This window comes from Entelurus aequoreus, linkage group LG01, assembly GCF_033978785.1.
Source record: "Entelurus aequoreus isolate RoL-2023_Sb linkage group LG01, RoL_Eaeq_v1.1, whole genome shotgun sequence".
Taxonomy (NCBI): Eukaryota; Metazoa; Chordata; class Actinopteri; order Syngnathiformes; family Syngnathidae; genus Entelurus; species Entelurus aequoreus.
Window position 1 is genome coordinate 28,074,262 of NC_084731.1, and position 72,089 is coordinate 28,146,350.

The 72,089-nt window shown below is 39.5% G+C and overlaps 2 protein-coding genes across 7 annotated transcripts; one reads left to right on the top strand and one right to left on the bottom strand.

The window, feature by feature from the left end:
- Nucleotides 1-11,509: 11,509 nt before the first annotated feature.
- On the top strand, nt 11,510-24,338 carry LOC133650088 (opioid growth factor receptor-like protein 1). Of its 3 annotated transcripts, none has more exons than XM_062046915.1 (10): nt 11,510-11,606; nt 11,771-11,833; nt 18,514-18,895; nt 20,835-20,897; nt 20,976-21,005; nt 21,079-21,133; nt 23,421-23,499; nt 23,586-23,652; nt 23,719-23,867; nt 23,934-24,338. In XM_062046915.1, exons 1-10 carry the CDS (start codon nt 11,563-11,565, stop codon nt 24,226-24,228), a joined length of 1,227 nt encoding a protein of 408 aa, XP_061902899.1. In that variant the 5' UTR covers nt 11,510-11,562; the 3' UTR covers nt 24,229-24,338. The 3 variants fall into 3 exon arrangements, with proteins under 3 accessions (XP_061902899.1, XP_061902907.1, XP_061902891.1); XM_062046923.1 differs by having other exon boundaries at nt 11,512-11,687; nt 23,934-24,329; XM_062046907.1 differs by lacking the exons at nt 18,514-18,895; nt 20,835-20,897; nt 20,976-21,005; ... (3 more) ...; nt 23,719-23,867; nt 23,934-24,338 and adding an exon at nt 16,037-18,113 and having other exon boundaries at nt 11,512-11,687.
- A 70-nt stretch (nt 24,339-24,408) lies between these two features.
- On the bottom strand, nt 24,409-58,242 carry LOC133650067 (death-inducer obliterator 1-like). Of its 4 annotated transcripts, none has more exons than XM_062046879.1 (16): nt 58,086-58,242; nt 54,348-54,466; nt 53,161-54,112; nt 47,930-48,311; nt 47,334-47,684; nt 45,416-45,635; nt 43,067-43,598; nt 42,827-42,986; nt 42,641-42,757; nt 40,030-40,185; nt 37,649-37,805; nt 35,086-35,575; nt 34,790-34,937; nt 33,756-33,845; nt 33,487-33,682; nt 24,409-29,346 (listed from the first exon to the last, which is right to left on the bottom strand). In XM_062046879.1, the coding sequence occupies exons 2-16, from the start codon at nt 54,427-54,429 to the stop codon at nt 24,935-24,937; spliced, it is 8,445 nt and encodes a 2,814-aa protein (XP_061902863.1). In that variant the 5' UTR covers nt 54,430-54,466; nt 58,086-58,242; the 3' UTR covers nt 24,409-24,934. The 4 variants fall into 4 exon arrangements, with proteins under 4 accessions (XP_061902863.1, XP_061902872.1, XP_061902853.1 ...); XM_062046888.1 differs by having other exon boundaries at nt 40,078-40,185; nt 47,334-47,687; XM_062046869.1 differs by having other exon boundaries at nt 47,334-47,687.
- Between the last annotated feature and the right edge of the window lie 13,847 nt (nt 58,243-72,089).

Genomic DNA, 72,089 nt, shown 5'->3' on the forward strand with positions numbered 1-72,089 from the left:
TGAGTGGGCTTATATATTTCATGTTCTCAAATTATTTGGGTTGGGAGAAAATTTTATAAAATCGGTTAAAATAATTTATTTTGCACCAAAATCATATGTCATAACTAATAATGTAATATCGGATAGTTTTGAATTACATCGTGGCGTGAGACAGGGCGATTGCCTTTCGCCCTTACTTTTCAATTTGGCCCTAGAACCACTGGCTATTGGTTTAAGAATGAACTCTAATATTAAGGGATTTTCAGTGGGCACATCAGAGAGTCTCATCTCACTTTATGCAGATGATGTACTTGTTACACTTACTGAGCCAGAAATTGCATTACCACTTCTTTTAGAATATGTAGACTCTTTTGGTAAAATATCTGGTTACAAAATAAACTGGTCCGAAAGCGAGCTTATGTTCCTAGGAGATAATGTTAAGATCAGTCAAAACCCAGTTAAAGTTGCAGAAAACTATGTATCCTATCTCGGCTTAAAAATATCTAAAAATTATGAATCATTACTAAAATTGAACTTTACTGAAGCTTTTGAGAAATTGAAAGTGTGTATAGAGTATTGGAAGACCCTACCCCTCTCTATGTTAGGTAGAGTGAATGCTGTCAAAATGATAACCCTGCCAAATTGTACCTGTCTTTTTCAAAATTTACCAATTCTAATTCCTGCAGATTTTTTCAAAAAACTTGAATCTTTAGTTCTAGATTTTGTGTGGGGATATAAAAAACGCAGAATATCTAAAAAGCACTTATTCAGATCTACAGGGGAAGGGGGGCTGGGTCTCCCAATGTTCAAAAATTATTATTGGGCATCAAATCTGAACGCATTGACCTATTGGAAGATGGGGTTCCCAAAGAATGAATCACTTAATTCTGCTCCCTTGTGGCTGAAATTGGAACTGCAGTCATTAGTTAAACCTTACACATCATTGTTATCTTTACTTTTTACTAAACCAGTCTCTTCTATTAAATCAACAAGCCATAGTGTAGTAGTAAGAAATTCTATCAAAATTATTTCTCAAATTAAAAAACAATTGAATATTTCCAATGTAACTATGTATTCACCAATGTCTCACAATCATGCATTTATTCCATCGATAACAGACAGAATTTTTTTTAACTGGTACTTGAATGGAATTAAATGCATAAAAGACATGTTTGTCGAGGACAGTCTTGCATCATTTGAGCAATTGCGAATCAAATTCAAATTGTCCCAATTCAGTTGGTTTTGCTATTTGCAGGCAAAAAAATGTATTAAAGAAAAAATGTCAAAGTCTCAGCTGGTAAATGAAAAACACCCTCTCTTAGAATTACTAAATTTATCACCTACAAGTAAAAAGCTTATCGCCAAATTTGCCAGCTGCTTCATTGTGCCCATGACATCAGCAGACGGTGTTAAAAGAGCCTGGGAACAGGAACTAAGAACAACAATACCCAAACAGCAATGGGAACGGACACTCTCTCAAATTCACAATTGCTCAATTAACAGCAGACTTAGGCTCATACAGTTTAAAGTGATTCATCGTTTTTACTACTCCAAAGTCTTATTACACAAATTTTATCCTGATACGTCTCCACTTTGTGATAAATGTAAATCTGCTGAAGGATCACTGTCTCATTCGTTTTGGGAATGTTCAATTATTCAATCATTTTGGTCCAGCATTTTCTTTTTTTACTCGGGGGTATATCAGAGAAAACTTGTCCCTGACAGGGATATAATCTTGTTTGGGTGGTCTTCAGAAACACAAAAACTTCCAAAATATATTACAGCCGTGTTGCTGCTCGGGACGGTCTTGGCCAAAAGACTCATTCTCAAAGACTGGAAAAGCCCATCTGCACCCAACTTCAGGAACTGGCTAAATGAACTTGTGAATGTAATGACTCTTGAAAGAATACGATTTATAAACTCTGCAAGTATGAATAAATGGGAACAAACCTGGAAACCTTTACTGACATATATTGAATCATAATTTAGACATTTAAGGAAAAAAAACAGGAAAAAAAACTGCCATCTTTTTTGTAGTTGTATTCCTTTTTTGTTATCTTTATTATTTTCTGTATTGATTCTACACTATTATTGTTTTTTTTTTTTGTTGTTACTTCTGATATGGCCTTCCCACGGTTTACTTGCTTATTTATTTATTTTTTGTGACTTTTTATTTTGTATTGTTTTACACCTGAACAACTTCTGTGACTTTCTTTTTTAAGTGTGAACGGTGGAGAGGCCCTCGAGAGGTGATCTTGGGATCACTTCCTGAGGATCCTTGATGCCGAGGAATGTTCATCCATCTTGCTATGGTCTGGATAGCCTGCTGATCCTGAGCCAGAGCGGGATGGATGGATAAATATATACAATATCTGGGTATCTTTTCTAATAATGTTCATACTGTAAACCTTGAATTGTTAAAGTTTAAGTGCACCTCTCTCCTCAAGTGTGCATGTGAGTGGGTATGAGTGGATGTGTGATTGTATGAAGGTTTTGCGTGACCAAAGTATGACTGTTAAATGTGATTTTAACTGTAAAATTCAATAAAAATATTTGAAAAAAAAAATAATAATAATATTTTTCAACATATTGAGCAAAAGGGTGTCATTTTTTTCTACCAAGAGAAGTGCACTTGTTATTAGTGAGAATATACTTATTTTAAGGTATTTTTGGGTTCATTGAAGTTAGCTAATTTTCCTTGTTTTGGAAAGTCTTGACAAGCCAAATTTTCTTGTTCTCTTGGCAGATAATTTTGCTTACCGTATTTTCCGCACCATAAGCCGCCCCGTGTTGTAAGCCGCACCTTCAATGAATGGCATATTTCAAAACTTTGTTTACCTATTAGCCGCCCCGTGTTATTAGCCGCACCTACGCTACGCTAATGGGAATGTCAAAAAAACAGTCAGATAGGTCAGTCAAACTTTAATAATATATTACAAACCAGCATTCTAACAACTCTGTTCACTCCCAAAATGTAATGTGCAAATGTAAAATCACAAAAATAGTAACACTCAAAATAGTGCAGAGCAATAGCAACATCAATAACGCAACGTTGCTCGAACGTTAATGTCACACAACACACAAAATAAACATTTAAAGCTTACTTTCTGAAGTTATTACTCATCCACAAATCCCTCGAATTCTTCTTCTTCGGTGTGCTTCACTTGTTTTTTGACACCATCGATGATGTGGACGCGCATGCAGTCGTAGATCAACAGGGACAGAGCTGCGTGAAAAAAGTCACCCGGTCTCTTCGCTCATCTTTTCTTCATCCATCCATCCCTTCGAGTTAGCTTTTATGATGACGCCGGCTGGAAAGTTCTCTTTTGGCAAGGTCTTCCTTTTGAATATCACCGTGGGTGGAAGTTTCTGGCCGTTAGCATGGCAAGCTAGAACCACAGTAGGACGACTTCTCATTCCCTGTGGTGCGAATATTCACCGTACGTGTTCCCGTTGTATCCACAGTGCGGTTCACAGGAATATCAAAAGTCAGTGGAACCTTGTACGTGTGTCTCTTAGTAGGAGACATTTTGTGGTCTTTACAGAAACACACAAATTAAATGAAACGTAATATCCGCGCGCTTCTTCTTCTACGGGGGCGCGTGCTCACCTTGGCGGTTGCTTACAGTAGAAGAAGAAGCGCTTCCTCTTCTATGGGGGCGGTTGCTTACCGTAGAAGAAGCGCTTCCTCTTTTACGGAGAAAAAAGATGGCGGCTGTTTACCGTAGTTGCGAGACCTAAACTTTATGAAAATAAATATTAATATTAATCCATATATAAGGCGCACCGGGTTATTAGCCGCACTGTCTGCTTTTGAGAAAAATTGTGGTTTTTAGGTGCGGCTTATGGTGCGGTAAATACGGTAGTTCAAATAAAATACCCCTCATTTTTGTATTTTTTTTTTCTTGTTTTTGAACACTGACTTTTTGCAGTCCAGTAATCAAAACAAAGGCACGTTGACTAGGACAATAAAACAACTAACTGACATGTTAGTTTTAGTGAATTTAGTCTTTATTTGAAGGGACAATGCACAGAAACTTTGTTTGTTTTGTACCAGATTATAGCTAAATAGCTCATTTCCATCTGCAGACCCTGGCTACCTAAATAATAGGGATACAAAAATCATGCAATAAAATTATGACAATAAAATCATTTAAAATTACATTTGCATGTAAGCAAATTAAGAAAAGTCATAAAATGCCCTTTCATGGACACATACTTAATATACAATACAACCACACCTCATTTACATCATCACACAAAGACAATACATGCTCTTGTTCACATATGTCATCATTTGTAAAAACAACCATGATTTTAACAGACACACCTCACAATTTACAACAAAAATGAAAATGCTCTCATGGATAAATATAATACACATTAAGTTGATGTGTCAAACATAAAGCCCACCTTAGTGACCATGTGAGCAGCTTTGATTGCTCCAAAGCCACTTTTTAACTTCAATTGTGAATGAAGAGTAATCTGTTCTTTTCAAGTTTGTTGTGAGGTCGTTCCATTCCTTTATCGCTTTATATGAAAAGGCTGATAGTGCAAAATATGTTTTACATCTGGGTACGCTACACTGCCCCCTGGTGGAGGCTCGTGTGTTTCTAGTTGTCACACCAGATGTAAACTGGACAAAGTGCTTAAAGGCCTACTGAAATGAAATGTTTTTATTTAAACGGGGATAGCAGATCTATTCTATGTGTCATACTTGATCATTTCGCGATATTGCCATATTTTTGCTGAAAGGATTTAGTATAGAACAACGACGATAAAGATCGCAACTTTTGGTATCTGATAAAAAAAGGCTTGCCCCTACCGGAAGTAGCGTGACGTAGTCAATTGAACATATACGCAAAGTTCCCTATTGTTTACAATGATGGCCGCATGAAGTGAGAGAGATTCGGACTGAGAAAGCGACGATTTCCCCATTAATTTGAGCGAGGATGAAATATTTTTAAATGAGGAAAGTGCAAGTGAAGGACTAATGGGGAGTGGAAGATGCTGTGAGAGCCGGGTGGGACCTGATATTCAGCTGGAAATGAATACAACAGTAAATAAACACAAGACATATATATACTCTATTAGCCACAACACAACCGGGCTTATATTTAATATGCCACAAATTAATCCCGCATAAAAACACCTAAGTGTTTGTTATGCTAGCTCCTAGCTACTAGCTCGAGCTAGTTATAGCTCGAGCGGGTAATATGGACGGGATCCCGTATATATAACCCGCCAATACAATTCAAACACCTGCATAACACACACTCACTCAGCCCAAACAACCGTTCACCTAACCCAAGGTTCATAAAGCTTATATATTTAATCAAAGTTACGTACATGACACGCACGTACGGGCAAGCAATCAAACGTTTGGAAGCGTGTGGGTGGGACCTGATATTCAGCTGGGAATGACTACAACAATAAATAAACACAAGACATATATATACTCTATTAGCCACAACACAACCAGGCTTATATTTAATATGCCACAAATTGATCCTAATGCTAGCTCCTAGCTACTAGCTACTAGCTCGAGCTAGTTATAGCAAGCGATCAAATGTTTGGAAGCGCAGCTGTGTACTCACGTTATCGCAACTGTGTATCCAAATCAAAGTCCTCCTGGTAAGAGTCTCTGTTGTCCGAGTTCTTCCATCTTGACTGCATCTTTCGGGAATGTAAACAAAGAAGCGCCGGCTGTGTACGTGTTGTTGCTGACTTCCCTCGCAAAATAGACACTTCGCACCGACAACTTTCTTCTTTGCTTGCTCAGCTTCTTTCTCCATAATGCAATGAACAAATTGCAACAGATTCACCAACACAGATGTCCAGAATACTGTGGAATAATGAGATAAAAACAGAGCTATTTCGTATTGACTTCAATGGTGTTCGAATACTTCCGTTTCAATGATTGACGTCACGCGCATACGTCAACCCTCAGAGGCGTTTCGAACCGGAAGTTTAGCGGGAAATTTAAAATTGCACTTTATAAGTTAACCCGGCCGTATTGGCATGTGTTGCAATGTTAAGATTTCATCATTGATATATAAACTATCAGACTGCGTGGTCGGTAGTAGTGGCTTTCAGTAGGCCTTTAAAGGCCTACTGAAACCAGGGACGTGCACATGATTATAGAGGGGCAGGGGCTCAAAGTCAGAAAAGGGCAGGAATTTTTTTTTTTCACACAATATGGAAATTCATGTCAAATTTAATTTGCTAATAGGAAGCTAACTACTTAGCTGTGTGTCCTTTGTAGGTAAAAGTGATTGCCATTTCTTTTGTGTCAACAAATTATGGTCATAATGAGTTAATTCACATTATCATAGGCTTGGAAGACATGAAAAGCAACAAAACACTGGTTTATTATTACGCTATTTATTGTTAAAGATAAGCATTTTAATATTGAACATTGAACAGTGCAACATGAACTTTGAAAAAAATACAAAAATAAATACCCAAATGGAAAAAACTTCAATGTGAAAATCTGTCCTTCTTCCCTTAACTTGATGAAAACACCATCAAGTTGTAACTTATGGTCTATCTCGCTTAATGCTCAGACTAAACAACTGAAACGCAATACAGGCCCAAAAATATGGACCAGGGGCCAGTAGAGGGCTGTATCCTTTCTTTTTTTTTGGCATTGTGCTGCAGGCATAATCAACATGAATCAAGTTTAAATACAGATGGCAATATTCCTAACAGATAACCTACATCTTATATCCCCAGAATGCTGAAATTATTATTATTAATAATAATAATAATTATTATTATTATTATTATTATTATCATTGTCATTATTCTTATTCTTATTATTGTTATTATTATCATTATTATTATTATTATTATTTTGTTAACCCACACAGTAATAGCAAAGTCACAATAAACGTTATATCTAAAACTCTACTGTGAGAAAAATGTGATCCGCCGTAAACACAGTGCATTTTATTTTGAAAATTAACCCGGTGTTTTATTTTGTATTTTGGACACTACTTCCTGTCCCGCACGATCCGCTCTGCTCTGTGCGGACTTGATGTGGCGTGCTCAATTGATGCGCCGTGCTCCGACGTCCGGCAAAAACAAAAGCTAACACATTGAATAATAGAATAATACAGCGTTTTTCTGAAATATTACCCATATTAGATGCTGAATAAGTGGACGGCGACTGGACCATAACTCACAGGTTCAAGTTGCTCCACTGTCACGTCTCAGCGGAAGCGGCAGGCTCAAACAACCCGGTATTACAAGAAAACGTGGGGGTTTTGTACCGCTGTTTTTTTTGTGTGTTTTTTTTTTTACATCCCTGACAGGAATTTATTAATGTTGTTTAAAGAAAAAAAGAAAAAAAACACACACACAGGCAGAGGGCACTTTTTAAGACGAGGCAAAAAAGGGCAGGTGCTCAAGCACCCATAGGGCCCTATGTGTGCACGTGCCTGACTGAAACCCACGCAGTCTGATAGTTTATACATCAATGATGAAATCTTAACATTGCAACACATGCCAATACGGCCGGGTTAGATTAGTAAAGTGCAATTTTAAATTTCCCGCGAAATATCCTGCTGAAAACGTCTCGGTATGATGACGTTTGCGCGTGACGTCACGGATTGTAGCGGACATTTTGGGACACCATTGTGGCCAGCTATTAAGTCGTCTGTTTTCATCGCAAAATTCCACAGTATTCTGGACATCTGTGTTGGTGAATCTTTTGCAATTTGTTTAATGAACAATGGGGACAGCAAAGAAGAAAGCTGTAGGTGGGAAGCGGTGTATTAGCGGCCGGCTGCAGCAACACAAACACGTACCCGGTGTTTCATTGTTTACATTCCCGAAATATGACAGTCAAGCTTTACCATTGGCCTGTGGAGAACTGGGACAACAGAGACTCTTACCAGGAGGACTTTGAGTTGAATACGCAGTACCATGAGTACGCAGCTGCGGCTTCCAAACATTTGATAGCTTGCCCGTACATGCGTGCCGCTATGTGCATGTCACGTACGTAACTTTGGGGACTTTGGGGAAATATATGTGCTGTATGAACTTTGCGGAGGTGAACGGTACTTTGGGCTGTGGGATTGAGTGTGTTGTGCGGGTGTTTGATTTGTATTGGCGGGTTATATGGACGGGAGGCGGAGGTGTTTGTTAAGCAGGATTAATTTGTGGCATATTAAATATAAGCCTGGTTGAGTTGTGGCTAATAGAGTATATATATATGTCTTGTGTTTATTTACTGTTTTAGTCATTCCCAGCTGAATATCAGGTCCCACCCGCCTCTCACAGGATCTTCCCTACCTGAATCGCTTCCACTGCCCTCTAGTCCTTCACTCTCACTTTCCTCATCCACGAATCTTTCATCCTCGCTCAAATTAATGGGGAAATCGTTGCTTTCTCGGTCCGAATCGCTCTCGCTGTTGATGGCCATGATTGTAAACAATGTGCAGATGTGAGGAGCTCCACAACCTGCGACGTCACGCTACTTCCGGTACAGGCAAGGCTTTTTTATCAGCGACCAAAAGTTGCGAACTTTATTGTCAAAGTTCTCTACTAAATCCTTTCAGCAAAAATATGGCAGTATCGCAAAATGATCAAGTATGACACATAGAATGGACCTGCTATCCCCGTTTAAATAAGAAAATCGCATTTCAGTAGGCCTTTAAGTGGCGCTGGTGCAGTGTTATTTATGATTCGATGGGCCATTTGTATTGAAGCTAATCTTTGAATGTTAGCTAAATTCAACAATCTATATTTTTGGAGAACTAAACAGTGATGGTGGTGTTGTGGTTTTCGGTCAAGGATTTTGAGCGATTGTTTGTGCAAAGTTTCCAATGGCCTCAGTGTCATTTTGCTTGCCTGCGACCAACATGGCGTAGTGGGTAGAGCGCCCGTGTCAGAAACCTGAGGGTTGCAGATTCGCTCCCCGCCTCTTACCAAAAAAAAATCGCTGCCGTTGTGTCCTTGGGCAGGACACTTCACCCTTGCCCCCGGTGCCGCTCACACCGGTGAATGAATGATGAATGAATGATAGGCGGTGGTCGGAGGGGCCGTAGGCGCAAATTGGCAGCCACGCTTCCGTCAGTCTACCCCAGGGCAGCTGTGGCTACGAAAGTGGCTTACCACCACCAAGTGTGAATGAATGACGGGTTTTTAAAACATGTAAAGCGACTTTGGGTACTTAGAAAAGCGCTATATAAATCCAAGGTATTATTATCAGAGGTGGGACCAAGTCATTGCTTTGCAAGTCACAAGTAAGTCTAAAGTCTTTGCCCTCAAGTCTCGAGTCAAGTCCCGAGTCAAGACAGGCAAGTCCCGAGTCAAGTCCAAAGTCAAGACTGGAAAGTCTCAAGTCGAGTCCCAAGTCCTGCATTTTGAGTTTCGAGTCCTTTCAAGTCCTTTTAACCACAGACTAATATTTTTACACAGATTGTGTATGCTTTTAAAACGCTGTATTTATTTATTAAAACAAGTGCATTTGAAATTGCAAGAAAAAAATAGTGCTGACATTGCAATTCATAATAGCACTATTAACAGTAATTTTAATAGTTTAAACAATTTTAAACATTTAACTCATTCCTTTACAGAATAAACACATTTGCAAAAACAAACATTAACATACTATTGGTTGTATTTTATGAAAATAATATTACCACAGAGTTGAGAAGGAGCAAAGATCTTCAATATTTGTATGTGAAAATCACAAATAAATCTTCTGGGGGAGGATGACCCCCCTACAGGGGTTTGGTTTACAAACTTTCAGCCCCACCTAAAACAAAATTCACCAGCCGCCACTGATGATGATGCATTCTCATTTTAGGCAAAATATAAGACAATACTTTCTTAACAGTATAATTGTAACCAGGAATAAGTCTTCAAGTAACAATATTCAAATACTAACATTGTTGGGTAAAACAGCATTTGGTTTTATTCTGAATGTAGTGAAACAAATTGGTGGTTTTAGCTGATATAAAGACTTTCAGGTGGTTATATATGTTTAAGTATTTGGCAGACGCTTTTATCCAAAGCGACATACATAAAAAATACATACATAACAATCACTGTAAACATGATCATTTAAGGGAAGAATGTAATACAAAATATCAATACAAAGTGTCAAGACAGAATAAACTCTCTGCTGCTGCAGTCTATAGGTCCCTAAGATATATAGATATCTAATTTATTCATACATTGTTTATGTAGGATATACGCATGTATATATAACCTAATCATATTGTTTCTTCAATTTAAAAATAGCTTACCGTTTTTTCCCCCTTCTCTGGGATTATATTCCCAGTTTTGATCTCGGACGTCTGGTCACTTATAGCGTATAAGAATATTATATTACTGTTAAGCAAACTATGAATAATAAAACTTGCCAAAACATGTGTCCGTTATCATAGCTACACGTATGACAAAAAACCGCGTGAAAATCAGTGGTATTCAGTGAGGTAAAATGAATTAAATGCGCTGACAGTTCATTGCTCCTGACAAATGAATTGCACTGAGTGGAGCGGATCACCACTCCAAGATGGCGGCGCCGCGTCTCGTCTGCGCCAATAGGCAGTAGCGCTCAATGCTGCGTACCCTTAAAACATGTCTATGGTTATAACGTTAGCAGTGAGTTTACAGCCTCACTGATTTAACTACACAGCAAATAAAAGTCATGTTACTTAGCCAATAAACGTTATCTTACATTCAAAACTTACCCTTCTTTGTGGAACTTCAAATGTCGAACGAAGTTGGAAGTTGTTGCGTCTCCGTCTGTAATATTCGAACTGCGTGATTTGCATACGGCAATTCGTTTTTTGTTGACCAAGTCGTAGTTTGTATACCCGAACGAAACCAACTTTGGCATCATTGTTTCTCTCTGCCGCATTGTTTGACAACTCTTGTTCGGTGGTTGTCCTGCAATTTGATTGGATGAGAGCTGTGGGATGAAAACAACGCAGATCTAATTTGATTGGCTGTTGTACTGAGAGCACACCAGCTGACAGGAACAACACGCTGATAGACACAGACGTACAAAATGAAAGATACGGAGCGCTCCCAAATAACTTTTTAAGCTTTGGGTTTTGGGGAAAGTAGCAAGTCATGTCAAGTCAAAAGGCTCAAGTCCAAGTGAAGTCACAAGTCATGGATGTTAAAGTCTAAGTCGAGTTGCAAGTCTCTTTACATTTTGTCAAGTCGAGTCTAAAGTCATCAAATTCATGACTCGAGTCTGACTCGAGTCCAAGTCATGTGACTCGAGTCCACACCTCTGATTATTATTATTATACAATAATAAAAACGAGACATAATCATTGCATTCTTGTAGTAAAAAGAAAAAGAAGTTGACATAAACGAAATCCAATCATATTTTAATTTTGTCTTGTTGATGGGCGGGTCAAATTCGGAATATATCCAATCACAGCTCTTAAATGGCGTACACTGAAAGAGGGGTGGGGTTAGGTATGAACGAAAGCCAATCAGATGCTTTCCCTTGCGGGATAAGGAAGTCCCCATCAAAGCAATGTGTGGCTTTAACGTGTAATATTTGTACACCAAGGACATAGCTAACAGGACACATTTTATTTTTCCTGCTTGATGCCATCTACAGGCAAGTCGTCGATTCTGTTATTGACTCAACTGTAAGTCAAATTTATTTTTTGCTGCTATCTGTGTTGCGCCAAAAACTGATTCCGTGTCAAAATTGGATTCCCGCCGCGAGAGTACGTACCACTTTCGGGCTTCTTCTCTCCACAACTGATTACATAGGGCTATGTGTTTGAAATTATTTAATCCTTTATTGCAGGGGTCCCCAAACTACGGCCCGCGGGCCAGATCCGGCCCGCCAGCGTCCAAAATCCGACCCGCGGTAAGTCCCAAGTTTATAATTATTATTATTATTATTTTTTTATTATTATTATATTTTAAATCTGTCTTTTGTAATCCATTTTTACCGCTTGTTACTCTTGGTGTCTCCTAGCCGCTCAGGCAAATCATATGGTCTAAAAATGCATTTTTCCATCGATAACATGACATCAAGAGCGCACTCTTTCAGTCAATTAGTGCGCGAGGAATATATATATATATATACATATATATATATATATATATATATATATATATATATATATATATATATATATATATATATATATATATATATATATATATATATATATATATATATATATATATATACACATATATATATATATACACATATATATATATATATATACACACATATATATATATATATTAGGGTTGCACATCTCTCTCTGATAAACGATTCGATATGCATCTAGATACACAGGTTACAATTCGATTCAAAAACGATATCCTTTTATTACAGACCAATTCGATTCGATTCGATTCCGAACAATACGATTCGATTTGACGGTTAATATTCAAGACTCCAAATCCCCAAGCATTGTGGCTTTATGGCACTGGCAAAAAAAACAGAGCAACAAAATCACATGTCAATGTATTTATCTTTAGACATGGACCAAAAAAATTCTGGCTGAATTGTAGGATGGGAACTCCAGAGGTAAAAGTAGCAGAGAATAGTAACAACAAAGTGCAATATTTCAGCCTGAGCATAGTTTTGAACACTAGAGGTAGGTAACAAAGATTCAATATTTCAACCTGAGCATATAGTGTTTTGAACACTAGAGGTAGGTAACAATGAACACTAGAGGTAGGTCACAAAGATTCAATATTTCAACCTGAGCATATAGTGTTTTGAACACTAGAGGTAGGTAACAATGAACACTAGAGGCTAGGTAACAAAGGTGCATCATTACAATGTAAACAAGTTACACACCTAGTAGTCATCTCAAAATGTGGCAACAATGAGCACAGTGACAAGTGCTTTGTGTAAAAGAATAGAGAAAATAAATACATATGTAAAAAGAAAAATCAAACTACTGTGTGTGAGGTACCGTTTCCCAGGTCAAAAAGCAGTAGTTCACTTACACTATGCCTGTGCATTTTCATCATCACTCTCCTCTGTTTTTTTGGAGGGCAGATTTTTTTTAAGGAAAATCAACTGATCCACATGCTCATGTTTGAGCAGACTACGTTTTGTGGAAACAATGTCTCCCGCAGTACTGAACACACGTTCAGATTCCGTGTGTTTCACTTGATGTACTTTTTTATGCCGAAGAGGCGATGTCAGCCACTTGAATGACGGCGAAATCATTAAAGTCTCACAATTTTTAATCAATCAACAAGTAAAGAAAACTTGGATTATTATACTTTATGTACTTTTTTATGCCGAAAGAGGCGATTTCAGCCACTTCGGTCATTACAGCCGAGTTTAGATATACTTTTCGAGACGAGTGACGTCAGCGCGCTCCCGCGTCAGGGAGTGCATTTTACGGCAGGGGTGCGTTTCCCGGCACAACCCCGGGATGCAGCATCTTTTAGCGAGATATGACAGCAGTGGCAAGTCCTGCTGCTCTTTCCACCACTGTAGTGGGTTTTTTGAAAATCTTTCTCGGTCCATTATCACCTTCGGTCAGACTGACGCTTTCGTTCTCCTCCACATTCATTTTCCGTGTTGTCTCTTGTTTATCACTCGTGCTAATACTAGCTAGGCGGCTACCGCGTTTGGCGAGTAGCTTCAGCTCTCGCGTTGTTTTAGAGACGCTGACGCATATTGTGATCTAGCCAACCCATACAAAGTCTCGCGATAACCGATCAATGACTCTATAACCGATTCAGCTAGGAATTCATGGATTATTCGCATTGATTGAGGAGTCTGCTATCGATGCAATCTAATCGCTCACTTGTTGAACCGAATACTCGGTCGCATCGGTTTATCGTTCACAACCCTAATATATATATATATATATATATATATATATATATATATATATATATATATATATATATATATATATATATATATATATATATATATATATATATATATACATATATACATATATATATATATACATATATATATACATATATATATATACATATATATATATACATACATATATATACATATATATATACATACATATATATACATATATATATACATATATATATATATACATATATATATATATATATATATATATATATATATATATATATATATACATATATATATATATACATATATATATATACATATATATATATATATATATATACATATATATATATATATATATATACATATATATATATATATATATATATATATATATATATACATATATATATACATACATATATATATATATATACATACATATATATACATACATATATATACATACATACATACATACATACATACATACATACATACATACATATATATATATATATATATATATATATATATATATATATATATATATATATATATATATATATACAGCCCAGAAAATTGTTTTAACCCAATGCGTCCCGACTGTCAAAAAGTTTGGGGACATTTCCGTCATTTCCGAAAAACGACAAGAGTTGGCCATATCTATGCTATTAATGGGATTGTAAAGGACTGTACATACTCCGCAGTCTACGATGTTAATGTGGTAAAAACCCCTTTCTTGTTTAGAAGCTACATACAATAATAACTCATCTTTGTTCATGCACGTAATTAATATTAATAAACAGTGTTGGGACTAACGCGTTACAAAGTAACGCGTTACTGTAACGCCGTTAGTTTCGGCGGTAACTAGTAATCTAACGCGTTATTTTTTATTTTTCAGTAACTCAGTTACCGTTACTACATGATGCGTTACTGCGTTATTTTACATTACTTTTAATGTAGTATAAAGTGTGTTAGTGTCGTAGTTCTGATTCTTCTTGTGTCACAAACCGGAGAAGAGAGACGTGCGCTCTGTGTGTGTGTCTGAGTGTGGGGAGTAAAGAGAGAGAGGAGGGGGGCGTATGAGGGGCCGTTAGGGACATTATTCAGAATTACCTCTTACATAGTACTGAAATGCTCTCACATAAACAACTGAAATCTTTTTTTATACATACTAGTGAAAAATAATTCCAGGTGTGTGTGTGTGTGCGTGAGACAAAAACATTTCAGTAGTGTTTATAAGAGTGTTTCAGTAGTGTATGTAAGAATGTTTCAGTAGTGTTTATAAGAGTGTTTCAGTAGTGTTTATAAGAGTGTTTCAGTAGTGTTTACAAGAGTGTTTCAGTAGTGTTTATAAGAGCATTTCAGTAGTGTATGTAAGAGCATTTCAGTAGTGTTTATAAGAGTGTTTCAGTAGTGTTTACAAGAGTGTTTCAGTAGTGTTTATAAGAGCATTTCAGTAGTGTTTATAAGAGTGTTTCAGTAGTGTATATAAGAGTGTTTCAGTAGTGTTTATAAGAGTGTTTCAGTAGTGTTTATAAGAGTGTTTCAGTAGTGTATATAAGAGTGTTTCAGTAGTGTGTATAAGAGCATTTCAGTAGTGTTTATAAGAGTGTTTCAGTAGTGTATATAAGAGTGTTTCAGTAGTGTTTATAAGAGTGTTTCAGTAGTGTATATGAGTGTTTCAGTAGTGTATATAAGAGTGTTTCAGTAGTGTTTATAAGAGTGTTTCAGTAGTGTTTACAAGAGTGTTTATAAGAGCAGTTTGAAAGTACCGTAGCTCGCCGGCGTCAAAATGTAAACAAACGCCATTGGTGGATTTACACCTAACATCCACTGTAATGATACCAAGTACAGGAGTGTAAATAGTCGATACGATTACGTCAATATTTTTTGGCATTACAACATCTTCTTTCGTTTTTTATCTATTTATATTATGTTTGTAAACTCAGGAAATATGTCCTTAGACACATGAGGACTTTGAATATGACCAATGTATGATCCTGTAACGACTTAGTATCGGATAGATACCCAAATTTGTGGTATCATCCAAAACTAATGTAAAGCATTCAAACAACAGAAGAATAAGTGATTATTACATTTTAACAGAAGTGTAGATAGAACATGTTAAAAGAGAAAGTAAGCAGATAATAACAATTAATGAACAAGTAGATTAATCATTCATTTTCTACCACTTGTCCTTAATAATGCATGCACGCCTGCTGGATAAACTCCAAGGAAACATCAATTGGGCACGAATGGAGGTTAAACCAAGCAAATCCCGCAGTATCTCCATCATCAAGGGCCAGCTCACCAATGAGAGGTTCCACATCAACAACGAGCCAATACCAACAGTTCTAGAAAAGCCTATCAAAAGCCTTGGCCACTGGTATAGCGCAGAACTCAAAGACTCCAAGCAGGTGGACCAACTCAGGCAGGATACAATCAGTGGCCTCAATCAGATCAATAACACCGCTCTCCCTGGGAAGCTGAAACTGTGGTGCTTTCAGTTTGGGCTGCTGCCCCGTCTCATGTGGCCAATTTCCATCTATGAGGTCGCTCTATCCCATGCCAATCGGCTGGAGAGGCTGGTGAATGCACAAGTGAGGAAATGGCTTGGACTGCCGAGATGTCTTAGCAGCGTAGGCCTGTATGGCAACGGAGCCCTCTCCCTACCGATCTCAAGCGTGGTGGAGGAGTACAAATGTGCCAAATCAAGGCTGGAAATGACTCTCACAGAATCCCAGGATCCATTCGTCAGAGGTGCTGCTCCAACCCTAGCGACAGGGAGGAAATGGAATCCATCTGCAGCAGTCGCAGTGGCAAAGACGGCCCTCAGACACCGGGATATAGTGGGGCATGTCCAATATGGCAGAGGGGGCCTTGGTTTAGAAGAAACAACACCCACGTGGCAAAAGGCAACTGCAACCGAACGGCGGCACGTGGTTGTGGAGGAAGTGCGCCACCAGGAGGAAGCAGCCAGGTGTGCCAAGGCAGTCTCCCAAGCTCAGCAGGGCCGCTGGATGAGGTGGGAGGGCGTGGAGAGGAGAAAAATCACGTGGAACGAAATATGGAGCATGGAGTCTAATAGACTAAGCTTCATCATTAGAGCCACATATGATGTCCTGCCCTCTCCAACCAACCTACATCTCTGGTATGGAGAGGACCCAGCCTGTCTCCAGTGTACAGCCCCAGCAACCCTCAAACACATCTTGGTAGGTTGGAAGACCAGTCTGACTCAAGGGAGATACACCTGGCGCCACAACCAGGTACTGAAGTGCTTGGCTGCCGAACTTGAGAATAAGAGAGTGGTCACCAATGCCATGCCTCTAAATGCTCAGGCAACCTTCCCATGCAAAACAACTTTCATCCGGGAAGGAGAGAAACGGCGGACCAAGCCATCACCTCCAGACTTAGGCCCACTGAACGCAGCCCGAGATTGGGAAATGCGGGTAGACCTCAGCCAGAGGCTTATCTTCCCACCCGAAATTGCAGCAACCAGCCTGCGCCCAGACCTGGTCCTCTGGTCCATGTCCTGCCACCGTGTCTTCATCGTTGAGCTAACGGTCCCGTGGGAGGACCCCATCGATGAAGCATTCGAACGGAAGAGGCTGCGATATACCAACTTGGCAGCTGAAGCAGAGGCACGGGGCTGGAACGTGAAGGTGTGACCAGTGGAGGTGGGCAGTAGAGGCTTTGTAGCCAGTTCCACCACAAGGCTCCTGAAAGAAGTAGGAATCAGAGGACAGGCCCAACGCAAGGCTATTAAAGAACTTTCCACCGCAGCAGAACGGAGCAGTCACTGGCTGTGGCTGAAGCGCAGGGATGCAGCATGGGCTGCCAAATAACCACGTGGTGCCACCATGCGACACACACCCAGGTCTGATCAGCCGGTGGTGGGCCAACCTCGGCAGAGGGTGTCTTGTGATAAATGGCCGAAACGCCCAATGACGTCGGGAAACACAACGGAAGATGTGTTGTACTGGTGGCACCACGTGATTAGTGCCAAACTCCACCCCACCCAAGAGGACATCTCCAACCCCATTTTAATTGTTATGCTGAATATTTAGGGATCTTTAACAACTAGTCCTATTAAGAATCCATTCTACCACTTGTCCTTAATAATGTTGACAAAATAATAGAATGGAAAATGACACAATATGTTACTGCATACGTCAGCAAACTAATTAGGAGCCTTTGTTTGTTTACTTACTACTAAAAGACAAGTTGTCTTGTATGTTCACTATTTTATTTAAGGACACAATTGCAATAATAAACATGTTTAATGTACCGTAAGATTTTTTGTTAAAATAAAGCCAATGATGACATTTTTTGTGTTCCCCTTTATTTAGAAAGGTTTCGAAATAATTTTAGTACCGGTACCAAAATATTGGTATCAGGACAACACTAGTTGGTTTTTTTTTAATTAACTAACAACTTTGTTTATATTTTAAGTGTATTTTATTTGTATTTATTTTGAATAGTAATATAATGATTAAAATTACAATTTAGTTGCAATATTTTATAGTTAAATTTTTAGACATTTTGTTTGTGATGCAAATGTTTACGTATTTATTATCATATACATGATTTAATACTGTATCCAGTGATGTTTAGGTTTCATTTCTTCAATCATTGTCCATTGTTTGTTGGGTTTCAAGAGTCCGTCCCACCTGACTGCTCCATCACAGGGGATTGTCCAACTTTCGTTTCAGTGAAACCGAAAGTGAAACCCTCAAAACAACATCCTTACCGATGGCTGCCGCCTTCTTCCTGACCGCTTGGCGTGGGCTCGTTTCGTCATGGAGATGGATTGCGAGAATAGTTTTTCCATTTATAAGGGGTCGACTTTTAGGACCGCCGGACGACGACGACGACATTGGCGGACCGGACGTCGAACTCGAGAAGGAGTGTGAAAACTCCTTGCAGGAGGTCGAAGTTGTCAGCTCCAAACCAGCAGCTGACGAGGAGGAGTGGGGCGAAGAGTACGAGGTCAGGACCATGGATGAGTTTTACTGCGAATATGACTCAACGTGGGAGACGGAGCCGAGCCAGGAGGCGTCCAGTGGGGACTCTGCTGGACACAAGTCCACAAGTGTAGGTGTCTTCTTTAGACATTTTTATTCCAGTCCTTCTCCAACTGTGGTACGCGGGCTCCATCTAGTGGTGCGCCCAAGTACAGTTTTATATATATATATATATATATATATATATATATATATATATATATATATATATATATATATATATATATATATATATATATATATATATATATATATATATATATATATATATATATATATATATATTCAAACACAGTGTTACTGTTCAAACTGTGTGGCCGAAAATATTAACTATACTTGAAATAATAATTTAAAAAAAAAAACAGTAAAGTTGGCATGTTGTGTAAATCGTAAATAAAAACAAAATACAATAATTAGCAAATCCCTTTCAACTTATATTGAATAGACTGCAAAGACAAGATACTTAATGTTCGAACTGAAAAACTTTTTTTTTTTGCAATTAATCATTAACTTAGAATTTATTGGCAGCAACACATGGCATAAAAGTTTGCAAAGGGGCCTTTTTACCACTGTGTTACATGGCCTTTCCTTTTAACAACACTCAGTAAACGTTTGGGAACTGAGGAGACCAATTTTTGAAGCTTCTCGGGTGGAATTCTTTCCCATTCTTGCTTGATGTACAGCTTAAGTTGTTCAACAGCCCGGGGGTCTCCGTTGTGGTATTTTAGGCTTCATAATGCGCCACACATTTTCAATGGAAGACAGGTCTGGACTACAGGCAGGCCAGTCTTTTACTATGAAGCCACGCTGTTGTAACACGTGGCTTGGCATTGTATTGCTGAAATAAGCAGGGGCGTCCATGATAACGTTGCTTGGATGGCAACATATGTTGCTCCAAAACCTGTATGTACCTTTCAGCATTAATGGTGCCTTCACAGATGTGTAAGTTACCCATGCCTTGGGCACTAATACACCCCCATACCATCACAGATGCTGGCTTTTCAATCCGGATGGTTCTTTTCCTCTTTGTTCCGGAGGACACGACGTCCAGAGTTTCCAAAAACAATTTGAAATGTGGACTCGTCAGACCACAGAACACTTTTCCACTTTGCATCAGTCCGGCTCAGCTAAGCCGGCGGCGTTTCTGGGTGTTGTTGATAAATGGTTTTCGCTTTGCATAGTAGAGTTTTAACTTGCGCTTACAGATGTAGCGACAAACTGTAGCTACTGACAGTGGGTTTCTGAAGTGTTCCTGAGCCCATGTGGTGATATCCTTTACACACTGATGTCGCTTTTTGATGCAGTACCGCCTGAGGGATCCAAGGTCCGTAATATCATCGCTTACGTGCAGTGATTTCTCCAGATTCTCTGAACCTTTTGATGATATTACGGACCGTAGATGGTGAAATCCCTAAATTCCTTGCAATAGCTCGTTGAGAAATGTTGTTCTTAAACAATTTGCTCACGCATTTGTTCACAAAGTGGTGACCCTAGCCCCATCTTTATTTGTGAATGACTGAGCATTTCACGGAAGCTGCTTTTATACCCAATCATGGCACCCGCCTGTTCCCAATTAGCCTGTTCACCTGTGGGATGTTCCAAATAAGTGTTTGATGAGCATTCCTCAACTTTCTCAGTCTTTTTTGCCACTTGTGCCAGCTTTTTTGAAACATGCTGCAGGCGTCAAATTCCAAATGAGCTAATATTTGCAGAAAATAACAGTTTTCCAGTTCGAACGTTAAGTATCTTGTCTTTGCAGCCTATTCAATTGAATATAGGTTGAAAAGGATTTGCAAATCATTGTATTCTGTTTTTATTTACGATTTACACAACGTGCCAACTTCACTGGTTTTGGGTTTTGTACATAAATATTCACGACTGCATTTGAATGTTGGTCATTACGGCAGAACTTGGAGTTTTATTCAAGCCAAGGTGGTACTTGGTAAAAAAAAATGTTTGAGAACCACTGTTTTACTGAATAGGTAACACATTTAAATTCTACCCATCAGTTGAAGTTTGAAAGGTTCCGGAAAGCAGCGAAAGACACGCAAGTCTACAGGCATGGCTACCCTGTAAGTTAATTAACACACACACAAAAAAAACTCCTGCAGATTGTAAAAATGACAAAATGGCGCTATGTCGGTCCACAGTCTGTAACCAGCCAACACCATCCAAAACATGTAAGAGCACACAGAATGATCTCGACTAGAACGTCCAAAGGGTTTGTGTTAGAGATTTGTTTGACTGTTACAGGAGGACATGGCCAATTTGAATTTCTACCTTGGAAAGAGACCCTCAAGGCCCGACGGTAAAGCATCAAGTAGCAACATGTGACAGACTTGTCCTTCTTAAGTTGTTTGAATCTTGCCCATCCTCCACAAGCCTTATGTGAGACAAGAACACATGGATGTAATTTCGGGGGTGGGGGGCAGGTGGGGACATGTACCCTGCACTTTTTAGCGTCCAAAAATAATGTTACGCACGCTGTCAAACGCGGAAAACGGCCGTTCGTCCTTTCCGACTGTCCACAAGCTCATGGATTCCGGGGCTGCCTTTTTGCCAAGGTAAAAAACAACCCTAAAAACTCAACTAAATCATAATGCAATCTTGAAAAGCCTAAGTTTATTTCATTCGGGTAATTTTGTTATTTCGTACAGAACATTAATTATTGCAGTTTGTTTCCCATTCATATTACCGTATTTTTCGGACTATAAGTCGCAGTTTTTTTCAGTTTGGCCGGGGGTGCGACTTATACTCAGGAGCGACTTATGTGTGAAATTATTAACACATTACTGTAAAATATTAGGGATGTCCAATAATGGCTTTTTGCCGATATCAGATATTGACCAAACCCTTAATTACAGATACCGATATCAACCGATACTGATATATACAGTCGTGGAATTAACACATTATGCCTAATTGGGACAACCAGGTATGGTGAAGATAAGGTCCTTTTTAAAAAAAATAAATAAATAAGATAAATAAATTAAAAACATTTTCTTGAATACAAAAGAAAGTAAAACAATATAAAAACAGTTACATAGAAACTAGTAATTAATGAAAATGAGTAAAAGTAACTGTTGAAGGTTAGTACTATTAGTGGACCAGCAGCACGCACAATCATGTGTGCTTACGGACTGTATCCCTTGCAGACTGTATTGATATATATTGATATATAATGTAGGAACCAGAATGTTAATAACAGAAAGAAACAACCCTTTTTTGGGGGAGGGAGGTTTTTTGGGTTGGTGCACTATTTGTAAGTGTATCTTGTGTTTTTTATGTTGATTTAATAAAAAATAAAACCACAAAAAAACGATACCGATAATAAAAAAACGATACCGATAATTTCCGATTTTACATTTTAAAGTATTTATCGGCCGATATTATCGGACATCTCTATAAAATATCAAATAATATTATTTAGCTCATTCACGTAAGAGACTAGACGTATAAGATTTCATGGGATTTAGCGATTAGGAGTGACAGATTGTTTGATAAACGTATAGCATGTTCTCTATGTTATAGTTATTTGAATGACTCTTACCATATGTTACGTTAACATACCAGGCACGTTCTCAGTTGGTTATTTATGCGTCATATAACGTACACTTATTCAGCCTGTTGTTCACTATTCTTTATTTTAAATTGCTTTTCAAATGTCCATTCTTGGTGTTGGGTTTTATCAAATACATTTCCCCAAAAAATGCGACTTATACTCCAGTGCGACTTATATATGTTTTGCTCCTTCTTTATTATGCATTTTCGGCCGGTGCGACTTATACTCCGGATCGACTTATACTCCGAAAAATACGGTACTCCAAAACATACATCTGGGGGCGGTATAGCTCGGTTGGTAAAGTGGCCGTGCCAGTGGGATGGATTATTTTGGCAAAGGAGAAATGCTCACTAACACAGACTTGTGCACAATATTTGAGAGGAATAGGTATTTTGTGTATATAGTAAAACTTTTACATCTATGAGTTCAACTCGTGAAAAATGAGAGCATAAACAAAAGTGTTGCGTTTATATTTTTGTCATGTATAGTACTAACACACACTTGTAAACGTGTTAGCATTTTCGCTAATGCTAATGACGCGAGTGTGATTACGTTATGGTAGCACGTACAAATATGCATTAGACACACATGGGACAGATGAGTAAGTATGAATTGTTTTAGTCATATAAAACTTACAAATGTTGCTTGGTTTGATGGATAAGGATTCCTTTCGCGCAGAAACGCTATAGACCAATAGTGGACAAAACTGGATATTCTACCTGTTCAAGGCACGAAACCGGAGATACATTTTCAACCGGCAGCACCTGCAGTGAGCGAATTCGTCCAAAAGATGGCACCATTGCAGGAACAATACTGCACCTTTTCAGTGTCTCTGATGGTGTTCTATGAAAACTATTTGTTGAATACAAAAGATAATGGCCATTCCATAAATTACCTGCACCGTTTTATAAGCCACCGGGATCAAAGCGTTGGAAAAGAGTAGCGGCTTACAGTCCGGAAAATACCCCAGGAGACAGCATCACAACAATTTATGAATTGTTACACTTTTCTAGCCTATTGTGCTGAATTTCAGGTATTTACATTGGAGAGTTCCACAGTTCATGGCATGGAGAGTATCGCAGTCTGGAGTTTACGCACACTTATATTCAGTGGTAAGTCATTTCATCAACATAAACAGCAGTTTGCAACATACTAACTTCCAGGTAAGATTATATATGGCAGATATACTTTGTGTAAGGTTGTTCCCACTGGAAGTGCCAGGAGTGAACAACCGCGCCATTACCCTGACCAAAGCGGAAATCGAGGTAAATTCCCACGTTCGACTCATGAACCACAAGGATACATGATCCCACTAAAAAAGTTTTCTTTAGGAGTTTCTGAAAGAACCAATTGCAAAGGAAAATCTGTTGAAGTCCTATAAGCTCATGTTGGACTTTTACGGCATAGAGTTGTGCAACGAAGAGATGGGCCACGTCAAAAGGGCAAGAAACTGGAGGGACAGGTTCAACGACTTAAACAGGTATCAAAACTTTCTGGATTTGAATTAAGTGGAACACACAGAATGATCAGTAATTGTTTCTTTCAGACACACTCACAACAACCTCCGAATCACCCGCATCTTGAAGTGCATGGGGACCTTGGGTTACCGTCACTACCAAGCCCCCCTGGTCGACTTCTTCCTCAAACAAACTCTGGTCCACAAAGAACTCCAAAGTGTCAAAGCCAGTGTCCTCGACTACTTCATATTTACTGTAGTTAATAGGAAAGAGCGCAGGAAGCTTATCAAGTTTGCTTACCTGAACTACGACCAAAATGAAGAGTTTGTGTGGTGTCCAAAGAAGATACAGAGTCTGTGGTCAAAGTCACGTCCCTCCAAATAGCAGGAGCCAATGATGTTCACGACTAACACTGCTATTATTTACATGAATAAATACTACCCAAACAATTTTCCTTTCAGTTTATTCAGGTCTAATGAATGAGTCCATGTCTATTCAGAGGTTTTTAACTCCGGCCTGTACTGTTAAAATGTTATGTAGGATCTTAGTACTGAGTTTAAATAATTTCAGAGACAATTCCATGAGTGATCAAAAATGTTTAATTGGTTGAGTTGAAACAAATTATCAATTAGGTACTGAACTGTGAATAAACGAAGGGTTTTTTTTTGTCTGCACAATGGCCACAGTTCTAAGCCGTAAGTTACACTTGATCCTTCCGAAGTATATGGCTTGTATTTTATCTACTTAGAAAAGTATTATTAAAAACATCAGTATATACACAAATACAGTCATATTTACATTTAGTGTGAGACCGGATGCAGTATTCTTGTTAATGGATTTGACAAGAGAAATAAGTATTAGGACTTGAACTATATATTTTGCTCCAAAGACACGTCACTTGAACGGCCTTGAAGTTTTGTTTTGCAAACGTGATAAAACAAGTTAAGATCTTTGTATGACAGAAAATACAAACACTGGAATCTATGGAAATGAAATACTGCCATTGTTATTCACAAAAGTGAATGTCAATGGTATAAATTATTGTCCAAAGTCAAGTAGTGTGAATAAAACACACTTGGAAACGTTTTTGTCATTTCCTGCCGTCCTCTCTTTCCTTGGACGTTTCATGTTTACTGTTTTTTTTCTCTTCTTTCCTTTCTCTGCTTCTGCTTGTTTCTTGGCGGTCTTTGTCCCGGTCTCTGTCGCGGTCTCTGTCCCTGTCTCTGTCTCGATCTCTGTCCCGGTCGCGCTCTTTGTCTCTCTCCCTGTCTCGTTCTCTCTCTCTGTCCCGGTGTCTGTCTTTTTCTCGGTCTCGATCTTTGTCTCTGTCCCGGTCTTTGTCTTTATCTCGGCCCCTGTCTTTGTCTCTACCTCTGTCTTTGTCTCGCTCTCTGTCTTTGTCATGGTCTTTTTCTCTGTCCCTATCCCGGTCTTTCTGTCTTTCCCTTTCCCGGTTCTTCTCCTTTTCTTTTTCTCTGTCCTTATCTCTTTCTTTCTCTCTGTCCCTCTCCCGGTCCTTCTCTCTTTCTCTGTTCCGCTCCCTGTCTCTGTCGGTCTCCCTGTCTCTGTCCCGCTCCGTGTCTTTTTCTCTGTCGGTCTCCCTATCTCTGTCCCGCTCCCTTTCTTTTTCTATGTCGGTCTCCCTATCTCTGTCCCGCTCTCTGTCTTTGTCTCTGTCTGTCTCCCTATCTCTGTCCCGCTCTCTGTCTTTGTCTCTGTCGGTCTCCCTATCTCTGTCCCGCTCCCTGTCTTTGTCTCTGTCAATCTCCCTATCTCTGTCCCGCTCCCTGTCTTTGTCTCTGTCAGTCTCCCTATCTCTTTCCCGCTCCCTGTCTTTGTCTCTGTCAGTCTCCCTATCTCTGTCCCGCTCCCTGTCTTTGTCTCTGTCAGTCTCCCTATCTCTTTCCCGCTCCCTGTCTTTGTCTCTGTCAGTCTCCCTATCTCTGTCCCGCTCCCTGTCTTTGTCTCTGTCAGTCTCCCTATCTCTGTCCCACTCCCTGTCTTTGTCTCTGTCAGTCTCCCTATCTCTGTCTCGCTCCCTGTCTTTGTCTCTGTCAGTCTCCCTATCTCTGTACCGCTCCCTGTCTTTGTCTCTATCGGTCTCCCTATCTTTATCCCGCTCTCTGTCCTTGTCTCTGTCGGTCTCCCTATTTTGGTCTCTGTCCCGCTCCCTGTCCTTATCTCTGTCAGTCTCCCTATCTTTGTCTCGGTCATTGTCCTTTTCCCTACCCCGGTCTTTCCCCCGGTCTCTATCTCTGCTCCGGGACTTATCCCGTCGTCTGTCTCGCTCATGGTCACGTTCTCGCTCTCTGTCACGGTTGTTTCTTCCTCTGTCGCGATCAGAGTCCCTTCTGTCAGCCTCTCTGTCCCTGGGTCTGTCTTTATCCTTTTCTCTTTCTCTGTCACGGTCTCGCCTATCATCTTTGTCCATTTCCCTCTCTCTTTCACGGTCTCGCCTGTCATCTTTGTCTTGATCTCTGTGTCGCTCAACCTCTGTCTCTTGGTGTTTCTCGACCTCCTTCCCTTTGCTCCGATCTCGTTCTCGGCTAGACTCTCGATTGAGGTCCCTCTCACGGCTTCTTTCCCACTCACGCTCTCTGCTCCACCTCTTGCTCTGACTCCTGTCCCACAAGGTCCTTCCAGGGTGAGGGATGTCTCGCTCTCTGTCTCTCCTGTGATCGCAAGAGATCTCCCTCAGTCTGTCCTCTAATAATTGAGAGGGACCAGAACCAGATTCTCTTAGCACTGCTTCAAAGTGACTGAAGACATCTGCGCTCCGAGGTTCTGAGGCTTCTCGGTTGGTGCTGGTTCTCCTCAGTATTTCAGGAGAGTGGCGGCGCCAGTAGTCATCTCGTCGCATGTCTGGACTGTGGCCTCCCATGCGTTTTGGGGGATCTATGGGAGCCTCTGCAGGAGTTGGTAGCAGCCCGCCGCTGTGACGAAGAGGTCTAGGCTCCTCAGTAAACCTATCGAAGCGGTAACGGTCGGCTCCGCCAAAAGGGGCTCGACTGTCCGGAAGAGGAGGACGAGATATAAGCTCATCAAAAGATCCTCGATGTGGTGGTGAGTGTAGCCTTGAAACCCCAAACTGGTTAGGGAGATTGATGTGTTGTCCCCTAATCTCCACGGTAGAAGGCAGACCTCTTGAATCCTCGTATTGGCTGGTAGGAGGGCCACGGTAAACTTGACCAAGCGATTGCGGCAAATTGTCTTTAAAAGAATGGTGAGGACGATTTTGATGCTGGTCCCCATGCGTGAACGAGTGGCTGTCTTTGTTATACTGCTCCCTTGGCCCACGGGTTTGGTCTACCATTGGTGATTGGACTTGGATTGGCGTTTGACTTGGATGGTCACCATACTGAGATTGAGTAGGACCCCTTGACCCTGGGAAATGGGATGGCGGAGGAAGCCTGTTTTCAAAATGCCCTGGTGGTGGTCCTGAAAAAGGTGGAGGAGGACCTCTGTTTCCAGGGAAACTAAAGGGTGGAGGTGGACCGGTAAATCGTGTAGGCAGCGGATTCTGTGCATCAAAAGTAGGAAGTGGTGGAAGGCCTGGAGGCAGGCCTTGTTGCCCAGCACGCTGAGGATGGATGAGAGGATCAAATATTTGAGGTGGAGGTCCTCTCTGGCCAATTGGTGAGTAGAGTGGTGGTATAAGGTTCTGAGGTGGTCTTGGGGGTGGTTGCTGCTGTGGTGGTGCTTGGGTACATGGCCATTGGCTTTGGTAGGGAGGAAAAGGAGTTGGAGGCGGACCATACGGACGTTTGCTGTCAGCTGGCATTGAAGGAGGACCATGAACAGGGGAGAAGATGGATGGCGGAGGTCCTTGCATAGGAGGCGTAGCTGACATTGAAGGAGGACCTTGTATTGGAGGTGGTATTGACATCGGTGGAGGTCTCACCACAGGGTTTTGTCCTTGGATCTGTTGAGGGAGGAGGAAATTAGCTGGAGAAGGGATGTCAGCTGGGGGTCTATACTCGTCAAAGCGTGACGCTGGCTTGTGCTGTCGCACATGATGGGTATGAGTGTCACTGACGGCTAAACTGTGAGTGAGAACTGGTATTGTGGAGGTAATTGAAGATGAGTAGGAAGGCTCGTTGCAGCAGCTAGAAATGGCTGTGTCTTGGCTATTGTCATCATAGTCTGAGTCCTCGCTACTTCTTAAGATACTCGCTGCATTTGGCCAAATACTGTACATGTCCATCTCCTTTTCAGCCTTGGTCAAGTCATCTTGTTTAATGTTGACTTCTTTCTCTTCCATGTAGTCGTACTCCATATCAGGGTCCATCGTCTCGCCTAATAAAGGAATCGAAACCTCTGACTTTTCGCTCTCCATGAAGGGCAGTGTGTCCGATTTCACTTCCTCCTCCGACAGTGGTGTGTCTGGGTCTTGTGAAGAGTCGGGAAGGTCCGCAGCGGAAGGCAACTGCGGCTCTAGAACTGCCTGTTGCGGTGGAGTACAGCTGTCTGCTGACGATTCCTCTTTTTCGTCAGGTTCATCCGTTGATTTTGTGCCACCTTCTACGTTGCGGAGCATCTGACGAGGATCTCTCCTTTGGTTGATGAGGGGAGCAGTCGATGAAGATTTCACAAGTTCTTCCACTTTTTTGCCAAGCTGCAGTAACTGACTGCTCCCCAAAAGCGTTGGAGGAATCAGCGAATTCTCAGTTGTGCCAGTGGATGGCATCTGCTGTTCTTCCTGTTTTTGTAATGTCTGATCTCCTTTCAGTTTAAGACTCTCAACAATTTTTTCTGGATCAGTTATATGTTCTCCTGAAACAGTGTTGACTTCATCAAATATCGAATCATCCTCAGGATCGTATGCTATATCATCACCTTCACTTGGTACCATTTCAGATTTATTTACCACCTCAACTGGTTTATTAGTCACACTGTAGCCCATACTGGGGTCATATTCTTCCTCTGGGTCGTACGGTCGGTCATCTTCATCCATGTCTACCGGTTTCTCTTTTGAAATCTGTGCAAACTGCTGTACAATAGGATCTAGCATTGTAGAGCGAGGGACAGAAAGTTCGGCACTTTGGTCAGACGGAGAGTTCGAAGCTTCATCGTGTTTTTTCTTGCCAAAAAGCGTGTTGAGGATTGTCTGAAGAGGAGTGGCAGCTGCTGCCGAGGAAGCCACAGAGCTGGAGGAGGATGGGGATTCCACACCAGTGGATGCCATAGAGGACGTGACAGGTGCTTTAATGGACGACAAAAGAGAAAATACAGATGGGGTAGCTACAGGAGCGCTGGACGTCTCAGAGGAGCTGGCTGGAGGTGACCCTGGAGGAGTTGTGCTGAAGGGGATTTCCAAACTTTGGCGTGCGCTTCGCTCTGCTTTGACTGAGGGAAGTGGCTTCGGAAGGCCGGTGTCGTCAATCTCTTTCATTTGAATCTTAGAACGTTTCTCATCAGTTTCCATTGGAGTAGCAGCACGCTTTCTGTCTTTCTGGCAGATCAGGAGCCCCAGGAGTAGGTTGGGTCGCGCTGGTTCAAGTCCTGCAAATGGAATAAATTTTAAAAAACAATATAAACAGAATTACAGAGAGCTTCACAAGAACACTTCTACATTTACATGAAGCATAACACACATTTGGAACTGTGCCTCCTCATCATGTACTACAGTGACATGCAGTCAAGGGAGACAAGTGAAACAGTGAAGTAATTATTATGGATGTTCTTATCAGGGATTTATGCTGCCGATTCCGATCACCCATACGTGAGGTCGGCCGATACAAACACAGATCAAATGTATAAACTGTTTTATTTATTGTGAGTGCTATTGACAGTTAAACAAAATCAGCACACTATATAAAATAGTTCCTTAATCTATTTCATTAGATACACTTGTTTGAGCCAAAGTCAATAGTACACAATAACTAAATAAATTAAAAAACTACTATCCATTACGCATTAATATCCTTTTTGACCTCAAAGTCCTCCTGTGTCTAATTATGTAAACATTAAGAAAAACAGATTTCAAGAAATGAAAATATGGACCTCATGACTCTAGTAAAGATCACATAATATTACTCTTACTCGACACTAGACCCTCCTCATATGTGTCGTGTACTGTGACAATGCTGACACACCGACAGTTGTTGTAATATCGGCTTACTTTCTGCTATAAGACAATATTTTTTTTATCACGTTTTTGCTGATACAGGTTTAAGAAAATACATTCAAGGAACCTATCTCTGATCTGCATCTACTCAGAGGTTTATATGAACTATATGTTTGATGATTAAAAGTCCTTGAGCTTTAAGGGATTAGTCACAAACTGAGGAGGCGTTTGTTCATCCTCTTCTTAAAGGCATGAATACTGCTTGATGTAATGTCTCCAACAACCACAGGGGGAAGGCTGTTCCATATTGTAATAGGAGTGGAGAAAGCTCCTGTTGAGACATTTGTTGCCAATACAAAGACCTATAACCTCGATCTGGTCACACAGCCCATTTTAGTGGCCCCGAAGAAGAGATCTGACTGGGAAGGATTCTTCTTCTTGGACAGGATTATAGCCTTGCACTTGTTGGGCTCGAAAGTGACCTTCCAGTTATCAGCCCACTTTCGGATGTTCTCCAGGTCTTTGTTTAGCGATGCAGCTACCTCCAGTCCATTTAATGTTGTTGTAGGTGCGAAGATGGTAGAGTCGTTCGCATGCAGAAATATGGTGTTCTCACAATGTTCCACAACATCATCTATGAAGATGGAGAATAGTAATGGGCCGAGAATGTATCCCTATTCCAAATACTCTTCTTAAACTTGATTATGCATTTACTTCTTCCGTTTTTTTCAAGCTAGCTTAGATAGCTAGCATGCCTTCTCCTGTTTGTAGCCCCATCCTAATAATTGATAATCATACTTGGGATATTTTTTTGCTGCAATAGAGGTGATTATTATCTTTTTGGGGAGTGTCTTCACTCAGTGTATGGACATGGGCAATTAGCTACTAGCTTCTCAACCAGGGGATTCAAAATAGATAAAATATTAGCCAGAGGGGATCGTCGTTTGTGATTGCCTTCAAAAGGCATTAATCGGCAATAGCAAACCCATACTTATAAATGAAAATCGCCCAATAGATCGGTACATTCCTAATCATGATTTGTATTATTATTTAAAGAACGCCACTTAAAAACACATCTATTTTTCAATTACATTGATAAATTTTTTAATTAGAGCGCATCATGGTGCTTATTGGTAACCCTGCTTTATTTATAAAAAAATATCATTATCAAAATGATGAGTATTTTATGTCATTTATAAGAATAGCTGCCAACATTTGGTCTTTGCAATCCAGTAGATTCCCCATCCCCCGAATAATTTTCAAGTGACTAACAGCACTGTTTATTGTTGAATTTGTATTTTTTTCTAATTGCATTAAAATGTTTACAATTTTGTTATAGGATCAAATGTTTGCCACTTCCCCTAATCAGATTTCTACAAGAATATTAATATTTTAAATAGTACTAATAATGATGTGAGCTTGTTATGCATAATTTTCCTATGTGCATTCAATGTACAGTATACTTGGTGTATGAATATGAAGGTCTATGTTGTACTAAAAACTAACTAGACAAATCAACAAACATTTTAAAAAACATGATACAATACAAAAAGAACATCAGGTTATAAAACTAGTTTTAAGGATCATTCAACTAAACTGTTGGGAGTCATATTTTCAGAAAGTTAAGGATCATGAGGGCAGTACATGTACCTTAAGTATTTTTATTTTGTACATATAATTTAAAACTTACATGTCTTTATTAACATGTTTTATCTACCTTCATGCAATATGTAGTATTTCTATAATTTGATTGATTTCAGTGTTTTATATATTCACAAAAATATCACAATCTGGGAGATTTTTAATCGAGTCAGGATTTTTGAAGACAAGTGCAATTTGCGGAAGTCTTCCGCAAAAGCCGTAAGACTTGGCAGCTACAGTATGTATAAGCATTGTTTTACTTAAGTGGTATATTGAGGGATGTGCTAGTATCGGACGATCGATTAATGTCGATCACAAACATCGATCCCGTCTGACACTATTTATTTTTCTTCCCGCGGATGACAATCGGCCAGCAGCTAATTATGTGCTGCCATACACCGTGTGGAGCTGCTCCCACTAATTTATAATTATCAGTCCGTTACAGCAAATAAACTGCATTTTCTAGTATGTTAAGTATCATTACCAAATATAATCATCGCTGAAGAATAAAGGTGGGGGAAACAATCGATTTTTAGATGCATCGCAATTCGGATATGGACAATTATAGAATCGATTATTAAACAATAATCGATTTATTCTAAATAAAGTAATGCAGACAGTTATAACATTTGACTGACTGCAGCGAGCCACCTCACTGAGAGATCCCACCAGCTTCTTTACTTTCGGGCACTTGTGGTCCAGTTTTGCCCACATTTTCATGAATTTAATAAATGTGGAAGTTAAAATAACTGTTTCTTATTCTAAATGAATTTTTTATTTTTTTTTAAGTTGCAAGGGATAAACGCTAATATAGTGAAACTAAAAGAAATGTAAAACTGCATAAATATACATGAAACAAAGATGCATTTATAATCAATTTTTAATCAAATCGTAGCTTCTGAATCGTAATCGAATCGTGAGGTGCCCAAAGATTCCCACTTCTACTGAAGAACGAGGCAAAACATGTTACAAGCTAGGAGTAGGCATGCTAATAGCTAAGCTAATCGCTAAGCTATCTTTAAAAAAAACACCAGGAAAGAAGTGCTTAGTAAACTTTAAGAAGTGTCTATGTACCCATGTTGCAGCAGAAATCGTGAGGTGCTCAAAGATTCCCACTTCTACTGAAGAACGAGGCAAAACATGTTACAAGCTAGGAGTAGGCATGCTAATAGCTAAGCTAATCGCTAAGCTATCTTTAAAAAAACACCAGGAAAGAAGTGCTTAGTAAACTTTAAGAAGTGTCTATGTACCCATGTTGCAGCAGAAAGTAAGCAGGCGTTAACATGAAATTAGCAAGTACTATTAATAAGTGTCTAGAGAGAAGATATTATAAAAACCACTGTCAGCATTGTCAGTCACATAACATGTAAAAGAGGAGCACGGATCAATCCATAAATTGGTGGTGTAGATACCAGAGGTAGAATCAGTAAATAATCGATACAAGAGTAATCAGATAGTATTTTTATTTTGTCAATAATTTTGTTGTTTCTCTTAATGTTTACAAACTCAATGAATTGTGGGCAAACCCAAAGGATTCAAATTAGTAGTAGAGAGTACTTTTTGCTTTTGTTTAGTTACTGTCTACTATTGAAGTGTATAGAATAAAAGATAAGGAACCAGTCTAAATATTGTGTTGATATTGTTAAACTGTCAATAGCACTCACCATTAATAAATGAAAACATTTACAGTTGATACATGTGATGGGTAAAGGTAGCCGATCTCACTCCCAAATGATCGGTATCGGCAGCATAAAACCCTGATCAGAACATCCTTAAGATATTTTTGGGAAAAAATGTGATGCAAAGCACACAGCCGTTACGATATTACATGGCCAGAGTGCCCCCTACGGTACAAACGCATGAATCAACATTCATGATCTTCCATTACAACCAACCACACGTAACTATGACTACTCTTAAGTCTTTAAGCTTACCTGGTCCATCAAACGGTAAGAGTTTGGAGGGTAATGGGTCTTTTGAGCTCAATGGGATGAGATAAAGATCTTTGATCCGCCGGTTGCTATTAGCTACCACACCAAATCTTTTCCTGCTGCTGAAGTACGAGAAGAGAGACACATAGGCTACTTCCTCTTCCTCTGTGGCTGGATGGAAACGTATCAGACAGAGCTCCTGTGAACAGAGCAAGCCAATGTAATTATTTACTTAAAAAAGGCATCTAAATAAATGTTTTGTATAAACTCACCTTGGACAATGAGGTTTTAAGCTTCCCAACATAGTCCCACACTGTACTTGGAGAGATCCTTCCTCCCACATGGATGGTGTCTGGCAAATCCTGCACAACATTCATCGGACATGAGGAGTTGCAAATTGGTCATAGAATCTCAATACCGTATTTTTCGGATTATAAATCGCAGTTTTTTTCATAGTTTGGCCGGGGGTGCGACATATACTCCGGAGCGACTTATGTGTGAAATTATTAACACATTACCGTAAAATATCAAATAATATTATTTATCTAATTCACGGAAGAGCCGAAGCAAATGTCAGCAATCGTCACACACATGTCAGCAATCGTCATACACACGTCAACCAATAAGAATTCGGCGGGGGAGGGTCATGGCAGAAGTGCATTGTGGGTCATGGGATGCTAACTGCTATATGCTATATGCTACTGCCATAGCTATTAAAATGGATCATTTGGACATTGACGGTAGCTTATAAAAACTGAGAATGGCTGAACAAAAATGGCACCGAAAAGGAAATCATATACTGCAGATTACAAGCTGGACGTAGTGAAATATGCAGCAGAAAACGGCGATCGAGCAGCAGAAAGAAAGGAGCTAGCTGCAACGAGGAAGAAGATTTCATGGGATTTAGCGATCAGGAGTGACAGATTGTTTGGTAAACGTCAGCATGTTCTATGTTATAGTTATTTGAATGACTCTTACCATAATATGTTACGTTAACATACCAGGCACGTTCTCAGTTGGTTATTTATGCGCCATATAACGTACACTTATTCAGCCTGTTGTTCACTATTCTTAATTTATTTTAAATTGCCTTTCAATAGTCTATTCTTGGTGTTGGATTTTATCAAAAAAATTTCCCCCCCAAAAATGCGACTTATACTCCAGTGCGACGTATATGTTTTTTTCCTTCTTTATTATGCATTTTCAGCCGGTGCGACGTATGCTCCGAAGCGACGTATAATCCGAAAAATACGGTACATGCAAAATAATAAGGTATACAATTAGTATGGAATAACTTTTTTTTTACCTCTTTTAGATACTCAAATGAGCCGGAAACCAGGTAAGCTTTGGTTACAAACTTGGCCACAGACTGCATATTAATAAACCCTTTCCATATCTTCTCTTGGCCATGGAGGAAGATTGCTGTCTCTCCCTCAAGAGGTGGATCAGAGGTACTGCAAAAAGCAAAAACATTTTAAAGATTGATTGGTTATTTTTATTTGCCTTAAGTAAAGTCGGCAGCATACTATTGAATGGTTTCAAACTAATAGTTAACTATGTATCCACGTAAGTGCATCAAAAAGTAAAAGTATTACTAAATACCTTGTTTTCGATGGTTTGGACAAAGCCACTGAGGGTGGTGGTGGTGGTGGTGGTGGTGGAGGTGGAGCAGGGGGCATAGGAAGCACTGCCTTGGCTACAACCTCCATGGGAACAGCTATCGCAGCTGGGAGTGCCTCAATCATGTTGTTTATGGGTTTTTCCGGAGCAGTGTAGGTAACGGTAACGCCTGAGGCATGTCTGGCCATGCGCGGGTCTCGGCGCGTGTTGGTGACAGATGACACAGTGGGGTTGATGGCTGGGGGGATCTGCACAGGTGGGGGCAGACTTATGGGACTCTCTTGGTAGAGTTGCTGCTGTGAATCTGGCAGTGCTGCTTCCATGCCAGACTGGTAGGGTGGAGGGATGTGCTGCTGGTAGATTGTGGGGACTTGCGGCGGGCCGACATTTTGGACCAACTCTTGTCTGGGTGGGTCAGGCTTCTTTGTGGGTTTTGTTTTCTTTGACGCGAGCTCATCCTCCGTTTTCTGACCTAAATGACAATTTAAGAAAAATGTGAGCTCGTCACACAAATATTTGTTTCATTTAAAAATCGACAGATTATCTGTGCTGAAATTTGGTCAGTATTGGCCTCTTTTTATGCGTACTACATCAGCAGATTCACTATATACACATTGATACCAGCATTTAGTGTTTTGAAAAATAAATACTAAATGAAGTAAATGAAGCCATGCATGAGAAAAGTTGCCCTTTTTTCCCACTGAGGCACACTTTTCTTCAATTTATGGCAGGAATTCTAGTTTTTGTCCTTCTTTCCCAGCGTCTTACCGGTTCCGTCTTGTTTGTTTTCGCTACTGCAACGATCAAGCCTACGTCCGCGGCGCTCGGAGCGTGGCTTCATTAAAGGAGCTTTTCTGTGATTCTAGACAGTTGGACGTTACAAAAAAATGTATCTCTGCCAAAAATCCAAACTCTGTGTAAATATATTGACAAATAAGAGACTTTTTATATAAGTAAAGAAGAAAAGGCAGCATCCTCATACTTTTAGTAACATCCAGGAGAAAATGGTGCCTGCCAGCTTGAAAAATGTCTCGCCTTTAAACTTCGTCAGGCGTTCTTAACATTTTTGACTTTGGGGTCAAACTTTTTTACTACAGAGTGGACTGGAGCCCACTCAATTATTACCACTAAATAAGAAATCTTAATTGTAATCGTATTAAATAATTATATGTAACCTACTTACACTTAACAACTTTGTCAAATGATATGAAAGCATGTTTTAATCACAACAATAACTATTTAATACAAACTTTCAGCTTAGGTCATGGCGATTGGAAGAATAAGTATTAACCAAATATACTGCAATAGAACGGGCTCATAAATAACTAACATAAAATACATCTCTCTCTCTCTGTATATATATATATATATATATATATATATATATATATATATATATATATATATATATATATATATATATATATATATATATATATATATATATATATATATATATATATATATATATAAACAACCTTTCCTAGTCATGGTGCAGAAAAAAAATGTCCCATCACCATACAATTTAGTCATATTTTTTGCGCTCAAAAAACTCTCTCCAGAATTCTTCTGTTTAAGATTGTCATTACTGCCACAAGAGGTGGAAAAGTGTATTACAACCGAGTACCGCTGCGGCCCACACGGACCACAGCTGGGGAACATACATTTTGGCAAACCCTTGAGGTAGCGCTCTCGGCCCCAAAATGGTCCCTGGCTCGTTAAGAAACACTGAGCTACATGAAGGAGCCCAGAACTGGTTTTATTTGATTGTGCCTAATAATTAGTGTTCCTCACAGGGAAACTGTACAATTATAAAATTATTATATAAAATTAAGTAGGTGGCGAGTTATTGTGTAGAGAAATTCGATATTTTTATAAACTTTCCCAGGAGGTTCCCCATATTTTAAAATGCAAATGTTGATGCTCGTATGACCCGCAGCACTAGACACATGTAATAAAGGTGTTTGTGAAATCCCCTGTTGTTGTTTGGTGCTAAATTATTCACAACATTAGCGCCGCATTAAACATTATGTCACGACTGAAAAAACCCTATCGGTCGATTTCTAGTTTCATTATTCTCATTACAGTCCAAGTAACACAAGTTTCAGTGCATGTTATCTAAATAATAATATTAAATAGTGTCAAAGCGCTTTGAGTAACTTGAAGGTAGAAAGGCGCTATACAAGTATAACCCATTTACCATTTAACTCGTTAACTGAATTCTAACAATAAGCAACTAGCTTATAAAGTGTCAATTTAGTGAAAGTTACTGAAGGTGCAAAACATTCAGAAAAACGCACTATATCAACAAATAATATAATAATAATGATTACATTTATATAGCGCTTTTCTAGAGACACTTTACAGTGAGAACTGCAAACACATCATTCAATCATTTCACATTCACACGTGGTGGTAAGCTACAATTGCCCTGGGGTCGGTAGACTGATGGAAGGCTGACTCGTACCAGAAACTCAAGTTTCTGGACAGTCGCTCTACCATGTGAGCCACCCCGCCCAATAAATATGGACTGTCCTTTATTTACCTGTGCAGATTTTACAGTTGAGGTCAAACAGATGAGTCCTGTGCTCTGACGTTGTGTCTTTGAGCATGCTGCTGAAAATATCCGGCATACTACTGTTCCCCTCAACGGCAGACGGCTGAGTTGCGGATGAAGAAGTGAGGCCTGGCTCATCTTGGTCCTGAGGGTACGATAAAAGGTTGTTATGAAATCCTAAATGAATGATAACAACTTGCTCGTGGTATAAGTAGGTTTTGTGCTTTTTAATAAGAAAAGAGAAGAGAACCAAACTACCCAGGCTACTGTGTTAACTAGTGATGTGCGATATCACTGATTTTCTTTCCGATCCAATACCAGGTAAAATTCAGGCTGGTATCGGCGATACCGGTCCATTATAAAATATACCTAACCTGTCACTAAAATTTTAAAAGTTGTGTATTTTCAAATACCACATCATAATAAATGAACATCATACTAGAAATGCAAATGATGCATGTGTTCGGAAATGGATGATCGACTTAAACATTTTACATGAAAGAGACGGAATGATATTTGGAAAAATGCCAAAAGGGCATTAAAAATAAGCTGAGTCAATTTAAGATCTTGAATTGACTGTATTTTACATCTTCATAGCTGTATAAAATTGGTGCAGTAGATAGCAAGTTATGTATGAAGTGTCGGGCATCTGAGGGAACTCTTGTTCATTTATTGGGGGAATGTCAGAGAATAAAAGAGCTATGGTTGAAAACAACAAAAGAAGCAATCACATTCCTAAATATAAACATCCCAATGACACTGCAAACTTGTATTCTTGGTGATCTGCATCAATTTAGTAACGTGTCATCTAAGAGTAAAAATGCATTTCTTTCAATATGCATCATAACAAAAAGGGTAATATTAAAAAAATGGATAGATGTTGATAGTCCAACTCATACAGGTGTGAATGAATGATGGGTTCTACATGTAAAGCGACTTTGGGTACTTAGAAAAGCGCTATATAAAATCCCAGGTATTATTATTATTATTATACTGACTGGTAAGCTATGGAGATGATATCAATAGAAAAAAACGGCATTTGGTTTAGATAGTAATGAGTCATATATTGGAATATGGGATCCATTATTTTAATTTGTTTTAACTATTAAATGAACCTAAAATATGACTTATTTTATCTTTGTGGAAAATATTGTCGAGCTTATGAGATGTGATGCAAGTGTAAGCCCCTGTGACACTATTGTTCATTTTTTAAATGTTTTTATTTTATTTTTTATAAATGGCTGTGATGATAATAAGTGAGGGATTTTTAATCACTGCTATGTTGGAATTCTAATATTGATACTGTTGTTATTATTCATTTTTGTTTGACTACTTTTGGATTATTTTGTGTCATGTTTGTGTTTCCTCTCAATTGGTCTGTTGATTACTATTCTGAATGTTGCTGGGCCGGGTTTGGTTTTGGAATTGTATTATTTTGTTGGACTGATTAATAAAAAATAAACTAAATAAAAACCAAAAAAAATACTCTTATCGATTAAAAAAAACAGTAAAAATGTAAGAAAAAAAGAGCGAATAATTGGAATGTAATGAGTAAAAGCTGACATTTTTAAACTAATTATAATAATTATATTTAGTCATCTATAAAACAAAGTTAAATATCCCTATCTGTTTTTAGATTTTTTTTTTTGTAAAAAAAAAAAAAAAGGTCAAGTTGCCCCCTAATACCGGTACTTGAATTTTCAGTATGGTGTCCTTGGTAGAAAAAGTTTAGAGACACCTGATGTAAAATATTAGAAGCTCTAAAAATTAAAATAAAGTATACATAAAATATGAACAAATTTTACTTTGTTGATTAAAAAAGAAAATACTAACTTATGAATGAATTTAAAAAATACATCATGATAATAAAACAAATGTGTAACTAAATATTAATATTTTCGTACAGGCAGAATTTTTGACACAGTAGGTTATCCAGTTACACAATCGTATTATCAATAGTTTTATTCTGTTCTTACATGGGAAAGAAAACAACAGTAAAAATGTAAGAAAAAAGAGCAAAAAAATTAAAATGTGATGAGAAAAAGTTGAAATGTTTTAAGTTAATAATAATATACCTAGACACCAATAATACAAAGCAAACAATATTTTTTTATAAAAAAATGTTTAAATAAAAAATATATCAATATGGCACTGCATACTTTGACTTTTCAGCATGCGACCTTTAGTGGGGAAAAGTTTGGACACTGCTGAAAAGTATAGATATTTTGATTTGAGAATCGATATTAGAACATAAATACCTGGTATCTGCGGTATCGATATTTCAGTATCGATCCACACATCACTAGTGTCAATTTGTGCAGGTGAAAGAAGAAAGTGAAAAGTGGCAGTAGAAGAGCGCCACCACTTACTACAGCAGAAGCCATGCGAGCAGATGAGGTTGCAGCAGAGATACATACATCCGCATCCGATGATGGTGGGGCATCCTCCACGTCCATGCTGTGGGAGTCATACCTATTGCCTTGTTTGGAATGACCCGAATGGCCCCTTGAAGCCAACGATTGCACCTGTTGAGACATTTTATCTTTAAAGTGGAACGATGATGATTTCAATCAACATCTAAAACCCTTCTTTGTGGTCCAGATAATATATATTGGATTTGCTTTGGTGTATATTTTGCTCCACAGTGACTTTTGGAACCTCTTTTTTGAGTCTGTCTGGAGCTATTCCCAGATTGCAGATAAAACCACTCTACGTCCTCTTCAAAAGTATCATAGTTTTTTTTTTTTTAAATGTATATTGTTTGAATGTATATCTTGAAGCCGTCACTGGTATTTTAGTTTTTTCAGACACGGTTGAAAACAAACATTACCTAGATTCACAAGGTCAAAACATAAGATGCACACTTGCTTATCGATTCAGAGCCGCAAAAGCTGCTTTTACCAGCGTTTATGTCACTGCATTTTGCACGTCTGTGTTCATGTGCACACGTGCAAATCATTCTTTACTGCTCGCTAGTGTTACCATATCTGAGTTACTGTGTAGAAATATGTGGAAACAACTACAAATGTGCGCTTCATTCATTAACTGTGTTACAAAAAAGATCAATTACAATAATGCATAATGTTGGATATAGAACATACAGTACAAACCCTTTATTTATGATATCTAATTTATTGAAATTCAACGATTTGGTGCACTTGCAAACAGCTAAAAGTATGTATAAAGCAAACTATAACCTGCTACCCAAGAATGTACAACAATTGTTCTCAACAAAAGAGGAGAAATATAACCTTAGAGGAAAATCTAATTTAAAACATTTGTATGCTCGTACAACACTTAAAACCTTTAGCATACAGATGTATGTGGAATTAAATTATGGAATGGATTAAGCAAAGAAATCAAACAAAGCACCAATATGATTCAGTTTAAGAGACTGTTCAAACTACAAGTGTTCACAAAGTACACAGAACAAGAATTATGATGAACAACTTGAACCCTTTTTTTCTTTTTTTTCTTGATAAAGATTATTTATGTATTTAATATTTATTTGCTTATTATGGTATATTATTTATATGTTCACTGTTCTGTTACAGAGAACAAGGAAATTGGATAAAATTGCTATGGTATGAAAAGGGGTAGGATTAAATAATCTCTGCTTCTTCCTACTCCTTTTCGGACATGCTGTAATGGAACAACTGGAATTGTGTGATGCATTATATTGTATTGTATGCATGTTCGAAATAAACTGAAACTGAACTGAACACGTGTCTGAAATAAATATTACCATACATAGATTCACCTGGTCACGGCATAAGGTACACTCGCTGATCGATTCAGAGCCGCATTTAAGAAAAAAGCTGCTTTTTACCAGCATTTATGTCATTGCATGTTCCAAGTTGGTGTTACTGTGCACATGCTAAGACTGTATGAAAATAATAATTTGTACTAATTTTTTTGCATTTTTCATAAATTGACATTTTAACGGGTGCCAGTCGCAAAACCCCGCAAAAAGAGGAATTCAAAACTGTATGCAAGCTCACGCCAAAATGCACGAACCGTATGATGTCACGCTTTGGCATGAACACCAGTATTCAACATTGTAACAACTTTTACTTAGGCCAGAAAAGACAAAAAGTTATCATAGGTTTCCTTTTAAGTAGAGATGTCCGATAATGGCTTTTTTGCCGATATCCAACTTTTAATTACCGATTCCGATATCAACCGATACCGATATATACAGTCGTGGAATTAACACATTATTATGCCTAATTTTGTTGTGATGTCCCGCTGGATGCATTAAACAATGTAACAAGGTTTTCCAAAATAAATTAACTCAAGTTATGGAAAAAAATGCCAACATGGCGCTGCCATATTTATTATTGCAGTCACAAAGTGCTTTTTTTTTTACCGTGCCTCAAAACAGCAGCTTGGAATTTGGGACATGCTCTCCCTAAGAGAGCATGAGGAGGTTGAGGTGGGCGGGGTTGAGGTGGGCGGGGTTCTGGGTAGGGGGTAGCGGGGGTGTATTTTGTAGCGTCCCAGAAGAGTTAGTGCTGCAAGGGGTTCTGGGTATTTGTTCTGTTGGGTTTATGTTGTGTTACGGTGCGGATGTTCTCCCAAAATGTGTTTGTCATTCTTGTTTGGTGTGGGTTCACAGTGTGGCGCATATTTGTAACATTGTTAAAGTTGTTTATACTTCCACCCTCGGTGTGACCTGTATGGCTGTTGACCAAGTATGCTTGCATTCACTTGTGTGTGTGTGAAAAGCCGTAGATATTATGTGACTGGGCCGGCACGCAAAGGCAGTGCCTTTAAGGTTTATTGCCGCTCTGTACTTCTCCCTATGTCCGTGTACACAGCGGCGTTTTAAAAAGTCATAATTTTACTTTTTGAAACCGATAATTTCTGATATTACATTTTAAAGCATTTATCGGCAGTCCGATATTGTCGGACATCCCTACTTTTAAATCTGCATGTCAGACTGTAGTGTCTTCGTAGTTTCAAATATAAGACATTTACCTGAGGAATCTCTGGCTTTTTCCACTCCGACATCTCCTTAGAAACCATTTCTTCAGCACTCAGCCTCACTAGTCGGAAGGGTGTCACCTCACCGCCGATGACCTTGTAGAACAGGCCCTAACACGAACACGCTTGTTTAACACCCAAAAAGCAACATGTATTTTTCGCAAGGTTGTCTTCACTCACTTTGTTTTTGGGGTCCTTAAGGTTGAACATGAGCGACCTGTACTTGTTTTTGTACTTGCTGTCAGTGCTCAGGCAGAGCTTGAACATCTCCTTTTCAATGGCAAAGGACAGCCGCGCCACCTCGCTCTCCGTCATCTTCAGATCGTCACTGTCACTCACTCTGTCGGAAAAAAAAGCACAACAGGTGTTGGAACTATTGGACGGAGCGGGGGTGCGGGGGAGTGTTTTAAGGAAACTCACCTCTTATAGAGGATATCTGTCAGGGACCGACGAATGTTCTGCCTCATCTGGTGGTTGGCGGGAGGGAGCATGGTAGATGCAGGTGGTGCTAAGGAGGCTGGATGGTGAGGTCTTGGGGAGGAAGAGTGGCTGGGCGGAGCTGACGACACCGGAGATGATGGGACTCTCGGCGATGACTGGCTGTGGGGTGGAGCGTCCTTTTGCTGAGGCTGCTTCTTAGGAATGGTGAAGTTGGACTTCCTGACTCTCACTGCTCCTGTGACATGGATGGGTCCTTGTGGGTAAGGCGACGGTGCAGGGGCGGTGGTGGTTGTTGACCGCAGTTTCTTAGACTTTATTGCAGATGTACTGGGAGTTGCAGGCCTCTTGGTTGACTTGGAAGTGGCGGACTGAGGAGGCTTCTTGCCTTTGGTGGACACCTTGGACGACCTGGTGGTCATTGTCTTCTTCACTTTAACCGGGGGCTTGGACTCAGAGGGAGGTTCCTCATGAGTCGGAGCTGCTTCCTTAGTCTTCACTTCTTTGGCGGGAGCTGAAAATCACAAGATACCAAACATCACAATAATGCTAAATTGCTTATACTGAAAACATTTAATGACAACACCAATACCACAATTAAGTATGTGATCTTGGATCAGAGTCTGGATTGTGTACTTAAACAAACATAACCAATACTTATTTGCGGCCGCAGAATAAGCTTTGTAAGTCCATTATGGTCAAAGTTTCCCGTTGTGAAATTTAAAAGAATAATTTTATGCTATTACATAAGCGTGAATGACAAAATATTTGCCATCAGTAATCAATAACCAGCTGGGCCCTTAGGACTTTAAACTAAACCTATTAATAAATCACAATGTTGTACACCCACTATGAAACGTTGGTTGTTGAAAGAAAAAGGACTTCTCAAACTCAACACCTTTGTCCATGATCTCTAACATCACTCCCTAATAATCCCACTTTATAGGTTTACAGAGGGACATACTCACAAAAGCAACTGTGGTTAATTCTCATGATGAATCATGATTCCACATTCCAAACAAAAAACCAACTAGGTGTGAAAGCCAATTAAACCATATTCATATTAATTGAGCAGCAGTGACCCATACACTTCCACTAGATTAAAAGCCAACCACTAGTTTGTTGCATTTTCAAACTGGGAAAATGTGTCCACCTTTTCCTACGACTATGGAAAACATGTTAATTTATCCATAAAATGGCGTATCACATCCTCAGTTGCCAATCCGAAGAAAAAAGGATCCACACGACAGGTGTGATAGGCCTCCGTTCAAAGGTTGTCCAACCCTTGGTTGATCCTTGAGTTGGTAAAATGACCGCCAATCTTCCACCATGCCTCTCAACTTCTCTGCAGCCTCTCCAAGTAGTCTTGGCTTTCCTCTGCACCGTGGATGGGATCAACCAGCAGCTCTCATGTCATCTGGGGCGACCATCTTCACATCCACCCTCCTGAGTTGGATGGGATCAACCAGCAGCTCCATGTCATCGACGGCGACCATCTTCACATCCACCCTCTTGAGTTTAACAGTTGAGTTTAACAGATGCAGATGCAAATTCTTGTTTGATTGAAACCTAACAGGCTATCCAACAGCAAGCCAACACTGCTCAGAAATCAATCAATGAAGGCATCCAAAAATCTGTCACATCTTTTTATTTTAAGCCAGTTTCCCACGATAAGTGATGCATTCGATGTTATGAGTTCAAAGGTTTTTTTTTGTTTTTTTTTTAAAGGTCACCAAAGCCTCAGCCTATAGAGGAAAGAATGCAACTTGATGACAAATTCATGAATCAGCCTGAAAGAGGGCGGGAGAAACGTGTTAGACCTACCTGTTCATAAACTCACGTGAGGACATCAAGACTTACAAAATGACCCTCCACACAGACACCCACCCAACTATCCAACCAAAGCATGATTTAATGGGGTTTATATCTGAAGTGGGTCCAGCAGAAGCTCAACCCTCTTCATCAAGGCAGCACAATTAGTCGCTGCCACAAACCTAATATTTCATATCAGGGAGAACTTTATAGTAGGTAACCTTTAAAATTATCTGATGTGGAGGATCTGCCCTATTTTGATAATTATGTCATACTCACCCAGACGCCAGAGGGTAGACTTACCTTTTTAGCAGCTGCCACTATCCCATCCAGAGGCACATGCTTACATCATCAAAACAACACTTAACAAGTCATGTTTACGTCTGCCACAGAGAAGTTAATCTATGAACTTCAATACACGGAACTACCCGTTTAAGGTCATTAGCAGGAAAGGAACAACATTTAGGATAGCAAAACACTGAAATGCTTTCAACAAAAAACCCTCAAAGAGATACATACACTTTTTGTTTAACACTGTTGCAGATATGGGTGTAGTCTTTTCTGGTGGTACTGCAATGTAATTATGGTCGCTGAACCAGGACGCAGTGGCAGGTGACGGCCGCTGTTCCACCGCATGCACATCGTCTTCGTCCTCATCTGGAATGCGGTTGACACCTCCATCGCTCTCTGTGTCATCCCTGACGTCCTTCGGGCTCTTATTCCCGCTGGCAGCTCCGCTCTGGATGGGATCAAATAAAAAGGAAGCATGTTCAAAGAGTATACTGACAGCAAATGGGGAGTAGTACATGAAGGCTTGCTTGGGGGCTTCTAAAAATGGGAGTCCTGCAGTCTGCTAGGGAAATCTGTCAGTCTATTCATCGCAGTGCAATCACAGCAAACGCTAGGTAGGAAAAATTACAATTCCAGACACGATTGCTAAGAAACACAAAGCTGTTGACATGCTGACAATTTATTGTCTTAAATTTCCTCTGATTAAGTAAGCAATTCAAAATAAGCGCTTATACTCAGCTCAGAGTCAACAACTCCACCCCAAACTGGCACATTTAAGACATAAAATATGGATTAACAAAGGAAATATAGTGTAGCCGTCATCACCCACTTGTCATGTTGTCCCTTATTCATATACAGTACAGGCCAAAAGTTTGGGCACACCTTCTCATTCAATGCGTTTTCTCCATTTTCATGACTATTTACATTGTAGATTGTCACTAAAGGCATCAAAACTATGAATGAACACAGAGTTATTTACTTAACAAAAAAAGGTGCAATAACTGAAAACATGTTTTATATTCTAGATTGCTGATTACTGTTTTGCACATTCTTGGCATTCTCTCGATGAGCTTCAAGAGGTAGTCACCTGAAAGGGTTTTCACTTCACAGGTGTCATAGTTTTTATGCCTTCAGTGACAATCTACAATGTAAATAGTCATAAAAATGAAGAAAACGCATTGTAATGAGATGGTGTGTCCAAACTTTTGGCCTGTACTGTATATGAATAACGGACAACATGTCAAGTGGGTTATGACGGCTACATTAAAAATCCACATAAACTGTAATTTGGGTCTATTTTATTGCAAGCACTGCTAACTAGAACCATCCCAAAAAATATAATTTGGAAGGGTAACCAGGACTAACTTCTGTGCAGTGATATATTACTGAAGGACATATAATGAATACAGCTACCAATAAGTTTTGACTGCAAGTTAGCAATAGTGTGCTAAAATGCTAACGTTGAAGTTATGTTATAATTACACATTTTCTCACCTACTTGACTGCAGTGAGACACAAAAATCTAATCGTTGGTGGTTAGAGCTTCTAGATGTTGGGGCAAGCACTACTAGTACTTTTAAGTGTCCATGTTAAAAGTCAAGAACCCAGAGGACTGCAAGTGATCACACCAACAGAAAATCCAGTGTAGCAGGTCTCCACCTACCTTTTTAAATAGATGCTTAACAGATATATTTTTAAAATAGATTACCATTCAAAGTGGATGTGTTTACTTCCAGATTACTATCAATGGCACGCAGCACCAACAAGTGAGCAGAGTGTTAACTACGGTCATGTAAGATGCTTTTTACAAATTGAATATCAGGCATGCAAACTATAATAACAGCACATTTGACATCACAAAGCGTTCAAAGCATTTAGTCATACAGTGACAAAATGATAGGAAAAGACTGAAACAAAGACAAGATATATAATTTCTATACGTTTACACAAATGTTCTGTGCGAAGAGTATAATGTGCATGTACATATATAGGGCAGAGAAATAGGAAATAGAATGGGAAAAAAGCACTACCATCTCAACAATGGCATTATCAAGTTACAACTGTCCAGAAGGGTTCATAATATTCCAAAGCAGTAAAAGAAGTCCTTATTAACATATTCATCTCAACTTAAAGCAGTCAAAATTACCTTTGACGCAGAGTTGGAATTCTGAGTCGTGTCCTTGGGCTCTTTGACGTCAGTGAATGCCTTTACAGTCACGGCGGCGTGTTTCAGGATGCAGTCGTTTCCGCAGTACACAGACTCAGGCTGAGCGCTGTTCTCGCAGCCAGGGCCAATACACTTGGGAAGTGAAGGACTTTCCGGTGTCGGCGTCCCAGTTTTCCCTTCCGCCACCGCCGTTGTGTTCACCTCGATGTTTGAAGCCACCTTCTGCTCCATCTCTGGTGCTTTCAGCTCTGGTGTGGCGGCTGCATGTTTCACAGGCGTTGGCGCCCCCTTCTGGACAGCGGTCGGCTGTGCTGGCTGTTGCTGTAGTGACTGCTTATGGTCGGTACACAACAAAATCAACAGCTACTGATGAGCAAGTTCACTGTAGCAAGTTTTAAGAAGCATTTTACATCACAAAAAAATAATGGGGACATTCTATCCAACTTTGTCATTTAGGGCAAGAATCATCACTATTCCAGCAATACATGCAAAACAAAACCTATAAGCCAATTTACATATACAATTTGTCATTGTTAATCAATCCTGAAACTAGCTCAGATTAGGTTAGGACCTACCGGCTGAAAGATTTTTATCTTCTTTTTCCCCGTTGGGTTTGTAGCCTTCTCAATCCTGCCTTTGATACCCGTGTCCTCGCTTCCAGGCGAAGGTATGGTCACACTCGGACTTGTTGAGGTAGTGAAGTCGGCAAAACCGGCGAAGCCGGCAGACATCTGCAGCGCTGACATCTGAAGTGCCGTGCCACCTTTGGGCTTCCCCAGGTCTATGCTCATAGACAGCGTGGAGGTAGCAGGCCGGATCACCTGGCTTTTCTTAGCCGTGCAGTTGGGGCAGATGTAATCCTCGCCGTTTCGCTCCATCAGGCGCCCCCGGGCCTCCGTGATGCCCACACAGTCTCCATGGAACCACTCTTCGCAGCGGTCACAGCAGATCATGAACCTAGTGAGCAAGGACACTTGTAATGGCAACAAATTCTGGTTCTCCTAAATTGCTCTGCTTGTCCACATGACAGTAATGACGTATCACATGGATATCTTCTAAGGTTGTAACAAAATACACAAAAAGCTAAGAACGTGTGACCTGTGTACAATTTGATTCTATAATTTTAGCATTCCTAAGCTTTAGTTTGCCTGTCTTTAGATATGAAGCACTCAAGAGCAGGTTTCAGCCAATGTCATTATTACCCATGTTATTCAAACAGAATGTCAGTCTGTATAAAAATACATACAAAAGAGGCATCCATCATTTCCGTAATAGATGCTTAAAAAGGTGCTTTTTTAATAAACGTATTCAGATTGCTCATCAGCCACTGTAAATCAGTTTGATCAGATCTCGTGTAGGATTTTAACACAAAATGTATTGACTTATTGAATCCAGACAATTCAGAACATGGTTGATTGGTGGCTGGGGAGAGGGAAGTCTGGGCTTCCTTGCTTAGGCTGCTGCCCCCACGACCCGACCTCAGATAAGCGGAAGAAGATGGATGGATGGTTGCTTGATTGGTAACACTAAATTGGCCCTAGTGTGTGAATGTGAGTGTGAATGTTGTCTGTGTTGGCCCTGCGATGAGGGGGCGACTTGTCCAGGGTGTACCCCGCCTTCCGCCCGAGTGCAGCTTGGATAGGCTCCAGCACCCCCGCGACACCGAGAGGGACAAGTGGTAGAAAATGGATGGATGGTTTGATGGATGAATCTTAACCTTAACAAAAGTGTTGGCTTTAGATTGAGTGGGTGTATAAATCAACATGTCCACTAGCACGTTTCTTGGTACCTGCTGTTGTGTATTGGGATCTGCATAAGTCTCGGAAATTTCAAATCAAACCGTGGAGGCATTGCGGAAATATTTATAAAACAATCTTGTCTTCCTTCAAACTTCCTCTTAACCAGTGGTTCTTAACCTTGTATGAGGTACCGAACCCAATCAGTTTCATATGCGCATTCACTGAACCCTTCTTTAGTGAAAAATACAATGTTTTTTCTTAATTTAATCTTAATTTATAAATATTAATCATGAAATGATATTATATTAAAGAAATACTAATAAAGATATATTTTACAAACAGAAAGTTACAGCAATGTACACATGATCCCATGTTTACATCTCATTGTGCAACATGTGAATGTTTTAGTGGGAACTAAATGCGATATCTGAAAGGGGTACAAATTATTTCCAAAGCAGGAACTCCACCCAGACATACAATACTGGTACACAGCTCATGAAAAACAATATATTTGTTGTTGTCAATGTAAGTGGGCCAAAACACTTATATTAGAAAACAATCTCATGGAAATGACTGCTGTCATTTGATTATAATGAAACATTTAACTTGTTATTTAGTCAGGTTTGGGACAGATGTGATGCTGGTGTGGCCACAGTGCATGTCTGACGTAGCTCACATTTGCTCCACTGAATGCTGAAGTTTTTACGTTTGCTCACGTATATGGAAAATTAGAGAGAACATTATTTGGGGGTATCCATAATACGTCGATAGGGAGAAGTTTTTATTTACACGATGAGTCAGGTGTGACTTGACCTCCGTGGCGGAGGCTCCGCCGAACCCCTGATGCAGACTCACCCAAACCCTAGGGTTCGATCGAACCCAGGTTAAGAACCACTGCTCTAAACGAGCCCTTTGGAATTTGCTCCGTTCTGTGACGATTTTCTGACCTTTGACGTAAGCCGATTATTAATATATGGAAGTGATTCTCAAACTCTGGTACGTGCACCACCATCTAGTGGTACACCAAAGAATCACTTGAATTAAGTATAGTGTTTTATTTTCCTTTATTCGAAGTGTTACAGTTCAAACTGTGTAATGTTAGTGGCCAAAAATATCAAATATACTTGTTAAATAAAACCACTGCTTTGTTTTTAATGAATACTTAGGCCTAAGACACTACTGTATAGTGGTATTTGGAGTGCCAATTATTTTCTGAAAGTGGTACTTGGTGAAAAAAGTTTGCGAACCACTGATATATGGTATAGATTTACCCAAAGTGCTTTGTGTGAGTCCGCCATTGTAGTCCGCGCTGTAGTCAATCAGCTTCTTGTTTGCTATCCGCTTGTTGTGGGACAGACTGGCTTGTACATGAATCCTTCGCTGTTGCCATTTCTAATACAAAGTAGCGTATAGTTGTAGCATATCTGTCAGTAGCCTCGCTATGGAAGCGCTAAAAAGATGGCGGGGAGCAGACACCACTTAATTAAGACCAGAGGGGAAGGTCAGAAAGCGGCTTAAAAATTATCTGTAAAACAATGTATGCTCAAATTTGACCAAAGCACGACTATTATATGGTATGTAAACAAGGAAGTGTTGTAAACGTAGAAAAAAAGTATATGGCCCCTTTAAGTTATCTCGACTTTACAAAAGTCATCTCTATTCACACATATTGAATAGAGGACTAAACAGACCTAACAAGAAAATTAATAATTGTTTGATTGCGTTTATAGCTTCACTGAGTTAAAAGCGCTATACTTTCTGTGGGATTTCTCAAATCCAACTCAGGACTCACAATATCGTGATATGGCAAAGTTGCTCTAAAAACTTACCTGCCGCAGTCAAAAACACCAATAGTACAAAATCAATTGCATTTGTTTTGTGTGATTTGAGGCGGTGTTTTAACAGAAGCGCACTATTTTTTAACTCATTCAGAAAACAAGGACATTGCTTGTCTCTCAAATGGGTCAAATCTAACACTACGTTGAAATGTAGTGTCTGGTAATACCTGATTTGAATTGCATGTTTAGTTGATTAAAGGGGCTGTTTGCAATTTTCTCAAAGTTTTTTTTAACCAATACATTTAGCACTTGCAAATAAACATGACATTTATATTTTCAAACGTCTATATATTTCACAATTACCAAATTGTATTGAGTACAAATTGAGGGATTAGTCTTGCGTTCAAGCTGTGGTCACTCGCCATGGTCTCGTCCACAATCATGCACGTGTAGAGCATCCACATGCACAAGAGCAGCCCCACAGGAAAAACCAACAATTAGCAGTACTGTTATCACAACATCCATCCATTCATCCATTTTCTCCCGCTTGTCCCTTTCGGGGTCGCAGGGCGTGCTGGAGCCTATCTCAGCTGCATTCGGGCGGAAGGCGGGATACACCCTGGACAAGTCGCCACCTCATCACAGGGCCAACACATCAGACAACATTCACACTCACATTCATTCACTAGGGCCAATTTAGTGTTGCCAATCAAACTATCCCCAGGTGCATGTTTTTGGACGAGAGCTAGCTAAATCACTGTCATTTTCTAATGATGTAAAAAGCTAATGCACGTGTGACATACTAAAAGCCGTAAGAGGGTGCAGGGTATAATGCTTAAAACACATTGAAAAGTTAGCACCCTCTAGGTGTCTGCGTAAGGGTTGCAAACAGCTCCTTTAATTCAGAGCTTTTAATTTTGATTTATGCATATGTATAGTCTAGGGCTGCAACAAATAATCGATTAAATCGATTATAAAAATAGTTGGCGATTAATTTACTCATCGGTTCGTTGGAGCTATGCTATGCGCATGTGCAGAGGCTACTTTTAAAAAAAATGTTTATAAACCTTTATTTATAAACTGCAACATTTACCAAAAAGCTGAGAAACAATAATCAAAATAAGTATGGTGCCAGTATGCTGTTTTTTTTTCAATATTGGAAAGGATAGAAATGTATATTGTCTCTTTTATCTAATTATTAATCGATTAATCAAAATAATAATCGACAGATTAATCGATTATCAAATTAGTTGTTAGTTGCAGCCCTAGTAGTCAGGTATAGTAAAACTGTATATGTAGTTTGTTTTAAGCTTTTAAAAAAAGATTACATTTTCCATTGTCCTTTAAGTACAAAAGCAGAAACTTAATGTCCCGAAGAGAAGCTAAGGTAGCATGATGGATGCAGAAGCCATTAGAAGTTTCAATAGTGTTTAATTTGACACCTTTGGATTAAAATAACTTGACAGACGACATCCGGTCTCCTTCGTTTTTACCATCAAGTGTAAAATTACTGCACTCCACTCTTCCACTCAGGGACGCCGTATGGGAGGGGACTTAGGACAATTCCAATACGATTGTGGAGTCCACAGCTGCCCATAGAAGCCCAATGTGATGTTTTTTTCATGGGGCGAGAATTCCTGGCAGCACCTCTGCTCTCTTTAAGTACTTCTAAAATGTGCGCAGTGTTCATTTTGTGCATTACTCTGGTTTGCAGTACATCAGCGTTAATATCCCAGTCTGTGTTTATAAAGATCAGTTATTGTCCTTGCAAGACTGCTGGTTCTTGAGGTCATCCGTCACAAGTAAAACTAACTTCTTGTAAATTCGAGCACACTATCAGTTTATGTTGTAGTGATAATAATTGGGGGCGGGGGGTCGCATTGATAATTCATTTTAGGATTAAACATGGTAGTCCGCCATATTGATATTTTGTCAGACTCCTACTTTCCATTGTTTTTTATTCTATTCCATTATGTCATTTACGCTATATGTAGAATTTAATTGGCTGATAATGGCATCAATGGCAATGGCCTTGTATAATTTCTGATTTATTTCACAATTTAGCTAGTTTTGCACTTGTAGCAAGCTAAGAATGTCTGGTGACGGAATATGCAGTAGTTGGTATAACCCTAACTGCAGGCAAAATGAGGTCCGACCTTATCAAGTCTGAACGCAATTGTACATTTCTATCTGCTTGCTGGACATTGTGACAAAGGTGGGGATATTAACAGCAGTTAAAACAATGTGAGAACTGAGCGGTATCTACATAATGAAGCATTGAAAACAAACCTTTTGTTGTGTTTCTGCCGACAGATGCAATAAAGTGCATTGGGGTCATAGCCTCCATCAGATTCACTGCTTGACGATGAAGACGAGGAGGATGCGTCGTCGTCGCTGTCTTCCTGTACTTGAGACTTGTTTCCTGCCTGCCCAGGAGCACCCCCCTTGGCAGGGTTCACACTGGCGGCCCTTTTTTTATTAATATATGTTCTAATTGGTCCACGCTTTACTGCCAATCCAGGTTTTTCTGTGCTCTCATCCCCTGTGGTTTTGGTGTTGTCAACATCTCCCCCTGTGACATTTTCCTTTGTTTCCTCCTTGTCTTTGGAATCCGACTCAGGGTGGTGCTGTTCCTTACTGGTGCTTCCCTCATCGATGTTGGAGCTGGGATTCGTCAAGCCCCCTATTATGTCTGCCTCTTTTTCTTGTATCTCAGTGCCATCTCTGCTCTCCTCATTGTCAGAGCTATCTTCATCTTTGACTGAGGGGCTTTTCCGCGTCCATCTGCCAATTCGTTTTGGCCTTGGAGTCTGCTCCCTCGTGCCACTTCGAGTTCTCCTTTTGGACGACTCTGGCTTCTCCTCCATAGTCTTTGTGTCTGCGTTTCCATCAAAGCTGGCCTCAGAAGCGGTTTCCACATCAGTTGGGGTTTGTGAAGGAGGATCTCCGCTCTCCAGAGTCGGGGGAGCGCTCTTTCTTAGTGCTCTTTTGGTAGTAGAGAGGAACTCCTCCAGCTTGTCCGTACGCTTTGCCTGCCTGCCACTGCGGCGTACAGGATAGCGTCTCTCGGTGTTGTCAGTTGCTGCCTCCACCGGCATCTCTCGCTTTGCAACAGTGGACCGACGGAACCCCCAAGTCTTCTTTAGTTCGCCGCTGGCTTTGGAAGACTTCTCTATTCTCTGTTCAACCACATTTTCACTTTGTGTTTGGTTTGGCTCGGTGGTCCCCTCTTCACTGTCACCTGTAGACATATGATCACAATGGGAAAAAAAATCACGGCACTAGCTCCATGCACTTTTAAAATCATTATGAAGGGTAATATGACGACAAAGAGGCGGAGAGAGTGCTCAAATGTCTCATGAATTTCCAAGCAACCAAGTGATTTGGAGATTTTAAAACCTGACACCACAGTTCCACACCCAGTGCAGATATTCACAGCCTGCATTATTAAGGGAAAAGAAGCTCCTTCAAGATACCTTGAGAGCAGTTATCCATACGGTCCTGGCTCTGTTCTGGCTCAGGAGCTACAGTGAACTCTGGGCTCACATTCTCATCCATGGATGATGGAGTCAATCACTAATTTCAAACTGAATGTCTAAGAAAAGAGCACAACATGGTCACTAATATTTTTCAATGATGGTTGACCACTTCAGGATATCACCATATAATTTGAAAATTAGGTTTGCTGGTTTTAACACCATCCAATATTATTGAACGCATGACGTACAAACTAACCAAATCGATGTCAGATTATCAGATGTTTGCCTTCAAAAACAAAATGAAGGCCTTTAGTGTTTTAGCAAAACATCCTTAACAGATTTGCATGAAATCCCACTAGGTTTAAAAACAGACAAGATTCACTACAGGTTTCATCCATTCTCATTACTACAACATGTAGAAAATATTCACTAAAAGCAATCGCAAGTTCTGTATGACCATAATGATCTATTTAAAAAGCTGCAATACACAGCAACAAAAAAAAGTTGTCGACATGTAGCTTACACTATAAAATAATTTCTAAAAGTCGTCAAAAAAAAAATTCATTTCCACTAAATTGCCTTGTGCAAGTTTATGATGCAAAACTTTAGAGTGTTAAGACCAGGGCTTCGCCGATAAAACGATAGCAATATTTATTGTGATTTTTTGGTTGGAAGAAACCAAAAAAGAAGATGCATGGCACTCGTGGTCTGGTAACCTAGCAAAACAGGAAGTGAGCAATGGGAAGGACATGCTAAACAGCCAATAGCATAACAGTATCAACTATCAAATTTAGTCGCACCATCTTGCTGTCTCGCTATTGATTCTCCGCATGGAGTGAAAAAATTTAAACATGAGTTGGATTTTTTTCAAAAGGACCGTAGTTATTCGCTGCGCTCATCTTTTTTTTTTCAACCCTCGTCCGTTCCCTATTCGGATGTACGGAAACAACAGGTAGGAACTAAAGTGCAGGACTGTATAAATAAAATAAATACCGAAATATAAAAATGTGCTATGTTAAAATTATAATTTGGTCCAATAATATTTAAACAGTAATTACTGCAAAACATACATTTTCGAATAACAGATCAAATTAAATGTTATAGAGACCACAGCAAACCTGAAAAAAAAGTTCATTTCAGGTTTCTCTGTTTACATTTTTACACCATGCCCTATTTTGTTACACCTAATTTGAAAATGTAATTGTTAAATGTTTATTGTGATTTTAGAATTTTGTTTACATTGATTGTTGTCCATAGTGGTGTTGATATGTCCTTACCATTCTGCTTTGATAAACTGAGGGGATCATAATTAGAGGAAGGAATTTGAAATAAAAACGTTAACATTTAATATATTTTTCTCCTGGTCCATATTTTTCATAGGTCATAAAAAATATCAATATTATTGGTATCGACCAATATAAAGAGCTGTTATCATGATACAGTGCTCAGCCATATTGCCCAGCTATATGTCAAACTGCAACTTCAATTTGTCAAACTGAACAACAAATTGGGGTTTAACGATCTGACAGAGAAATAAATGTCTACACTAAGCCCCTTGAACGAATAATTATTTAGCCTAAGCCCCGTTTCGGCCACACTAAACTATCGTTTAAGGTCCCCCTCCTTAGATCATTTTTTACATGGATATGTGCGCCGTGTATTTCTCGAATTTTCAGCACTTAGCTTTGTATGGACTCATTGATCGTTTACAAACTGGGTTCGGAGAGGAAGTGACGCCAAAAAAAAAACGCGCCCCACACAGGAAGTGACATCAGAAAGAACGCGCCACAGCCAGCTCCATAATAAAGCGGTTTCGTAACTCGGAGCTAACCACAGGAAATATGGAGGCGAGTTATCCAGACATACCCGTGTTTCTCCTTCCGTCTGTACAGACGCTTGTGGAAATCACACATGAATACCTTGAGCGAAAGCTATTGCAGCTATCTGGGATACAACACTTCTCAGACGGCAAGAGAACTTTCCGAATGTCCAGGTCAGCTGTGATTCTACTTACCGAAAAACTTTGTCCATTTGTCAGAGGAGAGACAACGAGAATGCGGGCTACCGTGGGTATAATAAAAAAGGTAGTGTGTGCTTTGTATTACCTGGACATCGAGGGAAGACTACAGAAAACGGCGAACGCATTTGGACTGGCAAAGCAGACTATCAGTTATTGTCCGCCATTTATGTCGCAGACTCAACGTCTAGGTCCAGAGTATATGAAGTCACCAAAAAAGGAGTGTCCTGACCAGATATCTAGATCCCTAGATTGATTGTTGTAAAACGTTCTCTATCACATTGTTTACTTTCACATGTCCATTAAAGATTTGATTAATGTATGACGACTCAGGTGTGATTCACTACAATAGGGCCCCACAGCACACTGGATTCCAGTTAATTGAAATACCACAACACTGGATATTGTTCAGATAAGTTACATTTAAGAACTTGCACACAAAGCAACACTGGAGGTGACTATGACGTGTGCATTTTCCGCACATGTGTATTGGGTTGCGCAAATTGTTGTGTGGATACGGTTAGGTGGGACTTACCCTGGATAACCTTAGTGTAAACGGGGCCTAAAACCACTGTGCAAATGTGGAAATAGTGATGACATGTTTACAAACCAGAACGTGCCCAAATAAGTTACCTCATGTTAACAATATACCAATCGTAGGCAGTTCCGATTGTATATTTGATTTCAGCAAGAAATTGATAACTCTAGCAACCTTGTCCCTTTTATACAAAGGTGGGATAAAACAATTTAAACTGCGTTGCGGCATACAAAATCGTATTTTGTTCAGACGTTCGATATCTTCGGCTCCAATACAACTGCAGGGGATTAAGAACACTCAACCGATATTGCGTCCGTGTCTCGGTACCGTGCCATGTGACTCGGGGTTATAGTCCAACATTTGGAAGACGGCTCCGGATGGCAATCGTATTTAAGCATAAAAACATTCTTAACACTCGAAAAGCATTTTTAACGTGCAAAATATGTCAACAGCATCGTTAATAGCGCGTCTGCTAGCTGATGACGTCGATGGCCCAAGCACAGGGCTGCGTACGGCCTTTAATACGCGTGATCCAAGAATGACCAAAGACCTTATATCACAGAATATTTAATATCACGTAAAAAAGTCAAAACACTATAATCAGGCTTTTACTGTGTAAGGATAGATACATATAGGATGGGCACGATCATGACTATAAAGACATCAGCCTCAGTCCGAAATGGACGCCATCTTTGCTATCCGTGTTAGCTCGCCTTTACACAGCGCACGCAGAGTGAAAAGCAGCTTTATTTGACGAGATAAATCCACGGTAAACTTGCTCAAACCAATTGGATCGCGCCGTGTTTACGTCGCACGTTAATATTAGTGGATATTATTTTTGGCAATGAGCGATGATGTCGTGATTTGGTCAATTCACGTTTTTAAACTCCACCGTCCACGAGCAGCGTGAGCTAGCGAACTAGCTTTTGCTATTAAAACCCATTTCGGACTGCATTTACAGGTCTTAACACACCAGTGGGCATTTTTTATGTAAGCAACGATCCACATTAATAACAATTTTATCCGCGTTAATTGCTCAAGTTCAACCTTGTATGGGGGTTATCACAGTAGGCGTCAACTGGCCAAACCCTGCAAAGTGGCCGGTTGTAAAACAACCCAATGCATGTCGTGTATACCAATAAAAATGCATCTATAATAACACGCAAAATGTTTCACCCACCTATGCAAGAGAAATACAGACGACGTGCCCTCGTTTACTCCTCGCTCGGCAAAGCCTCCATTTTCCAAATCCTGCTGCAGCTAGCTGACTGCGCCAGATGGCTGACCGCGTACCCGAACGCGCGTCGTGGGGGACTCAATGGCGCCCCTACCGGCCTGGAGAGGAAACGGCTTTTTCGCTTGACAAATACAAACGCAGCTCAAACACGAACCTAAATGATGATCGAATATTAATAGAATTATTTTTAAAAAATTCTGTGCGTGTCAATTAATTATTTTATCAGTCCATGTAGCCTACTTGTTTTTTTACGGCTCCACTCGCTGCCGTGTCACCATGACGACAAATGTCTGCGATACCATTACCCACCGCTACAGGTTGCGTGTGCCAGACATTGGCGCTGTTTTGACAATTGAGTGGCAGAAGTGTCGCGAGATTTCGTGCGGTATTTTGATTTCAGAAGGTGCTTGCTAGCGATACATGTGTTTTTCTTTCTTTTCTTTCTTTAAAGTTAAAGTTAAAGTACCAATGATTGTCACACACACACTAGCTTTCTTTCGTTTAGTTTATTTCGAACATGAACACACTTACAGCATAATACATCACACAATTTCGTATCATTTCTGTTTACATCATGTCCGAAAAGGAGTAGGAAGAAGCAAAGCTTATTTAATCCTACCCCTTTCCCACTTCAGAGCGTTTACAAATATATACATTAATTTACTGACCTTTTCATAGTGAAATGACGTCCGTGAATGAGCAATACAACAGTTTTGTAATATGTAATTAGTTAAGTCAGTCATTATAAACATACTGAGATGAAGAATATACTGTATTATTTTGAATAAGGTTGAAAGTGTTTCTCATAGTTCTTCTTCTTTGTACTTTGTAAGCACTATTCATTTGAACAACTTCTAAAACTGGATCAAATCAGTACAATGTTTAACTTTTTTACTTAATCCATTCCATAATTTAATTCCACATACTGATATACTGAAGGTTCTAAGTGTTGTACGTGCATACAAATGTTTTAAATTAGATTTTCCTCTAAGGTTATATTACTCTTTATTAGAGAAGAATTGTTGTACATTATTTGGTAACAGGTTATAGTTTGCTTTGTACATAATTTTAGCTGTTTGCCATTTTACCAAATCATCGAACTTTGATCTTTTTGACTCAATAAATAAAGGGTTTGTATGTTCTCTATATCCAACATTATGTATCAGTCTAATTGATCTTTTTTATAACACGGTTAACGAATGTAGCGCACATTTGTAGTTATTTCCCCATATTTCTGCACAATAGCTCAGATATGGTAACACTAGCAAGCAGTAGAGAATATGAAGTGTTTTTTGGCCCAGGACGTATTTTGCTTCATTCATTATTGAAATGTTTGTTGCCACATTGCTTATTAATATCTATTAATAAGCAACGTACGAAAATGCACGTCTATTGAAAACATGACTTGGGAAAATAGACAGGATCCAGTCACAGGCATTAAGGTTATGTTGTGGAGCTACAAAATCAACCCCAGTGGCAGCATTACAAGTAGAAATTAATGAAAAACCTTTAGCCATGAGAAGAGATCAACTCTCAAGGACATCCTACTCATCAAGTGAAGTGAAGTGAATTGTATTTATATAGCGCTTTTCTCTAGTGACTCAAAGCGCTTTACATAGTGAAACCCAATATCTAAGTTACTTTTTTAAACCAGTGTGTGGCACTGGGAGCAGGTGGGTAAAGTGTCTTGCCCAAGGACACAACGGCAGTGACTAGGATGGCAGAAGCGGGGATCGAACCTGGAACCCTCAAGTTGCTGGCATGGCCACTCTACCAACCGAGCCATACCGCCCCAAGTGTTACTAAACTGCCAAGAAAAAGAGAAGAAAAAAATGAATAGTTTCGGGTGGATAATAGGAGTCATATTTGAAAAAGGGGCAGCACGGTGACACAGGGGTTAGTGCATGTCGCTCACAATACGAAGGGTCCTGAGTTCAATCCCGGGCTCAGGATCTTTCTGTGTGGAGTTTGCATGTTCTCCCTGTGACTGCGGGGTTCCCTCCGGGTACTCCGGCTTCCTCCCACCGCCAAAAACATGCACCTGGGTATAGGCTGATTGGCAACACTAAAATTGGCCCTATTGTGTGAATGTGAGTGTGAATGTTGTCTGTCTATCTGTGATGGCCCTGCGATGAGATGGCGACTTGTCCAGGGTGTACCCCGTCTTCCGCCCAAATGCGGCTTAGATATGCTCCAGCACCCCCCGCGACCCCAAAAGGGACAAGCGGTAGAAAATGGATGGATGGAGTAGGGATCCACCTCGGTCCACACTCCATTTCAGTAGGTGACTGTAATGCACACCAGAAGGTTGCTTGCCAAACAAAAGAAGAAGAAGAACACATCTATTGCTATAACAAGAAAGAAAAGAAGGTTAGTAGCAGGATTTATGGGAATATTGGAAGACATTTTATGAATGTGAACACTATATATTTTTTTAATTTGTATTTTTATGTAAAACATGCCGGTAAATAGCACATGCTACATTCGGTAGTACAGTAGGTGCAATGGGTGCGACCTGTCAATAGACCAAAGGAAATCCAGGTAAACCTTTATAGCAGGTTTTTTTTTTTTTTCATTCAGCACTAAGATTTGTTACTGGCTGTCGTAGTCTCACCCACCATTGTCAACTGTATATGAAGTCAGACTTCCCACACAGCAGAAGACTCCTATGGGTGAGGGCGGACCTACGTCACTTCCGCCTACCAATCCCCTAGCAACCGGGAATTCGTTGAAAACAAACCAGCTCACAGCGAACACAGCATTGACAGAAAAAGCATTTAACGAGCGTTGTGGCTTGGAAGTTGGCATTAAATCCTTCATTTACGCATTTTTACTTATTCGCATATCGTGTGAAAAAACGAAAATGTATTATTTGCGTTAGACTCGTCTCTGTGAACTTTAAAGCTTCTCAGGCTTAGCTTAGCTTTCTAGTTAGCTTAGCCTGCGCGCTACTAAGAAAGAGACGTGGAAGTTATCAATAACAAGATCAAGTGTTAGTGTATAAATATTGAGAGATTTGAGGGCTACATGTATTGAATGGCAACATGAAAATTATAGGGTTTATTGGTTTTTAAAAACCCAACTGTTAAGTGCAAATTTAAACGAAACCGGTTTTCGAAAAAAGCTAGCTAAGCTATAGACTATATAGTATATTACTTACTTAACTTAATCCTCTTCTTCCCGGATGGGAAATAAGGCTTCGACGACTCGACGCCATTCATCTCGCTGCTGTGCTCGTCTCTGTGCCTCGCCCCATGTAAGCTTCATCTCTTTCAGCTCCCCTTCAACTGTTCTTCGCCAGGTGTTCTTTGGCCGCCCTGGCTTACGTTTTCCCTGTGGTGTCCATCTTAACGCTGCCTTTGGTATCCTCTCGTTGTCCGGTTTTCGAAAATAGCTAGCTAGGCTATAGACTATATAGTATATACCGCATGTTATTTTTGTACAACAACAACTTCAGCTGTCGAACGTTATAAGGTACAAATTCAACAAGTACAACATTAGCACGGACGTATAGCCAAGTTGTGGTTAAGAAGGTGGATTTTTGTTCCTTATATTTACCAGAAACGAAGTGATCCGAACACACGACCCGGGACTTTGGGGGACTCCAGTGAGAACCGTCCTCGTTTTCCCAGTGTAAAGCTGCGAGCCATTTGTCTCGTCTCTGTGGGCTTTTATCACGCTTTGGCAGAACAAAATACAACCTTTGTTTTCCCTGTTTCCAGTTGTGGTTAGCACAACCAAAAACAACACAGTTTTTCTGCATTTTGGAGGCAGAATGACAGGTTTAACCAGCGTAGGTCGAGAGGTTGAAGAGTAATGGCAACGGTTTGTTTTCAACGCCAGTCTGGTTGCTATGGCTCGAAGAACCCGTATGTAGCTCAGTTGCCCGGATGTCGGCCCTCACCCATACGGATCCGCCTTCAAATCGCCCAACCCGCGTTACTGTCACATTCGTTTTGGCTCCGCCTGGAGGATACAGCTCCGCCTCTGAAAATTGTACGGTCAGACAGCTGATCCTGAGCGGACTCATGTCTGATTCGCATACGCGGACGCGACAAACTAAACCGGCGCGCGCCGTCTAGAGTTATAGGCTCTGCCTACGCGCGCTGAGCCGACCAATGTCTGCACCCGCAGACGTGGACGCGCCTACTAGCGTGTACGTGCATGAGCCAAGATCATCATTTCTGGACTTTCTTTGCTGGACCACAAACGTGAGTATAGATTTATTGATTTGTTGCTACATTCGCAGTAAAGATCGGCCTTTGTGTTTCCATCATCATTTATGGATAATTGTAATGACGTTGTTTGATATTAGGACTAGCAGTAAAACTTTATATTCTGTAAAAAAAAGGCTATTTCCAGCGCCGCCTCCCAGAATGCTTTGCATGGGGACGTGCGTCTGACGTCACGTATCCAGAAAATTCGAAATGGCTGCACGCGGTAGGTGAGGCCCGAGCGAAGAAAAGTGGAAACGAGTGTTATTCGTCAAAAAACTCACACAACGACGGTCATTTTTTCGCCGTGCTATTGTAAAATTGTCTTTTACCTGTGTATTGTGTTAACTTAGGCTATCTTTTGTTAGACGCTGTGAATGTGTGTAGGTTACATGCTACGATATTCCACATATTTCCAACTGGTTGAAACGAAAGCGTATTACTTTATTGTCAGTGTTGTTTAGACCCAGGTCGCTAACGTTACTTCGTTAGTCAGCAACGTAACGTTAACGGAGTGGAAACAGCCGTTCTTTGCTATTAATATGAGTGTGTATTATTTCTTTCTTTGTTCTTTAGTGGAGCTCGAGATCCTGTTTACTGTGGACTAGCTGTGTGTGACGCCCTGTTGTTTTTTTTTCCATTAAAAAAAAAGGTATGTCTATTATGTGTTTTTTGGCATAGTTAATTGTAGAAAAAAATATAAAATGAGGTGATGTGAGTGGGAAAAATTGCTGCACATATTAAGGATCCTTTTTGTTGATCTATATTTTTGTTATTTGCTGATGTATATATTTTATATACTGTTTTTTATTTAATTAATTTATTAGAGACTATTTTATGCTTTATTTACCTTTTTTTTAATTATTATTATTTTATTTGCTATTATTATTTCCACATGTAAGCATACATAATTGATCAAATTAGTACATTGTTTGATTGCTTTGCTTAATCCATTCCATAATTTAATTCCACATACTGATATACTGAAGGTCTTAAGTGTTGTACGTGCGTACAAATGTTTTAAATTACATTTCTCTCTAAGATTATTTTTCTCCTCTTTTTTTGAGAAGAATTGTTGTATACTGTATTCTTGGGTAGCAGGTTATAGTTTGCTTTGTTTATAATTTTAGCTGTTTGCAAATTCACTATGTCGTGGAATTTCAGTATCTTTGATTCAATAAGGATTTGTGTGTTGTCTATATCCAACATTATATATTATTCTAACTGATCTTTTTTGTAACGCCGTTAATGAATGAAGTGTACTTTTGTAATTATTTCCCCATATTTCTACACAATAACTCAGATATGTAACACTAGTGAACAGTAGAGAATATGAAGTGATTTTTGGTCTAGAACATGTTTTGCTTTATTCATTATTGACGTGTTTCTTGCTACTTTATGTTGTATATTTTTTACTTGAGATTTCCGGTTCAATTTATCATCAATCATTATACCTAGAAATGTGGTTTCATTTACTCTTTCAATTTCTATTCCGTCTATTTGTATTTGTGTTTGACTTTCTCTTCTACTGTTACCAAATAGCATTATTTTAGTTTTACTGAGATTCAAAGATAGTCTGTTTTTGTCAAACCATCTTTTTAATTTGTTAATTTCTTCCGTTATTATTTGTATTATCTTCTGTGTGTTCTCTCCTGAACAAAACGCTGTTGTATCAACCGCAAATAATACTAACTTTAAATCTTTTGTAACTTTACAAATGTCATTTATATAGAGATTGAATAATTTAGGTCCTATATTATTTAGCGTTGTAGACGTGTGTTCGCCTAGCTTCATGTATTGTTTCCTGTTCGTTAGATAACTTCTTATCCAGTTTAAGACTAACCCTCTGATGCCTGATCGTTCTAGTTTTTTGATTAAAATATTGTGATTAATTGTGTCAAATGCTTTAGTTGGATCCATAAAAACTGCTGCCGCACATTTTTTACTATCTATTGCATTGGTAATTTCTTCTGTAATTTCAATTAAAGCCATTGAAGTTGAAACATTAGCTCTTTATCCATATTGGTTCTCTTCGAGTATTCTATTTTTATTTATGAAACTCTCTAATCTGTTATTGAACAGTTTTTCAATGATTTTAGAAAATTGTGGAAGTAAAGAAACAGGTCTATAATTTGTAAATTGATGTTTGTCTCCAGTCTTATAAATTGGTGCAACTTTAGCTATTTTCATTTTGTTTGGAAATTTACCTGTTTGAAATGATAAGTTACTAATATACATCAATGGTCCTGAGATCTCTTCAATAACCTTTTTTATCGTTTCCATATCAATTCCGTTACAATCAGTTGAAGTCTTATATTTAAAAAAATTTCACGATTGTAACTATTTCCTCCTGTGTCACATTACTGAGGAACATGGAGTTGGGATTTGCAATCTGAGGCAGAGAATGAGGAGCTGCCAGAAAAAAGGAACAGGAAGCCAGTGTAAGTGTGTTCCGTCTTGTTTTTGTCATGTTTCTACAGTAATAGGAAGGTTATTTCCGGTAGCATTCACAAATAGACCAGAGATGCTTGTACTATATGTATATTTGGCAATTTTGGTATTGCAATAATCCTAATGATATGGTTACCCAACAGCCATCATCTCGGGGACTCTGATGATAGCGAGGAAGACCCGGGAAATGGTGACCTCGCATCTTTGGGGTTGGCAAGCCAATTGCACAGGCAGAGTAAGGAATAATCTCTTCACATTGAAAAAAACGAAACCACCACATTAATATTAAAGATATGGTTAACATTCTTATTGCTAAAGATATTCCCCTCTCCTTGTATCCCTTCTCCCAGCTCCACCGTCTCGCCGAGTGCCAGCAAGAGTCATGAGTACTTGTCGACTCGACTCCTCAACTGGAGATAACTTTCTAGGTAAAGACTGATCTCTGAAATAATACCTCAGCATCCAGTAACCATGGTTAACAGATCACAACCATTTAATACCAATTTATCTCCCTTAGCACTTCATCATGGGGAAGGACGCATTCATATGCCTTCACCAGCACCTGCATTAAACATGCAGAGAGTTACACAAGGTAGGGACTGATCTCTGAAATAGTAGTGTATAGATAGGCCCCTTGGGTATTACCAGTCATGGTTAACTCGACTCCCTCCACCCCCCTCACCAGCAGCCCTCAACATGTGGCAGACAGAGGAGCCTGGATCCAGCCTGGCCTACAGGCCAACATGGCGAGGGGGAAGAATGGCCGACAACATTTCCTGCTCTGGTGAGCAATAACTGACAAATACCGGATGGTCATTCTGTGCCACAAATTTTGGAAAAAATTCAAATTCACAAGCAATCACATATTTTCTTCAAACTTTGTCAATAACTTTTGTCATTAACTAAGGTCAATAGCTAATGTCAGGATTATGAGTAATGAGGATAAACACTGAAACATGTTATTTTATACTGCTGTTTGTCAACAGCGCCTGAGGTAATCCAGATCCTTAGCCTGCTGGAAACTATTAAGCACAACCAAGACCAGCTGATTGCGAAGGTAAACTTCTTAAGCCTTGAATAGGTCAATAATTCATAATGACATTGATTTTTATCCATTATTATTTTTTAAAGAAAGAAACAGCCTATATGGCAGCTTTAAAATGATAAATGGGTTGTACTTGTATAGCGCTTTTCTACCTTCAAGGTACTCAAAGCACTTTGACAGTATTTCCACATTTACCCATTCACACACACATTCACACACTGATGGCGGGAGCTGCCATGCAAGGCGCTAACCAGCCATCAGAGGCAAAGGGTGAAGTGTCTTGCCCAAGGACACAACGGACGTGACTAGGAAGGTAGAAGGTGGGAATTGAACCCCAGTAACCAGCAATACTCCGATTGCTGGCACAGCCACTCTACCAACTTCGCCACGGCGTCCCTTTGTGTGATTAGAGTAAACATTGCTACATTTTGTTGTTACATTTCACCTGTTTGCTCTTTAAATACCACTTTTAATGTTTTTTATTTATTTCAATCATATTTTTTAAAAATGTGCCCTGGGGCCGTTAAAAAATGACCTGCAGGCCGCAAATGGCCCCCGGGCCGCACTTTGGACACCCCTGGCCTACACGAATACAAACATAGAATGATAGTACAAATATAATAAGAAAACAATGTCAACCTCCCAAAGTTGGGTTATGGATATTTATTTATGCCCCCCACCCCAAACCTCAGCCGCCGCCATCCAACAGAGCCAAACAAGTACTCTGATCAAGGAACCAAATAACGATATTGTTTGAACATTTTGGATGTCTTGCACACCTATACCCTGATCACAAATTCATAGTTTACGCACCTTATTTTAACCACCTCCAGTAACTTTAAGTCATGTTCTTTTTTCAAATGTAATCTCCTTAATACCTATCACATATTTTGTATTGTGTAAGCATACTTGGCTTTGGATGCTACATACCATAATTATAAACGGATCTGTCTTGTAATCTTGTTTGATTACAGGTGCTGTGAGTAAAAATGTGTTGACAAGGTCAGCCACGGACGCTGAGGTCACCAAACACGCCATCAGGTGGTTCAACTTGGCGGGGGATCGGGCAACGAAGAGACGAGACGAGACTTCCACCTCCTCAGGAGGAATAGAGATGTATATGTATAAATAAACAACCTTTTATTGGACTTCTTGTCATTCACCAGTTATTCATTTTCTGATATGTTAGCTGTGCATGGAGCAGCGTTTCCTTGAAGTTGTAGCCTAATAGATTAAATACGTATATTTACTTTTTATATATATATTTATATATTATATATTTACTTTATAGAGTGAATTGACCATTTTCTGTTTCTGCATATTGACAATATTGTTAGTTTAAAAATACAAGGCAATGCATACGTAAGCATATATTGCTGTAGTAGGGCTTAGTGAATTTTTTCGTTTCCTATTTTATCCTACAGCAAGAACAGGGGATTTTGAAAATAAGATAAAGGGGTCCAAAACGGCCAGATGAGCCAGGGTTTTTATGAGTCCGTTGCTGGTCCGCGGCGGGAGGTTAGGCTTTGATCATGGGTGCGGAGCGGATGCAGCGCGCCGTCACGGCGCACCCGCCGCGGAAATAAGGCTTTGATCATGGGTGCGGAGCGGATTCAGCGCGCCGCCACGGCGTATCCGCGACACGCCACCGTGGCGGATACGTTCCTGAGAGCAAGTGGACACCGATGCGGGTCCGTTCCGGAAAGCGTGATACCTCCACGGGGGATCCGCCGCGTAGTGTTTTTGCTGTGTGGGTTACCTTCATTGAGTGCACGCAGATACACACATTGGCTGACTATCATTTATAAGGCTCTTTTAGATTTAATACCTCCATACTTGTGTACTCTGTTACAAAGAAAAAGCAGCTCTTACGCATTACGTTCTAACAATTTGTATGTTTTAACTGTTCCTCATGTACGGACTGAATTTGGCAAAAGAGCTTTTGGCATTGCTGCCCCTATGGCATGGAATGCATTGCAGACGAAACTGAAACTTACAGAACTACTTCCATTTGGAGCCTTCCGTTCTGTCCTGAGGGACAAACAGCGAGAGACGTTTGCACAGTGCCTGTGTTTTTAAAGATGTAAATCTCTGTTGTTTTACAGTTCTCTTATGTATTTTAAAATGTATGTCTTAATGTATTATTTTTGAAACTGCTCTGTGACATGTGCTGTTGACCTCTTGGCCAGGTCACCCTTGTGAAAGACATCTTGATCTCAATGGTTTTTTTTATCTGGTTAAATAAAGGTTCTAGGTTATTCAACTATAATGAAGAGGGCCACAGTTGTGAGCCCAAGGTCTCAGGGGCCGCACATCCAAATGTGGATGTTTTGTCAGAGAGTGCCTCCGAAGCAGTGGCGGCCCGTGCGTTTCTCACCTTGGCCTTCAGTGATGTCCTACTTAGTCCGACTTCACCTCTCAAAATACCGTAATTGATGTCACCACATGGACACGGCTAGACATACTATACAGAAACACACTTGCACACTACTGAGTATTGAATCCCCTCAACAGTGTACAAACTGGTCTATTTTTGGGCGCATTTAACATTCAATACACCCGCTTCAGCAATTAAAACATATCTTACGTGGTACTGTCAAAATTAAAAGAATTGTATAAAACAAATGCAACATGAAGAAATAAAGAAATAAAATATTTGAACTCATAATTTGTAGCACCCATCTGACGCCGTATAAGCCAGTGGTAACGTCGTATAGTCGGTTGATTCGTGTGAAAGTGGCGGGGAAACCATTTCGCCGCCGGTGTTGTGCCAAAATGTGATTGCCTGCCAAAAAGGTATTTTCTTTGCGGGAGCGGGCACCGGTCGCTAAACCTGCATTGCTTGGCCTCGTCTGTCCACAGCGGATTAATAGGTGTAAGACAAACACTTTATCTTTGTGGTTATTGTACCGATGAGTTTTCTGTGGCTTTCTATGGCTCCAGTGCCACTTCCTGTTTTCACAACTTGTGATTGGATACTCACTTGGGACTCCCAAGTGAGTATCCAATCACAGCGTTAGGCCAGCCAGAAGGCCTTACTGAATCTGATTGGCTATCGCAATTGTCTATCAACTGTATGTGTCCGTTCACTTACAGTGCGGAGGTCGCATTGGGTTAAAAAACTTTGGCCGGGGGCCGGTATACACAAATATATATATATATATATATATATATATATATATATATATATATATATATATATATATATATATATATATATATATATATATATATATATATATATATATATATATATATATATATATATATATATATATATATAGTGTGTGTGTTTATATGTATGTGTACATATATATCTACAGTATATATGTGTGTGTTTATATGTATATATGTGTATATACATATGTATGTACAAATATATATACATATGTATGTACAAATATATATATATATATATATATATATATATATATATATATATATATATATATATATATATATATATATATATATATATATATATATATATATGTGTATAGATGTGTGTGTGTGTGTGTGTGTGTGTGTGTGTGTGTGTGTGTGTATGCGTGAGATAGGCAAAAAGAAGAAAAAGTGCAGTTCCCTTTTAAAACAGAGTGATCGTTCTATACTCAGAGGAATACGAGTAAGGTGCCACTATGCTTGCCAGAAAATTATAAATAATAATTTATGATTTTTTTTGTTACGCACATTTCATTGAAACAAATCTTAAAATTCTACAGTACAAACCAATATTTAAAACAAAAGCTTAGCCATTAAAACAGATACAATACTAAGACTAAAACACAATCAGTAAAGCATAAGAATCACAAAACATGCAAAATAGTGGGTTTGGTAACAGCGTCTTTTTTTAGTTTAAAAAACAAACAAAAAACTTGTTCAAAAGATTTCAGTGTGTGTGTATACGTACTTTTGAGCACATTCACCAATGTCCCTTGGCAAGTTTCACTGCAATAAGGCGCTTTTGGTAGCCATCCACCAGCTTCTGGCAAGCTTCTGGTTGAATTTTTGACCACTCCTCTTGACAAAATTGGTGTAGTTCAGCTAAATGTGTTGGTTTTCAGACATGGACTTGTTTCTTCAGCATTGTCCACACGTTTAAGTCAGGACTTTGGGAAGGCCATTCTAAAACCTTAATTCTAGCCTGATTTAGCCATTCCTTGACCACTTTTGACATGTGTTTGGGGTCATTGTCCTGTTGGAACACCCAACTGCGCCCAAGACCCAATCTCCGGACTGATTATTTTAGGTTGTCCTGAAGAATTTGGAGGTAATCCTCCTTTTTCATTGTCCCATTTAAAGCACCAGTTCCATTGGCAGCAAAACAGGGCCAGAGTATAATATTAGCACCACCATGCTTGACGGTAGGGGTGGTGTTCCTGGGATTAAGGGCCTTACCTTTTCTCCTCCCAACATATTGCTGGGTATTGTGGCCAAACAGCTCAATTTTTGTTTCATCTGACCACAGAACTTTCCTCTACAACAGTGGTTCTCAACCTTTTTTCAGTGATGTACCCCCGGTGAACATTTTTTTAATTCAAGTACCCCCTAATCAGAGCAAAGCATTTTTGGTTGAAAAAAAGAGATAAATATGTAAAATACAGTACTATGTCATCAGTTTCTGATTTAGTAAATTGTATAACAGTGCAAAATATTGCTCATTTGTAGTGGTCTTTCTTGAACTATTTGGAAAAAAAGATGTAAAAATAACTAAAAACTTGTTGAAAAATAAACAAGTGATTCAATTATAAATAAAGATTTCTATACATAGAAGTAATCATCAACTTAAAGTGCCCTCTTTGGGGATTGTAATAGAGATCCATCTGAATTCATGAACTTAATTCTAAACATTTCTTCACAAAAAAAAAAATCTTTACATTAATATTTATGGAACATGTCCACAAAAAATCTAGCTGTCAACATTGAATATTGCATTGTTGCATTTCTTTTCACAGTTCTTTTTGACAGACATTTTAGTGAGGGTCAAACCATCATTGCATGGGGGAAACTCTGGGTTTATGGTAATGAATGAAATATGATTTGATGTTCAGTTTATGAACTTACATTCATATTTTGTTGAAGTATTATTCTATAAATATATTTTTAAAGTATTTTTGAATTGTTGCTATTTTTAGAATATTTAAAAAAAATCTCACGTACCCCTTGGCATAGCTTCAAGTACCCCCAGGGGTACGCGTACCCCCATTTGAGAACCACTGCTCTAGAAGGTCTTATCTTTGTCCATGTGATGTCAGGACAATGACCTCAAACAAATGTAAAAAGTGGTACAGCAATGGCTAAATCAGGCTACAATTAAGGTTTTCGAATGGGCTTACCATAGTGAAGTGAATTATATTTATATAGCGCTTTTTCTCTAGTGACTCAAAGCGCTTTACATAGTGAAACCCAATATCTAAGTTACATTTAAACCAGTGTGGGTGGCACTGGGAGCAGGTGGGTAAAGTGTCCTGCCCAAGGACACAACGGCAGTGACGAGGACGGCGGAAGCGGGGATCGAACCTGGAACCCTCAAGTTGCTGGCACGGCCACTCTACCAACTGAGCTATACCGCCTGCTATATAGTCCTGACTTAAACGTGTGGACAATGCTGAAGAAACAAGTCCATGTCAGAAAACCAACAAATATAGCTGAACTACGCCAATTTTTACAAGAGGTGTGTTCAAAATTTCAACCACAATCTTGCCAGAAGCTTGTGGATGGCTACCAAAAGCACCTTATTGCAGTGAAACTTGCCAAGTGTATGTAAACTTTTGACCACGACTGTATATCATTATCACAGAAGGCTGCACTATACAAGGCAATATAGTTTTTAGGCCATATCCCCCATCCTTACTGCACCTGTTCTTAGGTCTCCTGCAATGGTGAGATTATCACTGCAATGCAAACAAATGTAATCCTTATATTTCCACACCTCCAATGAAGTACTGTGGGTCTACCTCAAAGTTATTCTGTTACATTGTGTCATTTCTTACCCTTTGTCAGCCTGTATTAATCACGACCCTGAGAGGCGTCGACAAAAATCCCAAACTTAGTTTCTGCAAATGAGGGCACTACTGTCAGAGCTGATATTGATGGCGGCAATTATTAGAGAGATGACGTGTGAAATGAGCACATTATTATTTTTTTCAATATTTTTAACCACACAATCAAATATGTCTGTCAAAAATGAGTTTCCTACAACCAAAGATGCCATAATGGAACTACTTCCATATGCTG

Bases quoted from the DNA above. Each gene is read 5' to 3' on its own strand.
- LOC133650088 (XM_062046907.1), top strand. From the start codon at position 16,057: ATGGAGGTTAAACCAAGCAAATCCCGCAGTATCTCCATCATCAAGGGC.
- LOC133650067 (XM_062046869.1), bottom strand. From the start codon at position 54,429: ATGGATGAGAATGTGAGCCCAGAGTTCACTGTAGCTCCTGAGCCAGAA. The intron at 35,576-37,648 runs GTAAATAAAGGA...ATTGTCATTTAG, and splicing joins CAACTGTAAAATCTGCACAG to GTCAGAAAACGGAGGATGAG. The intron at 34,938-35,085 runs GTATTTAGTAAT...TGCTTTTTGCAG, and splicing joins TCCAAACCATCGAAAACAAG to TACCTCTGATCCACCTCTTG.